At 39.5% G+C, this 72,089-nt stretch overlaps 2 protein-coding genes across 2 annotated transcripts in view; both read right to left on the bottom strand.

Moving 5' to 3' along the window:
* Positions 1 to 4,910, bottom strand: part of LOC113526520 (nuclease EXOG, mitochondrial) — a 6,155-nt gene extending 1,245 nt beyond the window's left edge. The window contains exons 1-5 of the mRNA XM_026913630.3: positions 4,675 to 4,910; positions 3,907 to 4,056; positions 2,143 to 2,282; positions 1,832 to 1,908; positions 1,630 to 1,744 (exon numbers count right to left, since the gene is read on the bottom strand). Of these exons, the coding sequence (XP_026769431.1) occupies positions 1,630 to 1,744; positions 1,832 to 1,908; positions 2,143 to 2,282; positions 3,907 to 4,056; positions 4,675 to 4,801 (609 nt within the window). The 5' untranslated portion in view covers positions 4,802 to 4,910. The remainder of the gene's footprint in view (positions 1 to 1,629; positions 1,745 to 1,831; positions 1,909 to 2,142; positions 2,283 to 3,906; positions 4,057 to 4,674) is intronic.
* A 10,552-nt stretch (positions 4,911 to 15,462) lies between these two features.
* Positions 15,463 to 70,583, bottom strand: acvr2ba (activin A receptor type 2Ba). The gene is made up of 11 exons (XM_026913629.3): positions 69,987 to 70,583; positions 31,099 to 31,306; positions 22,619 to 22,725; positions 21,326 to 21,474; positions 20,645 to 20,788; positions 19,662 to 19,805; positions 18,915 to 19,063; positions 18,085 to 18,199; positions 17,740 to 17,878; positions 17,000 to 17,130; positions 15,463 to 15,937 (listed from the first exon to the last, which is right to left on the bottom strand). The coding sequence occupies exons 1-11, from the start codon at positions 70,036 to 70,038 to the stop codon at positions 15,743 to 15,745; spliced, it is 1,533 nt and encodes a 510-aa protein (XP_026769430.1). The 5' UTR covers positions 70,039 to 70,583; the 3' UTR covers positions 15,463 to 15,742.
* Positions 70,584 to 72,089: the final 1,506 nt, after the last annotated feature.

Here is a 72,089-nt window from a genome sequence, read left to right as displayed (position 1 = left end):
ATTATTACATGAATATTTATTCATTCACATGTCAAAAATCATGTCAAACCTCTAAGTACTATATTAAGTGAAGTAATCATTCATTCCGCCTTCTTGTAGATTGAACGCTTTTACTTTGTAGTCATTTGTTAGTGGCACTTTGTAATTTTATCTTATGTACTTTTTACTTTTTGCATTTTGTACTTTACCTTTGGTGATACTTACTTATATACTGCTACCTATCAACAAGTGAATTCCCATTTTATCTTATCTAATCATTTAACACTTACTGTGGAATACATCATTCAAGCTTTATCATGTTTTATGGGCAGTAAGGAGCTACTGTTATGCACACGTCCTTAAAAATAATCAGCCAAACAGCCATGTAAGATCCATGTCCACCCAGTCTGCTCAGAGACATCTGGTACAGTTATTTATTAATTCAGTGTAAATAGTCACTCTCAGAGTTTACCCTGGAGTGTGCCATGCCTCCAAGCTTTATGTTACAACCTCAGGTATGCTTCACTAAGACAAAACACAACTTTACTTCGGGCAAGAAATACTGCTGTAATACCTTCAGGAGAATATATGAAGTGCCATTGTAAAAGCACCGGGCAATGCACAAGTGTACTGCTGACATCTACTGGTCATGTGCTGGAATCAAATCCCTACACTCTACCCATCTGCTATCAGGATATCTGCAAACAGTGACAGACTGGAGGAGTCTATTTATTAAAAAAAAAAAAAAAAAAAAAAAAAACCTGAGATACACATTTGTGACACAAAGGTGGCTGCTTTGTGTTAATTTTATAATTTAACCTGGCAGGAAAATCCAGAACATTTCGTATGTGCAATTTTATTGCAGCTTTACATCACAAGCAGCTACAGAAAATGTTTTATAGCATGATAAGTTTTAATGTTTTACAATATACATTATATGTCCTTTGTATGATTACACAAAATCAGCAAAAGAGTAGGACCATTTAATGGAATTATTAAATATAAAAATTTAAGGAATTTTAAATTCTGAATAAGTAGGGGAAATGAAAAATGAATACATTTACAATAAAGTTGCACACTATTTAAACACCATGTAAACTACACGTTTAACACTAATTTACCCAACTTACTAATTTCATGATACTGAAGAACCATACTAACTTCCAACTGTTAACATCCAATCAGCTACTTGTTACTATGCAGTTTAAATTAAACACTACTGTTTAATTTTGATATAGAGTGACACTATTTTTATCTGGTTAAATCTCTTTGTCATATAAAGGATATGGTGATGAGTGCTGCAAAAGTACTGACAATACCTGTCATTTATCATACGGCAATGTGTCTTATTCTCTGTGTCATACTGCACACACCTACCTAAGGCCCAAATGCAAAAACATTTACTGGTACACAAATTGTTAACTTTGTGGGGAATCAACTGACACCAATTTTGACTTCATCATTTATGGGATTAAAAGGCATTAATGAGTAGAATTTGTACACTGAGACACTATTTGTGTGGCTAGTGCAATGTCACCAGAACATAAGCAAAGAAAAAACAAAAAGTTCCTTTTCATACTAATTTATTTTTCCAGGACCCTGTAGCGAGAGCTTACCTTCTCTCTAAAAGAGTGCACCATGTTCATGTACCTGATAAGAGACGGTTTTCTTTTTATCCTCTCCTGCTTGTGGAAGAGTAAGTGGGCCTGAAATTACCCACACATCTCTGAACCTCTCTGTCAGCTCTCTGCAATACATCTCCAACCTTAAAACAAGACGTATCTGTTAGTACGAGTATGCAAAAATGCTCCGATTTATCTTTCTCCAGCTATAATCAGATATAACTCGTTACCTGTTCCAGAAACCGGCGTTGTTTTCGTAATTCTGTGGGACGATATTGGACAGATAGAATGTCTCCGCCATGGATTGCTGTTCAAAGATAAACAAGTTATACTGACATGATCAAGCACAAGCTATATTTATAAGGCTTTGTATTTTGGAATATTGAACAATATTATATTTCATTAGGCTTTTATTCCTCTGTATATTAAACACTATAACTGCAATATTGCTTGGGTATAAAGGAAATATATTATCTGATCTACGTTCATTTTGTTTGACAATCATTGAGATAACAGCTTATGAGTATAAATGTTGCCTTGCCTCTGAAAATTTATTGTCGCCAGCTGGTGCCATGTGTCCTCGAGACCAACCGCTGCCAAGGTAGTCTTCATTGTGTGCTGTGAACAGCTCTGGGATGCTGGGGTCTGGCTTGAATTTGCAGTGCTTTCTGTCTGCTTTTCCTAGTAAATTACAGCAAGTGAACAATCAAAAGTGAATTTGATTTGCTTGCTTGAAATGCTGTCACATTTTTCCAGCATTTCCACATTGGTTGCTATAGTCATGATGTAGGCAAGTCAGGATTAGCTAAATTATATGGCCAAAGGTTTGTGGACACCTGACCATCACACCCATAGGTGGGTCTTCCCCAAAGAAGACCACAAAGGTTGTACAGAATGTCTTTGTATGTTTCCCGCCTAAGGGGCTCAAATCTGTTCCAGCAATGACAATGCCCCTGTGCACAAAACGAGTTCCATGAAGACATGATTTGCCAAGGCTGGAGTAGAAGAATTCGAGTGGCCTTCACAGAGCCCTGACCTCAACCCCATTGAATACCTTTGGGATGAACTGGAACGCCAACTGCACCCCAGACAATGGGCAAATCCTCACAGCCATGCTCTAAAATCTAGTGGAAAGCCTTCCCAGAAGAGTGGAGGTTATTATAACAGTAAAGGGGGACTAAATCTGGAATGGGATGTTCAAAAAGCACATACGGGTGTGACAGTCAGGTGTCCACAAACTTTTGGCCATATAGCGCATGTCTACATATTTGGACCTACAAACAAAAAGAGAAAATAAACGATGGATGTGTACACAAATTTTTTAAACTAGTTATCAGTATATGTCAACTATAATCTTTTAGTAATTCACTGAGTCCTGGCTCTCCATGCTTGGATGCTTTTTGGCAGAGGTTTGTTTATCTTTTTTCTGTCACCCTATTTCTGATCAATGAATGAAACAGTTTCATTGTTTCATTATTACACAGTGTGAAACCAAACCAAACCAAACCAAACCAAAGAGCAAATAAACGAAAACTGCAACTGAACCTAGACCACTCGGGCAGTCTTGTAGCGTCTGATTTGGTGTGATTGCTGTGTTCTCACTTGCCTGAACAAACCAATCTCACCAAGAAAACTCACCAGGGTTCGATTCAAACAGACTGAACGCTGCCCATGTGAAAGAACCCCCAAGTGGTGCAGGGCAGGTGAAACTTCGCTAGTAAACTAAGCTTGCTACCAAAATAGAAACTTCACTACGGACTATTGTCCGCATATTTGATTTGGCACGTTCTTTTTTTTTTTTTTTTTTTCCCGACTGCCCTTCTTGACGCAACCCTCCCCAATTTTATCCGGGCTTGGCACCGGCACTGTCTTGTACAATCCCTGGCCAGGAATCGAACCCAGGCCGTGGCCTAAGAACTAGTCCTCCATGGACCTGATGCAAACAACAGTGACAAACCTAAATGAGTTTTAAACAAAGAAAGTGGTCCAGTGGTCAGTGGTCCAGACAGATCTTCGTACTTTCTTTCCATAACCTACTTTATTTAGATTTTTGTTTTTTTCATGTTATTCATTCAGGTGTAGTCAAGACTCGAAATAATCATGGCTAGAATTCAGTTAGAAACAGCTGAATTTCATAGGGGTTTTCTGCTGTTCAGACTGCAGAAAGTCTTTCTGGATATTCAGGAAGATGTTTTACAGCTCCAAGGTGCTCCAAGGTCCATATCCATGGTTCAGAGAGCTCCCTTCCAGATCACGAGGCAAAAAAAAAAAGAAAAGAAAGAAATTATGGTGCACTACAACTTACCAAGTAGTTTTTCATTAGAGAGGTGTTCAGCCACCCATCTCGGTGTCCTTCGGCTCTGATCATACGACAAGATGTGGTTGGTGTAATATCTGGTCTCAGCTCCATCCACAGGGAGCCCATAGAGCTTAATGATTCTCTGTACTGCACTCTCTGGGGAGAGAAAACACACACACACACACACACACACACACACACACACACATACACAGTTTATTGGCCAAGTAAGATCTCACTTACACTTCCTCATACTGAAAGAAACATGTTTGGCAAACACTGAATGGATCCCAAAAACTCCTTTTAGAAAAGCACTACAGGATGTAGTTGACTATGTAGTGTCTTCTCCGCCCTACTTAGTGCACTACTTATCCATTAAGGAGCCGATTGGAATGCAACCACCCTTTAGTTTAAAAAACAAACAAAAAAAAACTTAGCTGACCAGGAGCAGCAAGAGTAGCACATTTTAGTAAAACTGGATAATATGTTACTTTGTGTTTGTCAGGTACATGGCAGCTACTGTCTTGTATCATATTTAAAGTTATTGTTAATTGTTAACTGCTAGCAAGCATAGATACATAGAACAAGAAACAGCTAAACAATAGCTACTAGCAAGACCGGTCCAACAGCTAAAGCTGTACCTAAGCCAAAATGGCTACTATTCAGATATTAAACAGCCCAACTGACTTCTGAACCGTGTTGTTATAGATAATAAAAACCACTGGCTGAATATTATGTGAGGCTATAAAACTATGTAAGCTGTTAGCTTGCTACCTTTCTCCTGTGTGGACTCTTCATGCTGAAGATATAGTTTAACTGCTACCACGCTAGCACCAGTGCTAACAGTGACTCCACACACAAAACCACCAAAAAATCGCACAAATTTAAGACCAGAGGCCATTTTCTTCCAAATATGAATTGAAATTTAGCTTTCGTTTCTTGCTGAGCCAACTGGCTGAACGTTTGAATGAGCAAATGCTGTATGAGAGAGAGAGAGAGAGAGAGAGAGAGAGAGAGAGAGAGAGAGAGAGAGAGAAAGAACTCAGTGAGGAGCTGGATTCCCTCACATCTCCATCTTGTGGCCACAAAGAAAAAAATACACACCAGTTACAGACCTGAGCCAAGTCTCACAGTTACTCTACATCACTGGTATGTCATTTTTCAGGTGAACACACATCGATCAGACATAACATTAAAACCACTGACAGGTGAAGTGAATAACATTGATTATCTCATTACAGTAGCATCTGTCAAGGGGTGGGATATATTAGGCAGCAAGTGAATAGTCAGTTCTCAAAGTTGATGTGTTAGAAGCAGGAAAAATGGGCAAGTGGAAGGATCTGAGTGGCTTTGACAAGAGCCAAATTGTGATGGCTAGACGACTGGGTCAGAGCATCTCCGAAACAGCAGGTCTTGTGGGGTGTTCCCGGTATGCAGTGGTTAGTACCTACCAAAAGTGGTCCAAGGAAGGACAACCTATGAACCGTTGTCAGGGTCATGGGCGCCCAAGGCTCATTGATGTGCGTAGGGAGCGAAGGCTAGCACATCTGGTCTGATCCCACAGAAGAGCTACTGTAGCACAAATTGCTGGCTATGACAGAAAGGTGTCAGAACACACAGCGCATATGGGCCGCATAGCCACAGACCAGTCAGCGTGCCCATGCTGACCCCTTTCCACTACCTAAAGTGCCTACAATGGGCACGTGAGCATCAGAACTGGACCATGGAGCAATGGAAGAAGGTGGCCTGGTCTGATGAATCACTTATTTTACATCATGTGGATGGCCGGGTGCATGTGCGTTGCTTACCTGGGGAAGAGATGGCACCAGGATGCACTATGGGAAGAAGGCAAGCCAGCGGAAACAGTGTGATGCTTTGGGCAATGTTCTGCTGGGAAACCTTGGGTCCTGGCATTCATGTGGATGTTACTTTGACACATACCACCTACCTAAACACTGTTGCAGACCAAGTGGCAATGGTATTCCTTAATGCCAGTGGCCTCTTTCAGAAGGATAATGTGCCCTGCCACATGGCAAAAATTGTTCAGGAATGGTTTGAGGAACATGACGAAGAGTTCAATGTGTTGACTTGGCCTCCAAATTCCCCAGATCTCAATCGATTCAGCATCTGTGTGATGTGCTGGACAAACAAGTCAGATCCATAGAGGCCCCACCTCTCAGCTTAAATGACTTAACTATCTGCTGCTAACACAGCACACCTTCAGAGGTCTTGTGGAGTCCATGCCTCAATGGGTCAGAGCTGTTTTGGCAGCACAAGGGCGACCTACACAATATTAGGCAGGTGCATTTAATGTTATGGTTGATCAGTGTATACACTATATGGCCAAAAGTATGTGGACACCTGACCATTTGCACCCATATGTGGGTCTTCACCACACTGTGGCCACAAGGTTGGAAGCACGCAATTGTATAGGAAGTCTTTGTATGCTATAACATTACAATTTCCCTTCGCTGGAACTAAGGAGCCCAAATATGTCCCACTGAACACCTTTGGGATGAACTGGAACGCAGACTGCACCCTCGCCCAAAATCAGTGCCTGACCTCACCAATGCTCTTGTGGCTGAATGATCACAATCCCTACAGCCACTCTCCGAAATCTAGTAGAAAAGCCTTCCTAGAAGAGTGGAGGTTAGTATAAGAGCAAAGGTTATTATATATGGGTATGATTGGTCAGGTGTCCACATACTTTTGGCCATATGGTGCACCTTGTAACTATACTGCCAGGTTATCAGACCCAGCTGTTGCTGTTCACAATTTATACCACAGGACTTTTAAATGATCCATTCTGATTGGTCAGAAGGTTGTGATTCATTTTCTCAGCAGCTCTGACAGTAGTTCTGGCTGCACGGTTTATATTAATGTGCTTGTTCTAATACGTTATTATACAACAGTTAGTTCTGGTCCACTAATTTTATTAGACAATTGGTGGTCCAAACGTGTTGATATTTAGTATAACAGCACTGGGACATTTCACTGTGTGTATCACAGCACTTGTCTGAAATTCCAATTCTAGCAATAGTTTGCTACATGGAAATCATTACTACACTTATTATGGGCAATCAGTCAGTCTGTGTGTTGCTACATGGCAACACACAACATTCTATTTAGCTGTGGCTTTATTAATTTCTATTTAAAAAAATGTTAATTTATTGTTTATAGAACTGTTGTATAAAAGCAATATCACACTCGAGATCTTGCTGTTGTACTGAATATCAGCACCGCTGTGATTACCTGCGGCCATCACAAGCCGTGAAGATATTTAGTACAACATCACTCTTGTTTGCGTGATATTCCTTAATTGTATTTATAGTATCTATATTAACAACCTAGATAGGTAGGTAGAAGGGCAACATGACCTATAAACAGATTTTAAAAATATGTTTTATGGTTGATATAGTGAAGCTTTGTATGAGGAGACTTGATTTAGAATTTTGGAAGGAGTCTCTAGTATCAGTGCTTTTCAACCGTCAGATGTAACATTAAGTTTTCCAATGCAGGGAAAACTTAATTAATATTAATATTAAAATATTTATACAAAGCCGGACTCCATACAACTAATTGTGTGACTTCTGATGGCAACTGATTTCACCAGAACTAATTTAGGTCTTCCACAGAAACAGGCGTGAATGCAATCATAACTTTTAAGTTTTTTATTTGTAAATAATTTTGCAAACTATATTGATTTTCCTCCAACTTCAATATTATGGGCTATTTTGTGTAGATTCATGACACGTCCATTTCAGTTCCACTGCAAAATGTTAAAAAGAACCAGGGGGTGGTGTTATGTCCTTATATCCTTATTTGTGGATATTCAACCACATTGAAACATGTATTGAATATAAGGTTTAACAGAAAATATAAACCTGATGGCAATGTTCCATTACCATATAAGCATGGCTTGATTCGACCCTCCTCCATTCAAGACTGGCACCAAGGTGATGAAATGACTTTTCTGCCACCTCGTCACTACACACCTGAACGAACACTAATTATGCGCTAAGCGTTAAATTTATTTTCTTATGTATTTATTTATTAACACTGACTGCTGTTACTGGCAGCGCCTGAGCTTGTTTAGATTCGGTTCAATCTGCACTAAGTAAACAGCCAAGCTCGGTAAAGATCACTCTGGATTAGAGAAATCTGCCAAATGCTGTGAACATAAATATACACCACTGGTAGCACTCAGGAATAGAGGCAACGACATTCAAAGTGTACAAAGTCTGACTGACAGATAAGATGAAGACTTGCCTGTACTCAAGGACAAAAATAGGAAGTGCTCATGATCCAAAGTATGACATATCATACAGTATGTAAAACATGTTAGCAGGGATATTTATGGCAGCCGGTGGAAATAGATGGTTTTGAATGTTACTTACAACAGCAGGGTTAATTATGCAAGGAATAAAACACAACAGGACATGCTGTTATAGGAAAATAATCCACAATGGGTTGGTGTGATGCGACCAAACACAAAGCAGAGAGCTGCTACCACACTATGTCATGTTTTATTCCTTACTAATACCACAGCAATTTGCCAACAATTACAATTTTAAATTTATTATTGAACAACACTTCATGCTTTTTAGCTATTTATAGTTACATCTGATGTTGTGGAACATCAAGACAAATTATTTCCTGTTTTTATTCACATTATAGCAGCTAAAAACTGTAGTTCCCTCACCTGCCTCTCTTTTTTCTCTCTCTCTCTCTTGGGAAAAAAAAAAAAAAACACTCGTCATGTTACCAAGAAACCAGAAAGCTCATTCTCCTGCGTCTTACTTTCCTGTGTGTGAAAACTTACTGGTGGTACAATGAGTGCTGACACTGAAGCCTCCTTTCATGAATGTTAAATAAACTTCTCCTTACAGAAAACTTCACAATATCAACAATTACACATTTTTTTAATGTTTATTACTTATTAGCCTTAGATTATGTGGAGCGTCTGTCAAACAAGTCTGTGAATGAAGAACGATAACGTATTAGAACAATAGCAATCACTTATGTTACATATTTTATGTAACTACTGTCAGAGCTGCTGTTATAGAAAATTAAACAACAACTTCTGATTTGAGAATTCAGCAGCACTGGGGTGTAAAACATGTTGGCATTGGCCACTCGAGTTCCTCCACACCAACCTTGGCAAGCCATGTCTTCATAGAGCTCGGTTTGTGCACAGGGGCATTGTCTTGTTGGAACAGGTTTGGGCCTCTTAGTTCCAGTGAAGGTAAAATTGTAATGCTACAGCATACAGAGACATCCTATATAATTGTGTGCTTCCAACTTTGTGGCAACAGTTTGGGGAAGATCCATGTATGGGTGTGATGGTCAGGTGTATATATATATATGATATACAGTACTGTGCAAAAGTCTTAGGCACATGCAAAGAAATGCTGTAGAGCAAAGATGCCTTCAAAAATAATGAAATTAATGTTTCTACATGAAAAAAAAAACACTATAAAGAGCAGTAATAAATGAAACAAAGTAAATATTTGGTGTGACGATCCTTCGCTTTAAAAAATAGTAGTCTCAGGTACAGTGTGTGCAGTTTTATAAGGAAATGAGCTGTAAGTGTTGCATCTTGCAGAAGCAGCCACAGTTCTTCTGGAGACTCTGACTGTCGCAGTTGCTTCTTATGTTTGCAGCAAAACCCAGCAGCCTTCATTATATTTTTTTTTTGTATGAAAAGTGTCTCCGTAGTGTAATCTGCTGCTTTCTTTACTGACATAAAAAGATTTTTCTGTAACATTTCATTTTGTACTGGAAAACTAACGTTTGGAAATCTAAAATGTTTTTGTACTGAATCAATAATGTAGAAGTCATAAAATAAAAATCGATAACAAAGTTTGTACTTAAAAAAAAAAAAAAAAAATAGGGTGGCTAAGACTTTTGCACAGTACTGTATATGGATATATATATATATATATATATGTATATATATATATATATATATATATGCGCAAATATCTTTAAATTAAAGCTGACATTTTGTTCTTCAGTGTCATGGTTTCATAAAGTATTAATATCATACTTATTGCACTCACCCGTGGTTCCAGGTTCAATCCTGTGATAAAAATGAAAGGATCTGGAATGGCCTTTAAAATTGACAATGATTAATGTGATATTGGCTAGTTCTCTCTTTTATCAATCTGAAAGTAGGTTGCAGCTTAATTACTTTTCTTAAAATAGGCTAAACTAAAAGCAGAATTAGACTTGGTTAAAAAAAAAAAAAAAAAATGAAGTGTGTGCAAAGCAGGAATAAAACAAACTGAAAATAAGCAGTTCATTTTGTTTTATCAGCATTTTATTGTTTACTTTCATATACAAAAAGATAAAATTGAAATAATCCTTTCTAGTACTTTTTTTTTCTCAGTCAGGGTGTAGTTGCTTCACACTGGGCAAATACTACATTCATACTGGTTTATTCTGGCACCAATGGAGAGCAGAAACAACCACATCCCAACATCTAGGCAAAACTAGTCCAAACTCTGGATACGTAGTTCTAAAATTACCACAGTAAAAAGGAACAATGATCCACTGCAAAATTAAAGAACTATGTTACAATGAGCGTTCAAAAAAAAAAAAAAAAGTCCTCAGTTCATTACGGCAATACAATGGATGTCTGACCGTCCCAGGGCATTTCATATAGGCTATATAAAACTTTTTCAACATACTTTTCAATCCAAAAGAGGGCCTACAGCAACAAGCTCAACTCTCTGTATACATTTTGTCTTATACAGATTTTTTTTTTAGTATAGTTGTTAAAATCAGTAGTACAAGCCATCTCTGTTCTACAAGTTTAGCTACAATAGTGAAACATAACCTACAACATGTACATTTCACATATTCCGATATAGAAACAGCACTTAAAATTTGACCCCTTGACAAGACAAGTGAGAACGCCTTCTTTCATCTCTCATGTGCCACTTCTGTTATATAAGGATATAAAGAATATAGCAGGGCCATTACTGGTTATTAAATGGATTTTGAGCTTGTTTTCTTCCAACTGATGCAATTTTTTTGGGCAAAAATACAAGCCAAGTCAATTTTCCGTTCCATAAAAAGGTACTATTAAGGGGAGAGTGATTATATTCTCCTTGTGGGAAAGCAGCCTTATGCAAGACAATTAAAACGAATGTAAGAGTTAGCATAAACAAAAGGTTTATATTGCCCGTATATGTTCCCCTGAAGGAAAGGCTTTAATACTTGAGTGCTGGCTCACAACCCTGCTACACTTTAACCTGAACACTGCCATCTTGGATAATATGAGGTAACGAAATGCACCAAAACCTGCTCTGAGATTACAATTAGGCTTGACACTAATGGTAACGATACAGAAGAAAAATGTGAACAATGCCTGCGTTTAATGAGGTCATTCAAACCATCTTCAGCTTATTTCATGAGGGAAAGGGGGAATTTAGGAAGCGCTCAAGTGTTTCCCTGTATAGTACCGTTTAATTGCTTTTTCTGAGATTGGCAAGAGGCTTGAGACGAAAGAGGTTTTTGAGTTGTCAAGGGGTGCTTTATACATGTTACACCAGTACAAAAGAGGTTCTCCCGTGTATGTATGTGTGTATGTGTGTGTGTGTGTTACAATAGTGTACATTTTCTCTGTAAGTGTCAACAACTATCCAGCTAGCAACACTGATTCACATGAGCTCTGAGGTAATCGGTTCCTGAAAACCTGGATCTAAGACTGCATCCAGAGTTACAGCTGGTCACGTTTTAGAGATTTTTATATCATATACAGTATATATAGATACTATTTTCTGAAAAGTATTACAACCGAAGTGGAAAGGGAGGGAGAGGGAGGGAGAGGCAGAGAAAGCACGAGAGAGAGAGATAGAGACAGAGAGTAAAACAGCGGTTGCTTCAGCAAGAATACACAGGCACATCAGAACACCCCTGAAAATGAGAGGTTTGTAACGTTCCTGATATTAAAAATGATCTAGCTTTCCATGAGGCCATCTTTGTAACATGAACCAGTGAGCCAGTTCTGTAGAGAAACATGCCTACTCTGATGAGTCAAGCTAAAATGCACATTTAAAACCCAAAACAGGTTAATGCCAAGATATACCTGGCATACAATGAGAAAGAAATTACAGGGAACGTAACACGCACGTAATTGGCACAACAGCTAAGATGATAACACCTTAGGAAATATTCAATACCCCCCTTAATGCCTGTGAATCGAAAGACTTGGTGTGGTATTGCATTAATGATCTACGACGTCGATCATAGTGTTTATCCTGATTCAGAGCTTTTCAAATGTAAATGATTACTTGAAAGAAAAAAAAAAACAATAACAACCTTTTTGGAAACCTAATAACACCTTAATACGATATACCTCAACAGGCCAACACAATGTATATTCAAACGAATTCTTCTGTATCTAGATCAACGGACACGAGGCATCCTTAACTGTTACAAATCTTCCCGGCAACCTTTTGTTTTTCCTTTTACGGAATCACGGACGCTAATGAGAACAAAACTTTGGTTACCATCTTGCAGATTTTCAAGAAATGCAAGAAATGTGGCTACATATTATTAGTTAAAAAAAAACCACACACACACACACACACACACACACACACACATAAGTTGGTTATTTGAGAGATGGGAACATGTACATTATCACACAACAGCAGCCTACAGTAAACTATAAGGACAATGATTTGGTATGATACCTGGGGCTCGATAATGTCGCCCAGAGGTTTTATCCCTTCAGAGAGAATGCTACGCTATTGCTGTGGATATTGCTTGCTACATTGTCCGAGCTCACACACACACACACACACACACACACACACACACACACACACACACACACACACACACACACACACACACACACACACACACACAGATTTGAATGTGGTAAAGCCGTGAAAGTCAGTGGGTGGGTGGGGGGTGGGATCAATCTCCTTTAAAAGTGTCTGTGAGTTTAACATACAAATGTAAAGTATGTAATGATGAGATTATGATAAACTTATATTCAGGCGTTGGGTTTCACACATTAATAACTGGTTTGGCAACAAGCATTTTATTTTATTCGAAAACTGGTCCTGAGTCCATGAGTTCAAAGATGGCCTCGAAATATTCCCTGTGATCACGGGCCACCCTGGAAGCTTCACTCCAGCTTCAACACACACACACACACACACACACACACACACACACACACACACACACACACACACACACACACACACACAGGCCCGATTCTACCCACATCCAGCACTGCAGATGGAAGGCGAACATCCCGGAGAAGTTATATGGCACCATGAATAAAAACAAAATAACTTAAAGCTCTGGTCAGGACATAGAGAGGAAAAAGAAGCAACCGCTGCAAAGCATCATGGGGAAGAGTGAGAAAACAGAGGGACACCAAACCTTTTTTTTTTCTTTTCAAATTACATGGCTTGAAAGAAAGCTTTACTAATATATCTGCTGCTGTATAACAACATCAGTACAACGTGCCCAATACAAGCCAGCGAATTTGGTTTTAATTTGGAAAGAGCTAATTTGGTGAAGGTGAAGCGAGCGACAGCGTGTCACGTAGCTGCACGGTAGTTTATATGCTTTATTTTAGAAGGAACGGCCAAACTAATTTTCTGAGTGACAAATCCAGTACGTATCAAAGCATGAGAAGAGAACGACGTCCTCTAAGGTTCATATAATCTGATATTAAAGGTTCGATGTCCCTTTGAGCAACAGAGACGGAAAGGAGAGTTAGCGGGAACAGAACAGCCGGTACAAAATAAGGGAATAATGCCCTGGTCTCAAAGATAGGCAGAAGTCTACACCTGTTTACAGCTATTTACACGGGTTTTCTATTTATACACCATAATGTGGTAGCACTTCTTAAAAGATTTTGGACTTTTTTTTTTTTTATTTTTCCAAAACTCCCTAATCTTAAAAGCCAACTTAAATCAAAATATACTTACTACAAGTCAACACAGCTAACAGAATATATAACACAAGTCATACACATAGAAAAATCTGAGGTATTTCTGGTTTGAGGTGGTCTGTGGTTCATGAACAATATCTCTCTCTTTTTTTTTTTTTTGAACTTTTTGTGTTTTGTCCTCTACAAATTTTATTGTTTAGAGTTGCTCTCGTTCTTCTCGGAAGCCTTGTCATTTTTATTGACATTGCGTTGCATTTGAAAATGAACTCTACTGAGAAGTTGCTTGTGTAATGCAAAGAAGAAATGAAAAAAAAAAAAAAAAAAAATACAGAAATATTTCAGCTTTGAGTGGAAACAGCAGCATTGTGGACATTCACTGTTATACTGTGGCCAACAGAAATGTGAATTCTTGCCACTTTTAAGACAAAAACAAGTTTCCTGGTTTGAGTTTTCTCTCGACCGAATGCATTTCAGTCACTCTTAATAAAAGACTGGGCTGAATGGCATGTCTATTGCGCCGTAAGTGTAGTATCTACAATGTAGGACCCACAAGATCCGATTCATAAAGTTGGTCCCTCTGAGATACTGATAATACGCGAAAGGGACACGGCTAAAATGTGTGAATCAAATGAATCAAAATCCTTCTTATCAACTGCTCAGATTTGCGAAAACAAGCTTTTGAAATGATCATGAGTCTGCTGTTTCAGTCAAGGTCCTTGAAACTGGGTATCTAATATGTGCGTGGACTTTGCAAAGGAAAAAATTAAATTTTGACGGCCACTTGGACCAAACCACTTGGACCAAACGTCTCTCTAGGCTACACACACACACACACACACACACACACACACACACACACACACACACACACACACACTCATCATGGTTTTGCATGAACATTTTAGTGTTAAATTTCATTAGGGTTAAAACTGACCCTTCAACATTTCTCCTTCTATTTGCTAGGGATAAATGGCAGTCACCCATCCCCCCACCCCCCACCCTCAACCCCACCCCTGACACCCCGACCCGAACTTGTTACCTGAGAAATAATTCTGTACCAAACAAAACACATTATCCAAATCCTCGGCTCGTTCGCTACCTCTAAATGCAAAGCCAATTTCTCTAAATTCTCTTTTCCCACACGATAAAATTCTGAACCGACCCCTCTTCACAGTCGCCAGCTTCAACAGCACAAAACCAAATGAAGAAGAAGAAAAGAAAAAAAAACAATCCAGTTGTCTTCCACATTTTGTTGTGTTCTAGAGACACCCGTTAGTTCCGTAAAAGACACGTTTTCCGTAAATTTGAATAGCACACAGTCAGAGAGGAAAAGTTCTTAAAAAAATCGGAACTAAAAATCCCTTGAGGAAGGTTAATGTAACAGTCATAAATGTTCCTCTCAGGTTTTGCAGCATTGTTGTATTTTCCAACATGGTGAACGGTTGCTTGATGTGTTGGTTGGTTTTGCCTTAGGCAATCCTGTCCAGAAGACAGAAAAATAGGAATATAAAGAAAAACAAACGGAAAAAAAAAAAAAAAAAAAAAAACCACTGAACTGAAACGATTGAGGTACCTGCATCTTGTCAGCATTCATAAGTCGGCACCTGAATGCGCTTTGAGATGTCCTTATGCTGTTTTTTTTTTTTCTTATTTTTTTTTTTTTTATTTTTAACTTTTGTGTTTTCCTCTCTTGATAAAAATACAGTAGCGAAGTGTGCTGGTAGTATTGATCCGATCAGAATAATAATCATACTAATAATAATAATAATAATGATAATTAATTTAAAAAACGTCAGGATAAAATAGCAGCTGCATTCATTGTTGTCTGAGATCCGCTGAGTCTGGAAAGACGAAGGTTGTTTCTTTCACTTCAGGTTTCGTTTTTGAGAGTTTTTCCCCCCCCCCGCCTCGTTCTCAGATGCTGGACTCTTTGGGTGCTAAGTCCACGTTGGTGACGGAGGTGAGCACGGAGACGAGGCAGTCGGAGGCAGGGCCGCTGCTGAGGCGCCGGATCTGAGAGAGACGCTCCTCTACGCAGCCCGCTGAAAGACGAGCCTCGGCGTCATGGTCCCAGCATTCCTCTATCGTCTCACACAACTGCTCCAGACCCTGCATACACACACACATACACACATTCGTTAACTGTGATCAGCGCAGATGGTCACAGGTCAGGTTTAAAAGTATCTAAAAAACAACAAACGCGTTATTATTCCAAAGTGTGACAATATTTCCGAGTGAAACAGATTTGGACTTTGGCATTGGAATTTGATTTGCTTGTGAAAAAAATTTGGCTTCCAAAAACAAATATGGAGTCAAATCTAGACACTCGCCTATACAGGAAATCTATATCTACGTACATAGATATTAGTCTGCAGTCAGTCATGGACTGCTCGCATCCCACCATGCTCATTAGAGGCAGCTGAGGTGGACGAGATCCTTCCAAAGCAGGCAGGGGACATAGTTTTGTCCCAAGAATGATTGCTAAGGCCAAAGTTTGTGCTCCCCCCTGTAAACTATCAATGCGTCACAACAGAAAATGCTTGATTTTACTTATTTTTTTTGTTGTTTTTTTGCCCATGGCTCTACAGTGACATAGCCAAAAACAATTTAGAGATGGGGAAAAAAAAGTTCCTGAAATGTGCAGAATCATGACCAAGGTCATGATCTAAGAAAGTAAAAAAAAATCACTTTTGATTTCATTTAAGTAAATTATTTTTGTTAGTTTTCAAGAATCTTTAAATAATTCAAGGCTACAATATATCTATGTATCTATCTATCTATGGAATAATTCATTCAAAAATTGATGAAGCATCATCACTGGCCGCTTATTTATCTTATTAACCAGAAAACTGGGAGGAAACCCATGCATACATAGGAAAAACATGTAGAAATCCTCACAGACAGTAACCTGAGCTCAGGATCGAACCGGGGAACCCTGGAGCTCTGCTCTTATTTCAGTTATCATATAGTGCAGCGGTGACTAATGGTCACTGAAGTTCAATGAAGTCTAGCATGACGGTCATTTATGCACACAAAAGCAGCAAAAACTTCACCAGTACTAACTGATGAACAGAGAAAAGTCTTATAAGACAAGGCTCTTCTCCGTCAGTTACTACTACTATACATTTCAAAATGACCTGGACGACAGTAAACCTTCGCAGACATGCTTACCGGATGTTTAAGCCAGCACTCCTTCAGCACGGGCCTCATCTTTTTGTGGACTACGACGTCCTGCAGGTCCTCCAAGGACGGGTGCTGTCCAATCTCCTCCTCAAAGGGCAGCATGTACTCATCCACTGGACCTGTACGGATCACCGACAGCTCAGAAAACCAGAGGCACTGCGCCAGGACGTCCAACAGAGTTCATCAGCATGGTCTTGGACTTTAATAAGGGACTATAACTTGAGGAGTGAGTGATGACACCAAAGTCTGCTCACTCATAGTAAGAACCTAATTCAATTCAATTTTATTTGTATAGCAGCTTTAGAGAAAGAAATACATTCAAGATATAAAGTTTAAGTGTATGAATTCACAGCATGATAACTGACCCAACATGTAACTGACCCAAAGAGGAATCAGTAGTCAAATTTCCACCAACGACTGGAACAATCACAGTGACGAATGTAAAAGCAACTGCGGTATCAAGCCAAACATGGATCACACACTTCGATTAACAATGTCCAATTTCTGAGCTTATATTTGCACTGCGATTACATTTGATTGCCTGAAGAAAAAAAATCTGCTTTGTGACAGTTTCTTAACTCAATTCATTAATAGCAGTAACAACAACCCTGATTCTATTGAAACTCTTAAAGCTCTGCTCAATTATCTGTTCATTTCCTCATTGGATTCATTTCAACAGGAAGCGGATGGATTGATGGAGTCGCGGTTATAAGAAGCTGTGAGCTCACCGTCAGCGGCTGTGCAGCGGGACACCAGCTCCCAGAGCACGAGTCCCATGGCGTACATGTCTATCCTCAGAAATGCATCTCTCTGGAAGTTAATGGCTCCCTCCAGCACCTCGGGCGCCATGTACCTCCGTGTGCCAACCTAACAACAGAGTCAAGCAGTTAACTTGCTCCAGTACGTGAAACTATTGCACAAAACTACAGCTTTAATCATGTGCTGGCATAATAAGCTACTGGACTATGTTAAATAATTGCTATTAACATTATGGAAGAGTTTACAAAGCTGTTCTTTTTCGGTCCATTCCAGTATGTTCTGGTTTTCCTTTCTTCTCAGAACCACTTTCTTACCTGGCCATGAGTGTCTCCTGGAGCTTTTCCAGGCTCAAACTTCACCGCCAACCCAAAGTCACCGATGACAGCAGTCAGATCGTTCTTCAGCATCACGTTTTTACTCTTGAAGTCCCTGTAAGTTAGAATGAGCATGAGTTAAGTTTGGATGACCTGAAACTAACAGCAAAATGTTTGATGACCTAGGAAAACCCATCAGATGTCATTTCAACTGAATTCTACAAAAATTGGATTTCTTAAATTTCTGAACATACTTTGACAATTCAACTTTAAGATACCGTAAATATATTTCAATATTATATGTTGGGTAAGGAGCCAGTTTAACTAATGCAGTGATAAAAACAGTGAGCCTGACTAAAGACGTCTTAAGCCTTGCTAGCTAAATGTGTTTTCCTCACACACTGAATGTCAGGCGTTGATCAAGTTGTTAGATGCCGTAGTGAAACAGACAAAGTCTAATCTATTAGGTTCCAGTTTCCAGTAATCAGATACCAGCTGTTAAAATGTCTGCGATATCTCCTGCACCACAGCTGGACTGAAATCTTTAAATGCAACTGTCTCCCTTTTACTCTTGAGGGTTTCAAATGTTATAACTGTAATTCTAGTTAAGATATGTGCAAAAGAGAAACATGGAACACGTCATTTCCAGAACGTTAATGTCTAAGCAGAAAATGTCCAGATTTCACTATGTGAAGGGTTTTCCCAGGCTGCCCCACAAATAACAGTTATCACATTCAGGTTAAGCAGAAGCCGTCACACAATCATGTTTTAAATCTTTTACATATTAGTAAGAACAAATGATCCTGACATGATCTGCTTTTTTGTCTTACCTGTGAGCAATTGCAGGTTTGGGGCCTTCTCCTTTGTACCGTGGTACATCTTCATGAAGGTAGGCCAGGCCACAAGCCATAGTTTCAGCAATGTGACATAGTTCATTCCAGCTTACAACACTTCCCTTCAGATAATCAGTCAGAGAACCCTGTAGAACAGAGAACATCTGAAAACTCAGCACAGCCTCAACTTACAATGCTTCTGCATCAACACAACTGACGCAGTAAAGGACGACTGAAAAAAAGCTTGTGATAGAGGCCACTGTGGAGGCTTCTAGTTCATGCTGGATTTTATTCATCTGTCCATAACATAATAAGCACCTCCATTTCTCCACTTAAACATCTGATTTGTGTCTCCATCTCATTTCCCTCAGAAAAAAAAAGTACCAGTCGTTTCCTAATTTATGCATTTCGATAAGAGCAAAAACTACTTAAGATGAATGTTGTGTCAATAGCTGAAAATTAATACAGAACACTAAATTGAAATGTCACAGCTCTTACCATTTACCTATTTGTTGTTAAAGCCTTCCTGCAAGCCTAAAAGCTTTTTAAAAACATGATAGTAACTACAGCTCCACACTTTTACATATACCACCACCATACAAACAGGGAATTCACTAAAACAACTTGCCTAGAGAAAGATTTGTTACCAAAATGAATAAGAATGGATCAGAGAGTCTGCAAGGGCATATGTTACGTTTTAAGGCGGCACCAGTGCATAACTGCCTTTTGGACTTGACCTCTGACCTTTTCATGGAACTCAGTAATGAGCCAGAGCTCCATTTCTAGGCTGGTCCCGCGTTTCTCAGCAGCAATGTAACGCAGCAAGTTCTCATGCTTCATCCCTGGCGTGGTGAACATGTCTCGCTCGTTCTGCCACGACTGCTTGTCCTGAAGAACAGAACGAAAAAAAAACAGTGATATAAGCATTAACTAACAAAATGAATGAACGAAGGATGTAAAGAACAAAACGACGAAGTGCGTTGTAACAGGAAAATAATCAACAACAGGGTGGTGTGATGTGGCCTGGGGTGAAGTAGAGTTACTCTTACCACCCTGAAGTTAATTATTTTATTATTAACCGCCTGTCCTGAAGTGTTTTATTCGTCGCATAGCACAGCAACTTTATCAACAATTACAATTTTTGATTAAGTAAAGATCGACATCCTATTTTTGTATGTGTTATAGTTATAATGTAATGTTGTGAAACGTACACGAAACAAGTTAGTTCTCGTTATAAACGGTCATTCCCTCACCAGCCTTAAAGTTCCTCATCCTAAAAACCTAAAGTTCCAGCTTTAACTGACTGGTACAACAAGCGCTGACACTGGAGACTCCTTCCAAAAATTGTTACATACATGTCTCGTCACTGATTGAAAACTTCACCGTTATCAATGATTAAACATTTTCATTGTTAAATAACAAGTCGTTTTAAATCAATGTATTATTAGGTTTAGATTATGTGGAGGGTCCACCATACAAGTCCCTATGATTGAGCTGTTGCTATAGAAACAACCGAACCAGTGCATTAATATAAACCTGTAATTAACCTGGCAGCCAGCATGATTGTAAGAGCTGCTGTTATAGGAAAATAATCAACACCTTCTGATCTGTTTGAATGGAGAATTCAACAGTGATGTGGTCATTAATGTACAGTAGCGTCTGTGGTGTCTGTTGGAATACAATTAACGTTTTGTGCAGAACAACAGAAACAAAGCATGAGAACGAACCTGAATGGGGAAGATCTTCACAGCTACGTATTCATTCATCATCTGGGCTTTCCACACACACCCAAAGCGCCCTCTAGCCTTAATCTCCAACAGCTGCAGGGGTTTCAGCCCTATCAGTGGAGACGGAGGGGCTGGACCTGGGTCCTGAGCAAAGACAATAATGCAAAACACTCTGAACACACTGGAATTGTCATTTTATTACAAGGATGAACAAAGTTTGTTGCTGTATGTGTTCTAATAGAAAGTGTCTTCAAATATTCTATACAGAAGAATTCCTTGCTGATTTCCTTATTATCATTGCAGTGGTGTGAGGATGATTTATAAAATATTTGATTACTAACTAAATTAGCACAGAAAACTGTGCTTTTTCATCGGGCAGAGACTTGAACCATGAACTGGTCAGATTTGGCAAAACAACCGCTAGATGGCGATAGTCATTATGAAAAATACAGAACTGAGCATCTGTACAGATAGACTGAATTAGGACAGGAAAGGAGAGCAAAAAAAAAAGACAGTCAATAACGAATAAATAGATAGAATCGGAACACTGTAGGAATAGTCATATGGTGTATATATGAAAAGCATCAAAGATGAATGAAAAAGAAAGATTCCTACTGTGGGGGAAAACAATTAATAATGATACTAAGATTTGGAGTAAACGGATAGAAAGAGGGGTGTAACCTCGTTGATGTCGACGTGGCCGTAGGGCGGCTTGCGGTGGCGGTACATCCAGAAGGCCAGCAGAAGAGCCATGGAGAGCATGGTGATTGGCAGCAGGGAGTACACCAATATGTTCAGCAGAGAGAATGTAGGAGGAGGGGGCTCGATCACTGAGACAGGCAGCAAAAACCACACAACACCATGTTACAGGTGAGAGAGAGACATACAGACAGACAGACAGAGAGAGACAGAGACAGCTAATTCTATAGTAACCCTACAGACGCAGCAGCATGTTGGCAGGGGGCTGATAAATCAAACTTCACCTTGTTAAACTGCCGTGGACATTGTTGTCTCTAAATACCTCTGAGAGTCTGTAGCATGGCAACCAAAGGGGGGAAAAAATCAAAGCATGATATGGATTTATCTACATCTACTATAACATGGGAACAAGCCAGGTCTTGTGTGGAACATAACGTTTCACCATGCACCGATTTTCCAATCTAAAGACGTCGAAATGTGACCAGTTAGGAGCTGGGACTCTTTTCACTCAGATTTAAATGGCTGTCAAAGATGCGAGGAGGTAAACAGTTACAATACGATATGTCTGCTATACAAGCAAACAGGTCACAGGTGAAAAATCGATAGAGAGGTTCGAAGCCAAGCTGAAAGCAAAAAGTGACCTTTCAGTACCTCGTTAGTCACGTCATTGGACATATTGTGCATGATACATCAATATGAGTCACATAAAGGACAAAATTCTTCTTTTTTCCATAATCTCCCGTCAAAATGCATGACTTTTGCGTGTCACATGTTAATAATATCTAACCAACTGATAAGATCATGTCATATTTCAACCCCCCCCCTCACTCCACTGCAGTTATCCTCGAGAAGAAAACGTTGAGCTGCTTCACTCGGAAATGCTTCAGGTTATAGAAAAAAAATGTGTTATTATATCGCCTTTATATAATGTACGTATGTATTTAATATATGGCTTATAAAATGCTTAGATGAACTGCATATTTCCTACCTAGATTCATAGTCAAAAAAAAAAAAAAGAAAGAAAAAAACACACAAAGGAAAGCATGCCACCTTCTGAGAAATGATGTGATTACTGTGACTGAGTCCACTGCTGCTATATATTCAGTTTCTGCTTCCACTAATTTAATGAGGTCATTTGCAAACTAATGTGTTGTAATAACTACATATTAAACACAAGGGATCTAAAGATGTGTTCGCTCTGTTAAAAATAAAAGCCGAATAAATAAACAGGGCCGTGATTTCCCAGCGGCGCAGGATCATTTGGAGCTTGCCTACCTGGTCCGGTCACGTCGGGTAGGTGTGTGAACCTCTCGTTGCAGAAGCTGCCCTCACAGCAACAGAAGAACACCTGTGGGTTCTCCTCCGTGGCCACACACTCTTGCCTGGGGTTGAGAAAGAAAACAGAGACTAGTTACAATACCTTTCTCCTTGATCAAGAGAATACTTTGGTGCAAAGTTCATCGAGGGCAGAATTAGAGCTTGGAGCGTGTGGTACTGTGCACGGTAAGCAAAAAAAAAAAAGCATTAAAACTAATCCCTGGCGGTTTTGCAATTGAAATGAGAGTGTGAACCATTTGAATTTCCCATTTGCAGAATTTGTAATGTGAAGCATTTAGATCAGAGGTGTCAAACACGCCAGGACCGGCCCGATAAAGGTTTAAATCTGGCTAAGCAATTTTGTGTTCGAAATTAAAATCATTTTAAAATAAATTTAAAGATTCTGAAAAAGGAGCTAGTCTCTGTTATTCCACTAGGGGGCGAAATAGAGGCTTAAACGCATGGCAATAAACTCAGCTACTGACAAAATGGGCTAACGGTAAGCAATTCTTTATCAGTAAGTGAAAAAATATGATGCTGTTTCCATGTCGCTTTCCAGAATTACTTATTTATGGGTTTCACAACAATGAATACTTAGGTTTTGTATTTGTAATTAATTTTGCAAACTATACTGATTTTCCCCAAAAAATATTATGGGCATGAAGATTCTTGATCCATTTCAGGGCCAGGTTGTAACACTACAAAATGTGGAAAAGTTCAAATTGGTGGTGAACACTTAGGCTAATAATTACGCAATATCGCACGAATAAGAGTGCGGTTATACTGAATATCGGGGAGGTGCTGATATTCAGCAAAAAATATTGCAAGTGCAATAATGCTTTTATACAACAGTTCTATAAACATGCAATTAATATCGAGTAAGTGGCATTTCAGACACAACATGGCAAAATGTTCTGTTTATTTTTGCACTGTTAGTGGAAATAGATCCCGAAGAAGCCACACTCACTTTATAGCACTTTGGCTAGCTAGCTCACATTGATTTGTACATTCCAGTTAAAGGCACTTTTGTGAAATTGGAGTCCATTCTTCCTTTTCATCTTTAACTGAGGAGCTTTCATATTTTAAGCCAAAAGTTATATTCCTGAAAAGTATCACTTGTCATGTCCGCTGATGATGTCTCAAACACTACTGTAGTAACTGTTTCTAACTAGGATGTGGAATTTTACGTGGTGAACACAGACAAGCAGCCTAGTGTGCTTATACTAAATATAGGCAACTCTTGGAAGGCAGGTTGACCAATCAGATTAGTGGACCGGAACTCTCTGTTGCATAAAGGGACATATGTAAGAACTGTTATGTGATCGGTCCACTAAACTGATTTTTCTGGTCCAGTCCGCTTGGACTAACTGGAATAGAGCCTATTGCGTAAAACGAGCTTGATCTGGGCACACAGAGACGCTTTGAACTTCCACTCCAACTCCCAGCATCCCCTTGTTTCAGAGAGGAAAGAAAAACAATGCTGTCTAACCAGGAATGACATAAGTGCCAGGAGATGGAGAGATCTAGCACTAGTGTGATGATTCTGCTGATGAGGCACAACCTGACTAATGCTCAGTCAGCACTCGGGCCGTTATTCAGCACCACCCTCTCAGTAAAACCAGAGCTGAGCACAGGCTCAACAAGAAGAGTGATCACCCCTGAGAGGGCTGAGCCAGTGCTACAGGGAAATGCTGAGCAACATCAAATCTGCAAACCCACTGACCTGACAACCTTATAGTGATAAAAAAATGTTCATATGATCATAAGCTGACATGACATGACATGAAATGATAGCGATATTGCAATAAACTATGCCACGTCTTTCTGAGAGTATCGTCACTCATTTTGAACACTGACTAATACTCTTCCCCACAGCAACATGCAGCTGATTGGATGTTAAAATATATTTTTGTACCCATCCCTTTTCCACAGTGTTAAATAGTTTATTTCTGTCATACTGGAGGAAAATAATGAGGTGGTGTGATGGGGCCTGACACAAAGACCACTTACTGTTACCATCCATGAGTTGATTATTTTACGATAATGGAATGGCCAGGTGGTTTTCATTTCGTTATTACCACAGCAACATGCCAGTGATGACACATTTTGATTTATTTAGTAATGATTTGTTATATATTTTATCCATTTACAGTTACATTCAATGTTGTAGAACTTCTGGAAAATTCCTGTTATCACTTAAAACAGCTTTAAGTAGTTATTTCATCATCAGCGTAAAAAAAAAAAAAAAAAAAGCAAAAAAAAAATTGCAGCTTGCTACGCTACTGAGAAACCACATACCGCAAATTCCTCTGTTCTGAAGACTTCTGCCGTGGTGGAAAACCTCTGACTGTTACAAAGTGCTAACACTGGTGACTCCTTCCGTCAATGTTAAAGAAACATTTCCTGAATACTAACACTTTTTAAAAATCTGTTTATTATTAGGCTTAGATTATGTGGAGCATCAGCCATACACGTCCCTTTGAATTTGCTGTTACTATAGAAACGATAATATATTTGAAGGAGCTCATAATTATAAAGCTGTAATTTCGCCCTGCACACGGCACTGTCACAGCGGCTGTTATAGAAAATTAAGCAACACCTTAATCGTTAATCAATTCAAACCACTTGTATTTATAACCTACTGTACCAGCTAACAATGCATATTTCCTGAGGGAAAGTGAGGTGATATATTGTAAAAGCATCTGATGTAATATATCTGATGTGCGTGCAAACACACACACACACACACACACACACACACCACATGTGTATACACAAAAGTGCCCTTTTGCATTCATCTGCAGAGGTATTTCTGTTTCTACATTTTTTTTACATCAGATATACTCATTGGAGTCTTATCTCCTCTAAGGGTCAAACAGCAACCCACTAATCATGATCCATACGCATTGTGAAATCATTTACTACATAATTTTTGTTAATGTATAAAAACTACAGTTTCAATAGAACAGCAGGTGCAACACAATATACTAAGTACACTGGACTGTGGATTATTACAGAACAGCATGAGAGACATGAAGATAAGTTAATAATCAGCTATTCAGATTTAAGAATGCAATTTTAAACAAAAATGTACATTTGTGCATTGTACATTTTTGTTGGTATAAAACTAAATAAATAAAAAAAAGGCTACAAAGAAAGGTATAATAATGTAAACAAAATGTACTATAGGCTCACCATATCTTAAAAATAAATAGATAAATGTATAAATTCTCCCAAAAAGTTTGAATGAATAAATGAAGTGTCTGACCTGAGGATCGACTGAAACATAATGAGCTCCGTAGCAGAAATAGAGCTCCAAAGTGGACTAAAATGCCTGTTGGTTTTGTTGGTGTTGGTTTAACCGTATAACATATAATGCCTGTTAGTTGCTGCAATCCGGGGCTATCGGACTTCACAAGTGCAGATCTCACAGGAACTCCCATGACCAGCGTGTGCTCTGTATAGTTATCTCTATGCACAGATTGGGAATTCTGGTGTTCAAACAGTGCAACTGCATTACATGCATAATTAATAGTATGCTGATCTGTACGATGTGACTCACACATTTCAACGATTCACATCGTCAAACCTTTGCATTGTGATGCATCGTGTCACGAATCGATGCATCATTACACCCCTACTACTTACAAATTATGCTGATTAGGCTTGTGCGATATAACAATATCATCCCTACACAGTATTACGTTGCCCTGATATCCAGTGATGTTTATCGCTGATTATATTGCCAGACAGGCCAACTCTTACGAACTTTGTGTAGGAGTGCCTCAAACACATCGGAGTATGCTTGTACAAGTTATCGCTCAAAAGTATGCCAAAAGAGATTTTTATCTCTCTACAATAAAACAAAATGTGAGCCAATCAACAGTCTGGAATGATCTGTGCAGGTTCTTTGAACTAGCCAACATTAACTTCCTGGAAGCCCCGCCCCCTTTCCCCTTCATGCAATCTTGTCATTGACAGAAAGTACCTCACTTTCTATACCTCACTTTCAAGGCAAATGTAGAATATTTTGAGTTCATTAATGTGAAAAAAAATCTATCAGTATACATTTAACGTAACATTAACATAACGTAACGTAACATATTACTACAGAATCGCTTAAAAACCTGCTACCCAGCTGATTTGTTCATGATTGCCACACTTCCTGACTGCACAGCTGATATTATTATTACTCCCTTCACCTCTCCCCTAACCCACAAGTGGTGAAAATGCTCTTTTTGCTGTCTCTTTTAGACTGACAATTCTGGACTATTAAATCATTTATCACAGTACGTTAAAACTGAAAATCACAATCAGGGAAAAATCAAGGTCGCACAAGCTTAATGATAATCATACTTTTACAATATCCTAATTTCCCCGCATTAGCTACAATCCAGATATGAGTGTTGATTGTGCAACTGCAACAGCTGATGTTCCGTGAATGTAAATCTCTAGTAAGTCGCTCTAACCTACAGGAAGGGGGGAGTGCAAATGGTGGTGATGTGGGCAGTAAGAACAGTGAGTTTCTACAGTGCGATCCTGCATAACATCTCCATACCCAGTCTGATGCCCTGACAGATGAAGCAAACTGGAATAGCTTAATCTTTTTTTTTTTTTAAACAGCACTTTGTGTGACTAGCCCATTTACTGCCGTAACGCAACTGCGAGGAAACTGTTTTGCCAATACTCCCATAGTGAGAAGCTAAACATACCGAGTATCCAGAGCTATGATGAAATGTTTCCTCATTATATGATGACCATAAACAAGTCAAATATGTATTCGGCAGCACTTTAATACAATAATTTTGCAGATGCAGGCTCACAATGGACTTCTATTTAATAAACCACCAGCATCCTTACACACGGAATGTGCATCGAGAGCAAAGCAGCAAGCTCCTGGCTCCCAAGACATTTATAAAAAGTTCATTTCCGCTGCATAGGTCACTTTAAATCTTGTGCCTTTTATGTCAGTGTAAGTTTTTTTTTTTAAGCCTTTGCATATGCTATTGTTGGTATGACACCACAACTCTGGACTCAGAAACTATCACATTAAGCATGAATACTAAAACAATACCATACTGCACAAGCCAATACAGAATTTATTTTATTTTTTTTTTTTTAATTCTTATACTACAGCACTTTTTTCCCCAACTGCAAGCTTTATATTAATGAGCTAGTCCTAACATAGTACATACAGTTTCTATAGTAACAACCTACACAGGGACTGTTATGGTGGATGCACCACAAAAATACACAAAAAGTATATTTAAGTTGGAAGGAGTCTCCAGTGTCAGTGCTTTGTAACAGTTTTCTGACATTGGAAAGTCTTCAGAAGAGAGGGCTTTGTGTTTCTCGGTAGCATGACAAAATCCAACGTCTTATTAACTTCAAAAAAAAGCCAAAGAAAAAAAGAGCGAGATGCTGGTGAGGGAATTTCTGTTTATAGCTGCTATAACGTAAGTGATAACAGGAACTAACTTGTTTCGCAAAAGTTCCACAAGATTAAAAGCAACTATAAATGATATTAACGGTCACAGATTACAAAGTGTTGCTCTTGAACTTAATAAAAAGATGTAATTGTTGTCAAACTGCTGTGGCATCGGAGGAATAAACACTTAGTTGCTGATGATTATGTTCCTATAACAGGATGTCACAAAGGGTTTTATTCCTTATATAATAACTAGTGATGCCTCAAAATAATATTTTTGGGCAAAACAGAAAAAAAAAAGAAAAGCAAAAAGCTGAAAACCAAGAGCTGATTCTTTTAAATCATTGGTTAAAGTTACATTCTAAACCTATACAAAACAAAACATACCAGTCCAGCAGTGCAAAAGAAACACACACAAATATGAAACTTTCATCAGCAGCTACTTTTGTAAAATGCTAATACACACTACAGATGTGCCCAATTTTTAAATTACAAATACTTCTGCTCTAGGCAATTAAAATGAGCCTAACTGCAAAGGTCCCTGCTGTGTAGCAACCCGTATGAAACTGAACAAGACACTAGCACTGTCTGAATGAGGAAGAAGCACACACCATATGCTTTCAGTCAATTTTTTTTTTTTTAAATAATTTTATTCCTTCTGTCAAAAACTTAACGTGTCACCTTTGATCATTTCCAGCTCAAGATGGTTCTTGCTATTTAAGGAAAAGTCTGACAGGATGGATGAATTTGATTGGTCTGGCGACTATGTGTCACTATGAGAACAATACTCTGACATAAACACAACAGTGCTGCTGCTACACTGCTGTTCTCTCATGATGATGCACAATTAAGTGCCAGTAATAAGCAATAAGTAATAAGACCTCAGTAGTAAGATAACTAGCACCAGTAGTGGTACCTTTATGAGAGGGATAGATAATATGAAAGTATAATAATGAGATCGTGATAAATTATATCGCAATACATTTTTTTTCATATTTTTATGACATACTCTGATTTGACGTTAAACATTTTACTGAATCTTTAAAACTGTAAAATTTTCGCCCTGCTTTTCAGTGTTAAATCATTTACTCCTGCAGACATTTAAAAAGAAGTATTATTGAACACATGCGTGTGTATTGTAAACGTAACACTACTGCTTTGCTACCAATTTGTTAACAAACCCATTTAACCTCATACACATCATGTATTGTAAAAAATGTCTGGCATCTTGATATGACATTTTTGCCACATTGCCACCCCTACTTCATAGATCTTGTGGAAAATTAGGAATTTGAGATATACTGCTATTCAGCATGACTACTATGCCTTATTCAAATGTACTACAACGTATTTCTGGAAGTCTCATCTGTGCCAGCGCACAGGTAGTAGAAAGTAGGTCAGCAGTGAGCACAGGGTGTAAAAATTAATTCAGGACAAAGGAAATATACCGCGTTAAATAACGCTGGGTCATTGAAAGACCATTCAGACACTTTGAAGAGATTTACTCACTAAATAACCACATTTCCAGACGTGTTGGCGAACCTTCAGAGTGCGTACTTATGAGGTGGCTGTCACACAGCCTCTAAATATACCACGTCACAATGTAAGTAGGCTGATGTGACTCAGAGCTCGCAGATGCTTTTAAAGTTTTACAAGTTTCGAGCTAACACAGAAGTGTTGTGATTATAGATGAGTGTCAGGGTGCGTCATATTTGTTTCAATTTTCAATATAAACTGTGAGGGTAATATGATAAACAGCTCTGACACCGTTACACCTTTAAAATTATGTTCTATTAGTGAAGACGATGTTTTTTTCAAGATGCACTGCACCTTTTAAAATATTCTCCCAAATTTACGGGGAAAAAAAAACAGTATTGCTTAGTTTTTATAGAACAAACACATCAGTCAAAAATCAGAAACTATTTCTGTATCTATTTCTACTACCGTTCTGCCAAACTCCTAGAAAATAAGAACAATCCGGTTTGTTTTAGAAACAAAAGTTGAACAGTTTTAACCAAGCAACAACACTACTGACTTTATTTTTTATCACAAATGGTATAAAGAGAACAACTGACGTGTTACATGAAGTAATCAGGTATATATCACTTACCTTTAAACATACTACAATGGTTATAAACAGATGCGTTCACACTGATTTGTGCAGTTTCCGTTAGTATAAGTAGTACAATATGACAGGGCATATTTTATATACACTGCACTTAGTACTTTCTTTTAACAATTAAAAGAATGACATGCTGTGCTTTTTATTCGTTTATAGTTAATGTTCTGATGCAATTTCCATGAAATGAGTTATAAACAGCAGCTATAAACAGTTGTTCCCTCAGTTTCTCCTGAGCGTAAGACAAAAACGCGGCTTGTTACTGGTGGTACGTGTTTTCCGTGACGTACCACCATGAGCATTACAAAGCACTGACACTGAAGACTCCTTCCATAAATGTTAAACATGTCTGTCTCCTTACAGAAGACTTCAGCATATCAGTGATCACACATTCTTCTTTGTTAAATTACAATGCGTTTTTAATCCATTCATTATTAGAGTTGGATTATGCAGAGCGTCCACCAAATAAGTCCTGGTGAATTAGATGTTACTAAAGAAAAGATAACGTATTAAACCCAGCGCATTAATGTCTTGTTTTGCAGCCGGAACTACTGACAGAGCTGCTGTTATAGAAAATTAAAAATAAAAAAAACATCTTCTGGCCAATCAGATTCAAGAATTTAACAGCGCTGTGGAATGAGCTCATATTAACAGCTGGTGTGTGAGGTGGATTTCTTCCTGTTTCCCAGTTTGTGGGCTGATTATTTGAGCAATCATGACAGCTTGACAAAATATTTCAAATCTGTGAAATTCTCTGCAATTTTTAAAAGAAAAATATAAACATATTCCCAAAAGTAAAAAAAAAAAAAAAAAAAAAAAAGCCTCATGACGCATTGGCTTACACTGGTGAGAGCTGTGTGTGTGTGTGTGTGTTTGTGTGTGATGACTGACCTGTCATAGCAGTTGAAGTCATCCAACCAGCAGCCCTTCTTCACAAGCTCAATGGTTCCCGAGTTGTTGCGCCATGAAGCGTAGCAGTGAGAGCGCTTGTCTTTCTCGCCTTCACACCGCTCCACGCCGCTCTGGTTGGTCTTCTCAATCTCCCAGTTGATGTTGTAGTATAAACACTCTCGCGTCTCCACCTCTCCATGGCTGGGTACTACACACACACACACACACACACGAAACAGAAAAAGGTCAGTGAAACTTGCTTTCCAGAGTTCTCTCTGTAAAAACTAGTAGTGATCAAATTTAGCTTTCTTTTATTGTGAAGAACAAAACAAAAAGCTTTGTCTTTGCAGGATGTTCAGTTTTAACAGCACCCCCTGTCATCTGATGTCACTTGGCAATAAGACATCAAGAGCTCCAATTCCTGTTCCTTCATTTTAAAGATCACACACATCCATCAGACACCTTGTAGAGTCTGCCATTTGCCTTGTAGGATCTGCTTTGCCTTTGAAGCTTGGCAAGATCAGATGAACATTTTCCATTTCTAACAAACATTATCAAAAAATGGTAAAATCTTGATTTCTCAATGTGCCCATATATATACACTAGGTGCAGTTTCGCTCGTGCTCAAACACAAAGAGACTGCAATGAGCAGAAATATTTTCTGTGGTTAAGGTAAAAGGGGCGTGGACGTAAGCAGACTGCCAATTCTATCTGACACATTGGTAGCATTGACATCACCTTATACCAAATATAGTCCTGCCCAACTCAAATTGGCCAGAAGAAAATGTCAGGAAAAAACTGAAAAGACAACATTGTTCTTTCTAGATCTTCTTTCTATAGTTAATAGTCAGAACCGCGTTATGAAAATAAGTTGAGTGGGGCTTTAACAGAGGTTAAGCTCCTAATCGTGCACGCAGACCTGGTGTAACCCTTCATACAATGCAAAAGAGAATAAACAAAGAGCTGTGGAGATACTGAATGAAGAGAAAAAGACTGATGTCCTTTTAGGACGTATTAGGCTGTGGATCTAGATGCAGTTAGGAAAGCTTTACACTGCATGCTGAGGTAGGTGAAAGGCCCGTGTGACCCTAATCCCACATTTTACAACGTCGTTTGGTGGCCAGTTCCATTGAAATTTTAGATTTGCTCAAGGTGGAAAATAAAGTCCAAAAATGGTATCGCAACCCAAATAATATCTCCTAATGGAAAATCTTTTTCTAAGCATGCGTTCCATAAAGTCCATCATGGTTATCTATGACGTAGTACAGTTCAGGACATCTGTACACAGACACACCACTGACCATACCAAGAAGAAGAAGAAGAAGAAGCTTCTGAGCACAATAGAAAAGTATTCGCCCTATCATCAGTGTCCAGCTCAGATACAGAAGATGCTACAGCCATCCATGGCAAGGAGTCCAAGAGAGAAAAAGCAGCTCTGCTCTATGAGTAGGCCAAGATGGATTCTCTCCCCTGTCAATCACTAACCAATTATGGGTGTCTGTGAGCTCATGTATGAGGAAGTAGTTAGCACTTTCCTCATAGTATGCTCAGAGCAGCAGTTTAAAAAATATGCAGTGGCTGGCTTCACACATCTCGGAGGAAGCATGTGCTAGCCTTCACCATTCCCATTTGGTAGCTGTCGTATGATCTTGGAGCACTAGCTTGTGGGAATTGAGAAATGACCAACCTGGGAGAAAATGGGGTAAAAAAAAAAAAACTTTTTTAAAACCCACAGACATTCCCAGACTCATTAAAGGTGAAATTTCAGAAATGAACCACCACTGCTCTGTCCAGGATTCTGCACAGGTTTCACCAGATCTTTTTAGAGGTGAGATACTGGGACTGGGATGACCTCAAACCATCACTCAAGGCCTGAGTCTCTGAGGAGGCCAGCCTATATGATAGCAGCATGCTCTCACTATAATGAAGGGAATGACCCAGGCAGGCACACAGAGCCTAGCAGGACAGAAGAGGGTTGAATTACCTTCATGAACAAAGCTGGCTTCTTCAGAAAGCAAAGACGATCAGGAGATGCGACTGCTCGGGGTGGTGTCTAAGGAAGGACTTATCTCTATCTCAGACCATTGCAAAAACAAATATTAAAGATGCCCAACTCTACTGTGGTCTATTGAGAGAAGATACTAGAGGGAAAACTACACAACCTGAGAGGGTGTTAAATATCCATGAACACATCTATCAGCCAACAAGTGGGCTGGAAGTGGCTTAGAGTTCTTTCAGCTTTATATCCTTTTGAAAATATTTCAAGAAAGCAGCCTTCGTGCTGTGGAGTAGTTCATTGTGTGAAAAAGTCATGCTGCCAATTGACATATGTAAATAGAACTGTTTATCCATAGCTAAGAAAACCACTTATATATCACTATAATTGGTTAAGATCAGAATTTCACCTCTGCCAGTATAAAATAATTATTGAGAGTGCATGATTATAGAGCATGAAACTGTTAGCTGACAGTGCGCTTAAGGCGAGACTAGCGTATGATCTGCTGATCCGAGCTGAGAGAACACCACGAGCGAGATCCTTGTGCGAGGTCAGGGGGTCAGGGTGCGGAGATAACACCTCGAGTGCACGTAGAGGGCCACAGAGGAATCGCTGTTTCATACTCATCTCAGACCAAGAGGAGGCTGTAGAGCTGAATTTCACAGAAATTGTGTTTGAAATGTGTGAACGAGTAATAACGCCTATTTATTAGTCTAATTTGTTTAGATTAGAGGCAAAATCCATCACTAATCGGTTTATATGTATATAAATAAAAGATGCCTACTGAAGAAATGCACTTCATTTTCTCCTGCGCAAATAACTTACCATCTAGAAAGCTTTTCTATCTCATCAGTGTAATAAGATTCAAATGCTGGGCTTGATTCAGATATATTGTTATCCAGTTCACTATGAAAAAGATGAAAAACACATTGTGTATTTGGCAAACAGCCCACCAACAAACAGAATCTATTCCCAAACGGTCCTGACTGAGGCTTTTATCGTTTAAAGCGATTGCTCAAGGCTGATCCTGGCCAAGCATGAAAACGGTGCACTCGGCTCGCCGAGCAGCGTGAAGTAGTGCGATCTTTGAGGGGAAAAAAATGAGTGAGAGCTCACACAGAGCGCTAGAGCTGTTCATGCTCTGCCTGGCCGAGCCTGTGTGTGTGTGTGTGTATGAGTGTGTGTGTGTACTGTACATCACGGCTTTGGCAGCGCCAGCGACGGCAGATGTTCTCGCCAATCTGTGCGTTGCGGTTGCTAGGCGACAGCGAATGTGGGAGTAGCGCCGTCGCCTCATCCCCCCCTAGACAAAGCCCTTTTTAGTGAATCACACACACACACACACACACACACACACACACACTCACAGAGCTGTAAATGAGGCTGGGCAATGCCAGTGCACTGTTTGAGTTGCTGCACATACTAAAAACCCTGCTGCCTCCACGACTGAGCCTCTTCAGCATTCAGGACCTGAATTTACGAGCCTCCATGGGGACGTCCAGGCTAATGGCAATAGCAGATGTCAATGGACACAAAAGGAAGCATGTCCTAAAAGCATTACATGAGAATCCGGAGCCTTTGAGGTAAACATTACGACCACTGCTCGGCCTGCACATTACGTGGGCAATATAATTTTAGTGGAACCATGCGTTCTTTTCTAGCCATTTCCATCAGACGACAGATTGCCTCCTACATCCTGTTCCACCTCTGTAACACAACTTCCATTTCCAGCTTCCGTCTCAAAGCTAAAATGGTTAATGTGTTAATGATTACGACTTCAAAACTGCGGTTTTAAAATATGCATTAAATACACTTAAAAAAAAGCAAAAATCTAGTGGTGCCACTAAAAGAGCCTGAACATATTACTATAATCTGTACTCTCACTATTCTGGGCTGTTCACACTTTCATTTCTTTAATGGATCATAACGCTGTAACTGCACATCAGCCATCAAATTCATATCTGCATGTAGTGGAGTAAAAAGGTCAGGCTATAAGGACATAGCTGCATGATAATGACAGGGAAAAAAACACCAACAGCGAATGAAAGCAGCATGCAGAACAGCTCGGTGTGCGCATGATCATCGGAGGACAGGAACAGCAGTTCTGATTTGGAAAACGGCCAGATTCTGTGTGTGTTCATCAGCATTCACTCTTCCACACACTTGCTTAGAGAACAACTGGGTCCGTATCCGCAACCAGTGTTACATTAGGAGCTGGAGAGAGAGCGATACCAAGGAAAAAGCAAACTGGAAAGAGAGAACGTAAAAGGGGGGGAAGGGGACTGAGTGGCCATTAGACTTGAGCCAAGCTGCATGATTGGATGGATTCCAGTTAACACCACAATCACCAAGCTGCAAACCAAATCAGGAAAACCTGCTTTAAGGTGCCCGAAGAAAGTGTAAGTGTAAGAAAGTGTAATCATTCAGTCTGGACATATAATCAACTTGTACAATCTTGCCTGGATTATACTCTGTCTCACCTATGGGTTACGTTAGAAAAAAGCATTTCCCGCATTAATACATATAATGTTAAATCTATAGCTATAGTCATATAAAAAGCTTTATTTCGAAGAGACTCTCTAAAATTGTTTAAATTCTGCAAATTTCAGCACAACACCTCCTAAAATGTCTTTGTGTAAGGTTTTACATTGATGATATTTTAATAACATGGACATAACAATTAGTCTACTCCAAAAAATCCCACCAAAAAAACCCTCTCAAATATTCATGCAGATTCATTATCATTAATCAAGAATTTACAGGAAATGTCTTGGCTTGTGAGCAAAAAAAAAAAAAAAAAAAATCCAATCAATTCTTATTTTAACTGCTGAATGTAGAATATGGAAATAAAAATTTCCCTGTTGTTCCTAACCACGGTGTCAGGTTCTACATTTGTTCTGGCCATTTATGAACAGGTGAGAAGAAATTTAGTATTAGTTGCTGTCATATGTAAATGATGTTTTTTTTTTCCTCCAAAGCCCCATTGTACAAAAGGTCACTGTATGTAAATTCAAAGAAGCCTGAACAAAGCTGTGCAATACTACAAACCTCATCGTATGCACCAATCAGAAACAGCTCATCAATAGTGTTGATTAGTGTTCGATCAGATTGGGTTTGATCAGATTTTCAATCGAGCGATGTATTTTATGCTGGGTAGAGTGGTGTGTTGACTGACAATACTGATCTTGAGCTGAATATACAATACAGATAGTAGATTGTCTCAAATCCTGCTGATATCAGTCTTCTTTTTCTGGTAACCAGGATACACAAGGATGGGACTCGTGCATCCCGACCCTGAGGTAAAACGCGTTACTGCATCAAGCTGCGCTGGGAAACACATTCTCCCATTTCACTGGCAAGATGACTCCCCGTTAAGCAAAGTTCAAGTAAATCTTCAGTACATTATGCATACCATACAAGCAGAGAAGAGTGGAAGGTAATTAGCACTATATAGCAAAAGACAGCACACACAGCAATGCTGTGTGAAGAAAAAGAGTTCAAGAAGCTGCTGAGATGCAAAACATGAGCTGCCCATTTGCAAATACTTTGCTGAAGACTTTGCGGCGAGGTGCGAAGAAAGGTGACAGTCCGCCTCTCAAATGGAAGCGATTTTCCCACCACAACAGATGAATGTACCAGTCACGCACTGTAATGCTGCGTTTGAGACGAGGTTGCAACTTGTAATAGCTCTCCTACAACCGGTAAAAACCACAGCAAACACCCCCTCAACTTCAAATTTCAACTCGTCAACTTGGAGTAGTCTTCTCAACTACCAGTTGCTTCCCTGTTTATGGAGTGATGTCAAATCAACATGGCCGCACACACTGTGACAGTGAAAGTACTCCTTCTCTACTCTTATAGCAGCACTGGCTTTAGATCAGCTAATATACAGATACTAGGTTAAATCTATAACACAGACCACACTAATCACTGTTTTGAAAAGATAATCATCGACATCAATTAGAGTCATCACTAACGTTACTTGCTATTGTCTACTGGCTAGCTTGTTGCTAACACTATTCAATAGTTCCTGGTGGCTAGCTTGTTGCTAACACTATTCAACAGTTCCTGGTGGCTAGCTTGTTGCTAACGTTACTCTCTATTGTTGCTGTACTGCAATTTCAGTCCAAAATGTTGCATGAATGTTAGAAGAGTACCAATAGTCACTCAGACCTGTACAAGACAAGCTTTTCTGTAGGCGTCAATGTTTTTTTTTTCCCCACTTCGCACGTCGAACTGAGGTAAGACATGACGTCATTACAACTTGCAAATTACCACTTACAAGGCAAAACGAGTGCAGCGTTAGCATATGCGTGTGGGGATAAAAACAAAATACAATACAATACAATACAACACAATAAAAATACAATACAAAATACAAAAAGTTTTCTGCCACTACTTTGACAGCTTTACTTTAGGAAACCATTAATATATTACACCCAAACAACTTTTATTTGTTTTTTAATTTACTTAATAATCTTGCTTAGGCTATCTTTCAGTTGAGTGAAACTGACACACACACACGCACGCACTGCACAAAAGTGTCTTTGACACAGAATAAGACCGCCTAATGCACACAACTACCAATAACAGCATGTAAAAACAGTGGCCATGAACGGCTGGATCAGACATCAGTGCTTGAGTCACTCAGTGAACTTTGCCATAGGTAAGAATCATCGCTATCAAAAGCTTTAGAGAGTCTAATTAATTATTTGTGTGTGTGCAAGTGTGTCAGAAAGAGATCACCAAGTTCTCAGCTCTTCTCAGTTATACAGAAAAACTGTCCTGCATTAAAGGCAGTACTTATTATTTTCACAACTGTTTTCAATTACTCTATAATAAAACAAATGAGCGATCAATTTAAGTAAAAGAACATAAAGTGTCTCAGTAAAGAGTTGGTCCACAATGAGCTGCAAGAACTACTTCAGTGCAGCTTGGCAACAATTCTACAAGTCTCCTGAACTGTACTGGAGAGATGAACACAATTCAGATCTCCAAAAAGATATTCCCCAAGTTGATGTGTTCATATCTGGTGACTTTGAAGGCCATAGCATATAAGGCCATAGCATCATTTTCATCCTTATCGTTCAACCATTCAGTGAGCCCTTGTGCCACACAGCTGGGGGCGGAGTCATCCGGAAGTAGACCACTCCCATTTGGATAGAAACATTTCATCGTAGGATAAAGGTGATCAGTCAGAAGAACTTTGTGTTGATTTGTATTGAAGCGTCCCTCTAAGATGCTAAGCGAACACCTTTATTACTTGCCCGTATATCGAATATTTTAGATGAAATGTATCCCAATATCAGTCCATAATCGCTGGAATTCCAGCATATATGTGGCATGCGCTATAACGACACACCGAAATGCTTGTTGAATCATTTTTCTTTTGACAGAGATTGTGTGCTGGTTACAATAATATATACACAACAGCAGGGTTAAATTACTGAATCAGAAGGTGCTGATTAAAGTTATATAAGAGTACGGCCCTGTATCATAAATGATAGGTTTATATGAATGCGCTCATTCTAATGCGGTACCCATAATGTAACAGCTCTTTTACATAATCTAAGAATTATAATAAACAGATTATTTTTTAAAAAAAAACACGTGTTTAACAAAGAAAATTGCATAATCGTGGTGCCATATGGTGACATTTTCTGCAATGAGCACATTGTACATTCTTGGAAGTATAAAACATATCACGATTGTGAAATTCAGTGAGTTTCCTGACACTGAGGTTACTTCCTGTTATTGATTACGTTAGACTATGACAGCTACGGTGCCCTCCGAAAGTACTGGAACAGCAAGGCCAATTCTTTTGTTTTTGCTATACACTGAAGACATCTGGGTCTGAGATCAAAAGATGAATATGAGACAATAGATCAGAATTTCAGCTTTCTTTTCCTGATTTTTACATCTAGAAGTTAGAACATGGCACGTTTAGTAGCAGCCCACCAAATTTTTTAGGTGAGCAAAAGTATAGGAACAGATAGTCTTGAAGTAAATTAAAGTAAATAACACTTAATATTTGGTTGCATATCCCTTGCTTGCAATAACTGCATCAAGAGCAGGTGACACATTGATATCACCTGCATTCTTGCATTCTTCTTTAGTGATACTCTTCCAGGTTTGGAAAAGCTTGGAAAAACCACGGTGGTTTCTCCCTTCAGTCTCCTCTTGAGGAGGTGAAATGCATGCTCAATTGGGTTAAGGTCTGCTGATTGACTTGGCCAGCCTAAAACTTTCCACTTTTTTCTCCCGATGAAGTCCTTTGTTGTGTTGATAGTGTGTTTTGGGTGATTGTCTTGCTGCATGATGAAGTTCCTCCCAATTAGGTTGGATGCATTTCTCTGAAAAAACTGGCAGACAGAATTCATTCTGCTGCTACCGTCATGAGTTCCATCATCAGTAAAGATTAGTGAGTCCGTTCCAGAAGCAGCCATGCAAACCCATACAGCAAAAACAAAAAGAATTAGCCTTGCCGTTCCAATACTTTTGGAGGGGAATGTGTATACAGTCGTTTCTTCACCAGGATCTCCTTTTTATCTCTCTTACTTGAGGTGGGCAAATACCTCCGTCCTGAAAACTTCAGAAGAAAAAGCACGTTCCAGAAAAAGCATAATGTGTTGTTCATTAATAAATTAAAATTCATAATTGTTGGCAAATCGCTGAGGAATAAGAGGAATACTGTCTCTAATATACAAACAAAAAGCTACTCCAAATACTCCATTTTAATGTCTGTTTATTCCTTTATTTTATTATTATTATTATTATTATTATTATTACTACTACTACTACGTTAACAGTTGCAACTTCAGTTAAATGAATCCTGAAAGTCACAGAAGCACCCCCAGTACACCTACTTCATGTGTTATTGGTTACATTTAAAAAAAAAAATTTTTAAAAAAGACAAACATACAAAAATCTGTTAAAACATCATTTTGGCTAACGCACTGTGCATTTATTCATGGCGTTAAATGTTGCCTCAGGATAACATGCATGGTTACTGTTTGCCTAAACAAAACAAGATTGTAGTCAGGACTGTGAGGTCTCTGTTTACACTCCATTTAAGCAGACACAAAAATGCACTGAAAAAAAGACATGCAGTTAAAAAAAACACACTTCCGTCATCCAAAAGATGATTCAAACCTCAGATATCATTTCAAAAATATCAAAGAAATATTGCACTGGCGCAGCTTTCTCTCCTCCGTCTGTGTGTGAGAGAGAAAGAGAGATCTGGATCTCATTTTGTACGGCCCCTAAAGACCAACCCCTTCACTACCGTGTGAGCATGAAGACCTCGAAAAAACACCGACACAAAACCTCAAATAGCGCTCTGACATTCCTGACGAGACTGTGCGCTGTAATTGGAAACAGAGGCTGCAAACCGCAAAACAAAAGAATTGGCGTTCCATCAAAACCAGACAAATTGAAGCTTTCAGCCGAGTTTCCTCACAGCGTGTTTGTTCATATACAAACGAGGAATTTGATCTCTGTGCGTGCGCGCGTGTGCGTGTGCGCGTGTGTGACCACAATGTTCTCACAACGATAAGACAGTGTCACATGTCCTCAAGGGAGGGTGTATGATTTTATATCTTGTTGGGGACCAAATGTCCCCACACAAGGATGACAGGAATATCTGAGAGTTTTGACCTTGTGGGGGCATTTGCCCGGTCCCCTTGAGAGAACCGCCTTTTCTTTTTTTCTTTTTTTTTTTTTTTAATGCAGCATTTATTAAAAAACCTAAAAGAGCACAAGGATTTCCTTTTGAGGTTTCAGGTGCAGGCATAACATTAATTAGCTGCATTAATAATTACATGACAAAGATAATAATGTGTGTGGGTTTTTTTGTTTGTTTTGATCTGACAGTGTTGACCGTGTGGGGACATCTGGCTTCTTTTCCTTCCTTTTTTTTTTTTTTTTTTTTTTTTTGGATAAAAACTGCAGCTGTACACCGTGTGTGTGTGTGTGTGTGTGTGTGTGTGTGTGTGTGTGCGCACATCTAATCCATGGTTAGGAAAAGATTAAGGAAAACTGTTCAAAAAACATGGCTCCAACTTACACCTTCAGAGAAAAACTTGCTCAATATGTTCAATTCAAAAAAAATTAAGGCCACCATTAACATCATCATGACTTGACCAGAGAAAACCTAACTTCCATCTTCAGTATGTATTTCAGATTTATATGGAGGAGAGGTTCCACTGGTGAACGCTGTCAGCATCTTTATTTAAAGATCAGTGTTGGGCACTGAGGCTCAGACCGCAGGAAAAGCCTGTGGTTTACCGATATGTTGTGAGTCAACGCTGGGTGAACACACTTGCAGGAGATTTTGACCGCTGTTGTCATCATTTCCCACTGACAGCACACACATACACGCACACATGCACGCACACACACGCACACATGCACGCACACACACGCATACATGCACGCACACACACATACACGCATACACGCACGCATACACGCACGCATACACGCACGCATACACGCACGCACATCTGTGAAATAACACAGATTTTAATGCTACTACTGTTATTTTACCAGGTGCTGTATGGTCATGACTATAAGGCTAGTATAATTGCTCTCCAGGAAGTCCTGAGGACAGTGAATTCATCATCATCATTTTTTTTCTATAACACACACATAAATACAAATATTAAAACAAATAAACCAATGCACCAATTAAAATCATGCGCTTTAATAATTATCATGTAATTATCAAAAATTAAACCGTAGTCATCATGGCAAACACGGCCATGCAGAGTCATCTCATCTGTTCCACGGGAATTCAAGCACTCGCTCATTTTTCTTACTCTGTATTAACACATTTATCTAGCTCGTCTAGCTTACAGGCAACATACATTAGACGGTAGCTTGCAGTTACAGTTTTTTTTAGTATAGTTCATTAGGTTTCCAGGCAACCAACACATGAGACTTGACATGCACACTCCTGAAATGGCGTATAAAAATAATCATTAGTAATAGATGTCCTAATAATGGAGCAGAATTCATATTAAACGAATGGAAAAGTGGATGACGAAGAACACCACTTACATATCACTGACTGAATATTGTTAAGACTTTTGCGCTGATGTCTCAGCTTCCTCTGCTGGATTACTGAGAGTTAGTTTAAAAGATTAAAGGGCATCTCCAGACATGATGTCGCTGACACTACTGTAGTAATGGTTTTGAGCTAGGAAGTGAAATTTTACATTGCAAATACAGACGAGTGGAGTCATACACACGGTGAAACATCCCTGCGTGGTTACACTATATACAAGTACTCTTGGAACATTGCTTGACCAATCAAATTAGTGGACCGGAACTAATTGTTGTACAAGTATAGCTTTAGCATGGTGAAGGTTTTCGGTACACTATAAATAAGAAACCAGGAAAGACCGTGGGGTATGGAAGTGAAAAACTACAAAGGCAAATGGGGTATTTGTCTTAATGCATAACTATTTGTAAAGCTGATGCACATGTGGCTGTGGTTTCTGTACTCCATAAAGCTGCTTTTATTCCTTTTTTTTGTTTATTGTTCATAATTTTTAATTATTGTACAAGTCATGGTTGTCAATTCACTCTGCCTGTGATTCGATCACTTCAGTGCTCTCACTATGATTGTATAATTGTGTGTGTACTGTACCATCAGACTGTTATGTTGGTCCATCTTGACCAGGATAAAGCGTTTGCTGAAATTTAGTGAGTGAAGGTGAGCTCGAAAAAATAAGCTTAGTGTGTGAAGCCCCTTTCCATTCGTTCTTGTTTTAAATCAGCTTTTATTAAAGTGGTGCCAGATATAATGTTTAAATTTTTGACTTCTTTTTCAGCACTCTGTTGCCTCACATTTAAACACATGCAGCGCAAGAAAAAAAAAAAAGGGCGAGAGAAATAAAACTTGCTGCCATTAAGGTTTTCTATTGGTGACCTCCCTCACCAGTGATTACGTCAGGACGGCCAGCAGCCGCTGATGCAGATGGTGTTTGCTGCAGATGGGGCCTCAACGAGGGCTAAAAAGGCTGCTGGAGTAGCTTTTTGAAAGATTAAGGCGAGCTTTAGCTGAACAGTTCCACCTTTGAATGGGTGAAATAACTGGACTTTGACTTTGATAATTAGCTGGCAGACTCTTTTTCTCTTCATTTTATTCATACAGTTTTAATTAAAGGACCAAAGGAAAGTAAGTAATTAAATGTGCATGACAGATCGAGACTGCTTGTATCACAACAGCATACAATCCCATAAAAACCTCCACGTTATACAGGACAGGCTTAAATGAACTCAGCCTTCACCCCAAATCTGTGGCCTTGAGCCGGCTGTGAAGTGCCACGGGAAACACTGCGAGTGTGGGTTCACGTCTATAACGCCAGACTCTGCAAGCAAGTTAAAACACCAATTGAGACAAAGCATTTTAGAGATCCTGAAATGAGATTAATCATCTGTTTAATACCAAACACAGGGAACAAACCCTAGTGCAGATAACAGAGTGGTGGGTTCATTTCATGCAATTAAAATGGCCGTCCATAAAAGTGCTGTGGATTTGACAATCATTTTTTTTTAAGCAATGGATTTTAACTGATTATATGGTTTTTAATCCTTATATCCGTGTGTTTGTGTGCAAGAAACAAAGAGAAGGAAATGTTAAAAGAAAAAAAAAAATCTGTATTGAGGTTTAACAGGCTTTAGATTGCTTTAACTGAAGCTTAGATGAGAAGGTTGAATCAACAAAAAAAATGTAATGCGTAAAAGCCTTTTTATAGACATCTTTCAATCTCTGTTTCTAACGAGGTAGATGGGACACTAAAACAGCATTAAGAGGAAAATAGGCTGCACACAAACCTACCGCTACAGGTCGAACATTAAAGAGTTCACCAACAGTTCAACTCTCACCCAATCCCCACGTGTCTTTTCATCATTCAAGGCCGTGTGCCAACATGAGGTTCTGGCTGTAATGAAAATGGAATAGAAGTAGAATACTGACTGGCACCAAGAAGCAGAAAGACCTGGATAACTATTATTCATTTAATGTATGGGATAGAGTGAAAACTGTTCATTTTAAGCAAAGCGTCTATGAGGTGTTAAACAGCAGTGTAATAACAGTGCAATATAAGACCAAAATCATGTGCCTAACATAAATGTACTCTTCACCAACTGACCAATGACATCCATAGAAATCCAATACTGAGCTTGGCTTAAATCAGGCACAAAAAAAAATTGTTGATGTATTTCTGCTTGGCCATGATCTGGTCACCAAATATGTCTTTTATTGATCTATATAAAGGTTGACAGCTTTTATACGACCACATTACTCATATTTCCCAAGTCAGATCACAGGAAAGATGTAAAAACTGCACTTTAGCCGATATCTAAAGGTCCAATCATCGTCGGCAAAGACATCTTTTAACTACTTCAAGGTTCTGTTTATTATCAAGTATAATTAATAAGTCAAACTAATAAGAAAGGTACGTAGTGACAGTGTTTTCTATATATAGGTCATAGGTGATACTTGGATACCCAGCATAAGTCTATTTTATATCCTTCATGAACGACATGAACGAAGCCCCGGATCAGCGGGAGAGGGGAGGAGCTGAGGGAGAGAGGGGAGGGGCTTGCACTGGTTTAGTAATTATACAGTGAAAATACCTGTCGCGCCTATCAGGTGATTATAAACATGCATTACCACTGTATATGACGAGTATTAATTCAACAGGATTCACTCCTATTCTACCCGCCTTACTCAGTGGGAGCTCAGTGGAATAAAGCAGTACTGACTAATAAATAATAATGCTAATTCAAATGCATATTTCATGTAGCCAGTGTTATGGGGTGGCATTTTGAATGCTCTTACGGCTGCCTAAGACTGTACCTGAGCAGCATTCGAGCGATTAGTCTTTACTGGAAGATTAAAACATTTGAAAAGTTACTGAGTCTGGCATAAGAGCCATGTTGTTTCTACTGTATCATGAATACTTATAATGGGAATTTCACCAAGACTACATCATGGTTGGGAGGCCTGTATGAGTTGAGCTCGCTGTAACCTATAAAGTAACTTCGCCACTGATTACTGGTTGTTGTGCTAGATTATACTTATATAGTTACTGTTGTATATACTTCTATAGTTATATATGTATTATAGTTATATATATATATATATATATATATATATATATATATATATATATATATATATATATATATATGTATTATACTTCTATAGTTACTGTTGTATATACATATATACTGTTGTGCTAGATTATCCTTACTAGCATACAGTCAGATGGAATGCATACTTATTTCTCCATTTTCTCCCTAATTTTGGCCACCTGCCAACTCCCACCCACCAACCAGCTCTCGACTATCATATGATGTACACGTGATGCACACAATGAACACTGTCTTTAACCATTACCTGACAAGAGCATATCTAATAATCTGCGCTCTCTCCCTTCTCTCTCTCTCTCACACACACACACTACACATGCTATTCCTGAGATACCAGTGATCCTGACTCCTTCTGCTCTCCAGACCTGCCTGATCTTGTTGATGCCCTACTTCTGTTTGGAGTCACCTGAGAATCACTCGTTGCTGCTGAGGATGGGCTCACATGGACAGCCTGAAGATCACTATGAGATTACTGTGGATGGTACCACATAGAGACCATAAAGACGGCTGTGGATGTTCTTGCTTGGATAGCCTTAGGCGTGCAATTGCTATGGAAGGTTTTGCACTCAAGTCTCAATCATTGTACAGTTGATAAGTTCAACACAATAGACTTCAAGTTAAAACTATAATGAATTCAGAAATGACTCTAATGCTCATATTCATCATTTGCTCATAAGCTCCTGGTTACACAGTTGTAATTTTGACTATATAGTATACATTTATAGAACAGAAATTATTTATAAATCATGCTATCCGGTATCATCCAGATGACGATGGGTTCCCTTTTGAGTCTGGTTCCTCTTAAGGTTTCTTCCTCATGTCATCTCAGGAAGTTCTGCCTTTCCACCGTCGCCTCTGGCTTGTTCATTAGAGTTAAATTTATCAATTTTCCTGGAATTTCTAAATTTCTGTAAAGCTGCTTGGTGACAATGACCATTGTTAAAAGCACTATACAAATAAAACAGAACTGAGATTAATTGAATATGAAAACTCTCCACTGGAGAGAGTGAAGGCTAACATGCACTTCCCCCAAGACACATGAAGCCAGTCAACAGCAGCATCACAGGGCGGTGCAACACACTCAGAGGAAAGATGTTGTCTGCCATCTTCTGCATACATGACCTCACAGACGGCCATGATTGGCTAGTGTCTCTGTGATTGACAGACGAGAGAGAGTATGCCATTCTCCTCAACCAGAGAGCACGGCAAGTTTTGTTCCCTTGCCTCTCGGCCATGGATGGCTGTGGCATCATCAGGATTCGAATCTCTAAATGCTTATTTATTTGAACACCGAGTTACTAGGTTGAAGAATGTACATTTGGACCTGCTAGTGAGTCTGGGGATTTTAAGGAGTTAAACATCTTTGTACTCGCTGGCAAATCTTGTTTCCACACATCAAATTTGCTTAAAATGAAGAACAAGTAGCAGATGTGATGACCTCTGATTATCTGCAGACACTAAACAGTAGAAATCTCTCAACTATGATCTTTTTTTAAATCAACTATATATTTACCAACTTTTCCAGAACACCCCCCTCATCCCTTGAGTGCATGTCATGAAACTACACTAAGGCCAGGATTGGTCTGCCCTGCCACACAGTGCCAGATTACCAGCTTTTACAGGCCTGAGTTGAGTTTGAGCCAAAGCCTGTGCTGTTGAGACATGCTCCTGTGCCTGGCCCCGTCAGTGCACTCCAGAGCTGCACTCTTGTTCTTGGCATACAGTATTACTTGAACAGCAGACCAGTAGGTAAGAAGCTAGTTCAGTCAAAATCCTCTAGCTTATTCTGCCTTCTTCTCACCGCTCAGCAGAATGAGCAGAGTAACGAGAGGTGATAGCACACAACGCAGCTGACAACTGAACAAAAAAAATATCCCAATTAGCAAAGCAGGTTTTCTGCTGCACTGCCTTAAGCTTCCAGAGGGTCACAAAATAACCGAGGCTTTTTTCTGAATTCACCAGCAGCATGCTGCATATATTTACCCAGCTGGACTTTTCATGATAACTAGCTTTCAAGCGGTATTAGCGGTGAACGTGTAATGAATTTCTAACAACGTGAGTGTTCTCAGAAGCACAGAGACATACAATTTTCCATTTCTAAATTGTGGTATGTTAAGAACTAGAACGAATATAAATGATTTATGCAAAGAAACCAACTCAAAACCCAGTGACAACACCAATCATGATCAACTGGAAACATTAGGAAACTGAATTTAAGAACTAACAGGATGGTGTGTGCCTTTAAGATGGCAAGATCAATAAATGATAAAAACCCCTCCCCTGGGAGAACAGAGTCTTGTGTTACACCTACGTGTGACTCAGCATAAGGCATAAAGGACTCCATTTTTATCGTTGGCCTTTAAACACGATGCTTGTCCTGGCCGAGGTGATACAATAAATTCATTCACCACAGCTGTCCATTCTGCAGGAGCACATTACAAGTTAATTAACAACATCTGTCTCTGAGCACTTCTTAGGGAAAGAGGGAGCATAAACATGAGTTCAGTACAGACAGAGGAGCGAGAAGGATGTGAGCAGTGTGCAGCTTTGTAAGTGATGGAGAAAAGGGCTGTTATTGTTACCGAGAGTCCATTAACGCGTTCAGAAAGGAGCCAGACACTGAGCAGTGCCTTAGAAAGGAGTCTACCATCCACCGTGATGCAGTAATAAACACCGGGAACAATGAACACTGGAGAAATGCTTAAAAGTAATTCATGTCATTAAAAAAAAAAGTGAGAAAAAAAAGATCTTAAACTCTTATTTTAATGCTAGGTGTGTGAAATACATTGATTTGATCGTCCCTACATACTACATAGTACACTACCACAATATTCAGTAATGTTTACTCCAATCATATTACATTACCAGACCTGCAAACATGACGTATTTTGCACAGTACGCTAGTACGAGTTTCAGAGCAGTCTCATGGTAGGCTATAGGGCAATATGAGATATGGCGATACATATCATAGATCTTTCAGTCACCATCAGGCACCTCCCAGGCATCAGGCATCACCCCTATCACATGACAGCTAACAACCACGGAAGGCGAAAGCGATCACATGCTTCCCCCGAGGCACGGGAAGCCAGCCGGCATAACACACTCGGAGGAAAGCGCTATCCGCCTACTTCTGCATGCATGCGCTCATAGACGCCCATGATTGGCTAGTGTCGCTGTGAATGATAGGGGACCGAGAATGCCACCCCTCCCACTTTTGCTCGCTTGGACTCGTGATAGGGCGAATGCTTTTCTGTTGCGCCACTCGGGAGCCCAGGAATTGGAAATCTTTCGACAAGAATCAGAATCGGCCATACGTAATGACAGCCGTGCCGATATTCAGTATGCATTCTCATGTGTGCGATATTGCTTTTATACACAAGTCACATCTTGAACACAATATGGTCAAAGGTTCTGTTTATTTTTGCACCGCAAGTGGAAGTAGCCACACTCACTTTATAGCCAATCGGCTAGCTGGCTAGCTAGCTCTCATTGATTTGTACATTCCAGTTGAAGGTGCTTCCAGTAAAATTGGCTTTCCTTCTTCCTTTTCCTCTTCATCTCACAGGCTTTCATATTTTAAGTCAAAAGTTATATTCATGAAAAATATCGTTTGCCATGTCCATTGATGATGTCACTTACTGTACCGTTTCGAATAAGGAAGTGGAATTTTATGTGACAAACACAGCCAGTAGAGTGATGCACACAGTGAAACACCCCAGTGCGGTTATACTAAATATAGGCACTCCTGGGACGCAGCTCGACCAATCAAATTAGTCGACCGGAACTAACTGTTGTCTAATATATATTTTTGGAAGAACAACTGATTATATTCTGGTGTCACCCAGGGGTTCCATTTTCAGTCTAGTTCCTCTTAAGCTTTCTTCCTCATGTCATGTCAAAGATTCTTCCTTACTCCGGTCACCTCTGGCTTGCTCGTTAGCGACCTAAATCTTCATCCAGGCACTTGGCTTCTGGGCTACTGCTCAGAAGATCTTGAGGTTCTTGTGTTCAAATCTCATACTGAGCATCTTATTGTCCTACTGACTTAAGTCTATGAACATCATAAAATGCTAAGTTAATAAATAAATAAAGAAATAAACAAATAACAGCACATTATTGTCAGTTCTCAAAGCTCATTCTATGGCATTTAAACAGTATCTTTAAGAGAAAGCGTGTGAGGCAGCCGACCTGCACAGAGCAGAATCAGAAAGCGAGATTATTTTTTAAAAAAAAGGGCAAGCGCTCGCACACACAAAGGTATTTGTGAGCACAGAGCGGTGCAGAAAGTATGCACTTCGACACGACTTTACTGCTGTTAAATGTCCAAAAGCCTTCTTTCCCTCTATTACAACACACACCTCAAAAACAAAAAGAACATACAATCCACCCACCAAGAATAATTCACAGGCAAACTCAAAAGACCATCCAGACGATACGCTCTTACCTCTGATTTTACTAAATACAGCAAAAATCAAGTAAAATACTTCCGTTTTTACATTTTTTACAGTACAGTAAAATCATCAACCTATCGATTAATATCGCTGTAGAATTTCTGGTTCATTTTGGTTTGGGTGTAACGAACTAAAATTACACGTTGGCATATACTGTGTTGGCTCCGAAAGGGAAATGTGTAACCTAAGCCAAGTCTTCCACATTACGCAATTTCCCCTAGTAGCGGTGTAATCATATTCCCCCAAACAGCTCGGCTGGATGAATTGGGACATCTGGGAATGTCATCCATTCTAAATTTATCTTTCTTACTTTCATGCCTACCGTTTTACAAAGCTGTCAGCAAGTAGAGCGCTGGTCAATCTGAGAAGTCACAATCTCTGCCTGTACGTTCACATTTTAAAAAGACTGAATAGGTTAGTCTATTAGAGCAGTGCAGCTGGCCGTCATACTGCAAAATACCTAGCGTTCCACCAAAGTCAGGTTTAATGAATGTGCTCTTGACAACGCACAGCATGAACAGTGTGGAATGGGTTATTGTTGAAGCAGCTGCTTGGTTTTACAAATGAACAGGATGACTGGAAAAGTGGGAGGCTGACGGGCAACAAAAAAGCCCTAAGCTGAAGCTTGCTGTTTGATTCGAGAGGTCAAATTACAAAGCCAATAACAATGCTCGACTGTGCTTTTCTTTTGTGTTCTGCAAAGTAGGTGCATCACAGGATTGCGTAACGAAAGACTGATGGGTCAGACGGCACACATGATGGAAGGTGCCACTAAATCCCTCATCAAAACTTTGCAATTATCTTATACAAGAAAAGTAAAGACTTGATGCTCTTTAATGCATGTTTCCTCTTCGCTAGATTTCTGATTAATCGAGGCTACATGGTTAATAATGGCAGTCTGCAATCTCCCAAGTGCAATCTACAGTGACCTGTAGAGATACACACTCTCATCTTATGATTCAAATCTTCCCATATACTATGCGATTCATTTCCTATATGCTGCGCAGTCCAAGCGCGTTTTAAAAATTTACAGCTCTCACTTAGAAACGTGTCACAGTTCAAGTTTAAAAAAAAAAAAAAAAAAATCTCCATTAATTTTATAATCAGTGCAACCTCCAGGAACATTAAGCAGTGATGACAGTATCCACACCGATATTCTTAATGACTCATTACACCATTTGTTCGAAAAAAAAAAAGATTTTGTGGTTTGTATATTTGCTGCCAGTCAAAGCATTCAAAAATAACCGTCTGTCCAAAACAGCATTCTCGTTACTAACATCAAGTCTTAAGATTTGCCTGGAATCTTGACAAGTGAAATTGGTGAACCGTGAGCTGACGAAAAAAAATGGAGTAATATAATCCATGATTAATGATGATCCATTAATCACATACGTCCACACAAACCACACTTGTCAAACTCAAGGCCCCTGGGCCAAAAACAGCTCGCTGCCTTGTTTTTTTTATTTGCATGATACACACAAACATGCAAATTAAAAAAAAAAAAAAAAAAAAACAATAAAGGAAAAAGGCCTGAAGCAATATTACATATAATTCAGCAATGTATTGCATGAGCATTGCATATCGACCATCCATCAAACTCACAATGCATGTGTTCTATCCATGGCCCTGTGCTTATAAAGAAGCTCCAACTTACAACCATTTTCATCAAACGTGAGTAACAGGGACAGCTGATGTTGGGCCAGAAATAATTCACTTAAAACATGACATGACATGACAGTGAATAAGCTGCATAAATCTGTGTTCAAGATGATAAGCCATAAGTATCATTATCGCACAAACACTTCCCTCTGCAGCAACATACTACAAATCATGACAGTATGATTTTCAAAAAAACTTTACTTAAAAAAAAAATAAATAAATAAAAAATAAAATAAACAGTCGCTTCAATTAGAAGCACAAGTAGATAAAAAGACAGTATAAAATAAATGCAACAATATATATGGGCTTGCATTTAGTACAATTTCCATGAGATGGTTTTCCCCAAACAGCTTACAGGAAAACCAGTTTGATAAAGGTTTACACTTCTAATAATGTCATTTATTGGTGGCAAATTTGATAAGCCAAGTGTTCACATGACTTTGCTGCTTGGTCCGGAAGCTATAATTAATTTACAGTAGCTTAAAGTAGTTTCAGTCTACACCCTCAAAGACTGTGGACATTTTTTACAAAATGGTGAGCATGCATGATGCAAATTAGGCACGTACTGTGTTTCTAATCAGAGTAATGCTGCATTCGACCAAACATCATAACTCGTAACCTCCGACCAGGAAACACCTAAGAAAACGCCCCCTCAACTCGTAACTGCTACGTGGGAACTCAGGGTGGTCTTCTCAACGCCGAGTTTCTACGAGTTCAGCAGCAGGTGACAAAAAGCAACATGGCTGCACACAGTGTCAGCAGTAGGGCTGCACGATATTGAAGAAAAATGCAATATGCGATATTGCATATTTATATACACACACACACACACACATACATATTTAACAACTGAAAATGACATAAGCAACATACAGGTTTCATGTTATTCTGAGGAAAAGAAAGCATTCTCTGCTATCTGCATCGCCCTAAAACTTTGACTTTTCGTAACTTTTTGAAGTATTAAAATCAATCATTTATTGCAAGCCCTTGCGATATGCATATCGCAATATTTACATTTGCAATATTTCAATAATTTCGATATATTGTGCAGTCCTAGTCAGCAGTAAACAAAGCAAACAAAGTAGCACTTCTTTAATTGAGTTATGCTGTATACACAAGCTCAATCAACATACAGACATATTTGCTTGTTAAATCTCTAACACTGACTATACAATTCACTGTTTTGAGGAGGAAAATATACATCACTCATCACAGATAGTTGGCTAGCTTGCTGCTAACTAAAGACAAACGCCGAGGCATCCCTGTTTTCCACCCCGCACATTGCGGCTTGAATGCACGGAGGTCGGAAATGACATCGTTCCGAGCTCCAACTTAACACTTCTGAGGTAAGTTGAATGCAGCACAAAATTTTAGATTCAAATTAGCTAGCCAATTCAGCAAATGAATGTAAATCACTGAGGATCGACTCGCATGCAATGTTCTCAGGCATGCTTTACAGAAGAAATTTCTTTTAACACACAGTTACTTAGCAGCTTCCAAAGTGACAGTAAATGAGCTTAAAACTGATCACACCACAACTTCATGAGCTTCACAAATGCTCATGCACTCAAAGCCCAGGCCTGCTTGCGTTTCCAACAGGGTACGCATTACAAAATCCATATGATCACATGCCCCCATTTGCATTTGAATGGCTGTACCCATGACCCTATGTCTGCTGACCACAAAGGCTAGTAATGATAAGGCCATGAGTAGTTTGCATGATAATACACCATCCCAGACACGTATAGGCCTACATCTGGCCATCCCACCATATGCTGGACTTGACACTATAGTTTAGACAACATGCATACCAATGGTAGGGTATTATACAACTCTTGGAAGAAAAAAAAAAAAAAAAAAAACAGCAGGGAATATGGTACACTCATCTTTGAGCCAGCATATACAAAGGTAGCTTTAAAGACAGCTATATATTGTACAGTATATGCGTCACGATCTGCAGAAAACCCATTGGATGTCGCTGTGACAAACAGTTGAAATGATTTTTTTTTTTTTTTTGCTTATAACATACAATGACACCACAACTTTAATATCACCACAACAACCTAGTTTTATCTCCTCCGTAACCCTGCCTTGGTGTCTTCCTGCAAAGATTATGCTGGATAAGGAGCCAGTTTAACAAAAGCAGTGGTAAAAACAGTCAGTTTGCCTGAAGATGTCTAAAACCTTGCTCGCCAAGTGTGATTTCCTCATACGGTGAATGTCAGGCTTTGTTCAAGTGGTTCGATGGTTATGCTGTAGCGAAACAGACTTAAGCCTAATAAATTCAGTGTGCAATCAGATACCGGCTGTCAAAATGTCCACGATGCTCCTGTGCCATCAAAATGTAATCTTTAAATGCAATTTTCACTTTTTCACTCTTGGTCGTTACCAGATTTTAAAATGCTATGACTTAGAACTAACAAAAATGCTATAAACACTAATGTTTCTGATTAATATACAAGCAAAAAAAAAAACATATTTCAGTTCAGAAAAGCCTTCAGTTTTCAGAACTATATATATACAGTACTGTGCAAAAGTCTTAGGCACATGCAAAGAAGAGAGCAAAGATGCCTTCGAAAATAATGAAATTAAATGTTTCTACATTTAAAAAAATATATAAAGAGCAGCAAACAGTAATAAATGAAATTAAGTCAATATTTGGTCTGACGATCCTTCGCTTTAAAAAAATAAATAGTAGTCTCAGGTACAGTGTGTGCAGTTTTATAAGGAAATGAGCTGTAAGTGTTACTGAGCATCTTGCAGAACCAGCTACAGTTCTTCTGGAGACTTTGCCTGTCGCACTCGCTTTTTTGCAGCGAAACCCAGCAGCCTTCATTATGTTTTTTTGTCTGAAAAGTGTCTCTTATGTAATACGCTGCTTTATTTACTGACATACAAACATTTTTCTGGAACATTTAATTTTGTGCTGGAAAACTAATGCTTGGAAATCTAAAAAAAAAAAATTTTGTACTGAATCAATAATGTAGAAGTCATAAAATAAAAATCTATAACAAAGTTTGTAGTAAAAAAAATAGGGTGCCTAAGACTTTTGCACAGTACTGTATAATAGAAAATGTCAAAATTTCATCATGTGAAGACTTTTCCCAGGTCGACTCGCATATACATACGCAACCGAAAGGTCAGTGAACGTTACTCCATTCTGAACACTTAGTCCTACGTGTCTAATAAGAATCCGAATGTGACTGCTAGGAGTTTTCATTTGTGGAACCGAAATTCCTATTTCCATTGTATGAGAACGTAATGAACAGCTGCTTCCGCTGGAATGAGGATGAATGAATGCCATGATGACAATCACAGTGTCCTATTCAGCCGGTGTGGAGAGGTACTGATGCAAGATAACGTACGGACCCTCATAGTCCTTTTATTACAAGAGACAACACACACATGCACAGACAAAAACCCAAAAACCAAGCTCTTCACTCCTCTTTACTTGATCGCCTCTGAAAACACTCAGCAGCTCGGCTCTACTCTGCCGGCGTTTGGCAGGCAGCCAGCTGGATACCAAAAAGGGTTTTTCCTTCTTTGCCTCTCCCCCTCATTCAGATGCTAACTCTGACACAAATCTATTTATAGCCGCTGGCAAGGCACCAACCACAACTCAACCGCATAACCTCAGGCTCTGTGCAAGAAAAAAATAATAATGATAATTGAGGCTACACGGCGCGTGCACGAGAGAGAGAGAGAGAGAGATAGAGAGAGAGAGAGAGAGAGAGAGAGAAAGTATGTATGCAGAAGCAGACATTTCACTGTGTGTAAAATCCGGCTTCAGGAGGTAGACGTAATAACAAGAGGGGTTTGTCAGGAGGGGGAAAAAAAAAATACTCCATTCCCATAAAAAAAAATTCAACATGTTCTGGATTGTAGAAAACCCAGACAATGGAATTTCTCCTCTATGTCTGAGGAGACTTCTTAAGTGGGTCACAACTGAGTCTAGGACATGCTGTCAATGTACCATTTTATACAGTGGATTCAGAAAGTATTCAGACCCCTTTACTTGTTGCGTATTTGATTTTGAATGGATATAATTGCCATTTCACCCATCAGTCTACACTTAATAAACCCAAAATTAATTTAAAAAAATCAAAAACTGAAATCTCTAATTCACAGAAGTATTCAGACTCTTTGCTGTGGTACTCCAAATTGTGGTCAGGTACATCCTGTTTGCTTTAATTATCCTTGAGATCTGTCTACAACTCAATTGGAGTCCACCTGTCGCAGTTTAAATTGATTGGATATAGCTTGGAAAGGCACACACCAGGGTCTGTAAGGGCCCACAATTTACACTGCACTGTCAGGACAAAAGCCAAGCCATGAAGTCCAACAAACTGTCTGTGGATCTCTGTAATCAAACTGTGGCAAGGCATAGATCAGGGCGAGGATATAAAACAATTCCTAAAACTTTGAGTGTTCCCAAGACCACAGTGGCCCCAAAAAATTTTGAAATGGAAGAAGCTTGGCACAACCTTGAACCATCCTAGAGTTGGCCATCCAGCCAAATTGGGCATCCTGGAAAGAAGGGCCTTGGTCTGGGAGTAAAGAAAGAACCCAAGTCACTCTAAAGACCTCCAAAAGTCCTTTGCAGAGATGGAAGAACCTGTTGGACAGACAACCATCTCTGCAGCACTCCATAAATGAGGCCTTCATGGCAGATTGGCAAGACAGAAGCCACTGTTGAGTAAAAGGCATGTGACAGCAACATGTGGAAAAAGATTCTCTGGTCTGATAAAACAAAATTTTAACTCTTTGGGGAGAACAGCAAGCACTATGTCTGGCAAAAAAACATGCACTACACATCACCTGGCTAATACCATCCCTATGGTGAAACATGGTGGAGGCAGCGTCATGTATAGGGGTGTTTCTCAGTGGCAGGGACAGGGAGACTGGTAACACTGATGGATGGATGGATGAATGCAGCCAAATACTGGAACATCCTTGAAGAAAACCTCCTCCAGAGAGCACATAAACTCAGACTAAGACGACAGTTCACATTTTAACACGACAATGACCCTAAGTATACAGCCAAAACAACACTGGAGTGGCTTCGGGGCAAGTCTCTGAATGTCTCTGAGTGGCCCAGCCAAAGCTCAGACTTAAACCCCATTGAACACTGGTGGTGAGACCTGAAGATGGCAGTTCAAAGATGCTCGACATCCAATCTGACGGGAGCTTGAGAGGATCTGTCATGAAAAATGGAATAAACTGCCCAAATACATGTGTGCAAATCTTGTAGAGATGTATCCAAGAAGACTTGTACTTATACAAGTCTTATACAAAGTACTGAATAAAGGGTCTTATAAAGGAGACAAAGCTGGTGCTTCTTACTACGTTTACTAAGTAATTAGCATTTCTTGGGAGTATTTACACACTCTAGATAAGGACTTTCTGATCGGGGGACATATGCTCACTAAGGTCCCTTATTTTGCTCAACTTTGAAAGTTTCCTGTGTGCAGGTAAGACCAGGATTATTCATTTTCACAGGTTTCTACAAACACGACTGCTCAAATGGTCACTCCAACAGATGAATACATTTACAAATGTAAGTGAAATGCTTATTTTGTAGATAGCTTATATTTATTTACATACAACATTCACTTCTCTTCGTGGATTGCCAGATGTCATTCTTTGGTTAAAATTAACTAGCTAACAGCAGCTAGCTCTTGTATTTGTAATGGATTAAGAGTTATGATGCATGTCGACTCTGAAGGACGTCCCAAACGTGTTGACTGTCAGTGTTTCTTTTCAACCGAAACACCACCCCGCATTTGAGGCAGCTACCTTTTGAAGGATGCGGGTACTAGGAAATCGGTGTTCACAACAGCACAGGCCCACTGTCAGCTTATTAACTGCTCATAAAGAATTCTAGCAATTGTCAAGGCAAGCATATCTCATCAAGAATTTTATGCAATTCCCCCAGTAAGCATCACTTCTGCCTTCCAATTCTACTGGCTAATTATCTAGCTTATCGATATAGATGTATTAACAATCATTAGATTGATCACTCAGTATTTAGGCGTTGAGGGTTGAGTTGAAATGTTTCACTCCTTCATCTTGGTTTTTTCTCACTTGTCCCCCGAGCTGTGACCTGATTGGTCATATGATTTTTTTATTTTATTTTTTTTTTTTTTGAAAAATCTGAACTTTTTTCAACTTTTGGAAATCACTGTGGTCGAATTCCACCTGCCTTGTGGCTGATTTCCATACGATTCCATATGAAAAAGACACTTGAGGTTGCGGGAAGAAAAGAAAAAGAAAGAAAGCAGCATTACTCAGCAAGTAAAGCAGAAATGCAATTGTTTATGTGGAACAATGTCCATACCCTAACTTAAACCAGGAAATGTAGTAGCTTTTATATGGACAAACTGAAATACTATGCAATAAAAATACCTGGTACATTAAAACAACCCAATTATTGATTGCTGATTATTGATTTTTTTTTAATGATTATTGTCACCACAGCAACAAAATGATACTGTCTAGAATATACTCTGACAATATGAACTACAGTGCATGACGTCCAGTATTGTAAATGCCTGTTTTAACAATTCACTCAGTAAGTCATGGGCTATTCTTGGTTATTCTGTTTGGTGTTCCACAAAAAATAAGTGTTTTAAATTCAGATAACTATAATAACATACCAGAAAAAAATAACCTCAAGGTAAGAGTTCCTGCAAACTGGCTTGCTGAATTCAGACAGAACAGATCCACTGAGGAAGGCCACATCTCAAACACAGGCAGAAAAAAGGTGATATGGTTCAAGTGGAAAGATGTACAGTGCTGTGGTGAACCTCAGTATATTTCCACTTCGTCCCAAGAGAGTTCCTGTTCTGTACATATCTGTAAGAAGCTTGTTGGGGTCTCTTCATGGCAAGTGGTAATGAAAAAGGAGAGCTTTTGGACATTTCCTCTGTCATCTCTGAACATATCCTCATTAAGCATCACTCCTTCCACGTATCCAACAATCCTGCACTGAGTTTTAATGTTCATGACTGATGATATGCCGGGCCAGAACGAAACTTAAAAAGCTAGACTTTTTATTGATGGATCTTTTTTTTTTTTGTATCATTGCATAAATTCTTGTAAATGAGTTATTTAAAAGCATAAATAACAACGTGATTATGGAGTTTAGCATCAGCCAATACCATAAAATGTTTATGTATGCGCAGAACAGATAATGACAGATTTTAATTAATTTTCTAATTTCCATGACCTTAATGTGAGGATGTCTAATAAAATAATCAAAACATTTAAATCTTAGTCCACTCTCTTTAATAACGTCCTGGATAACACAAGGATAGACTCCTTTGCTACCTTTGTGATACGTTATATATTTTCAATCCAGCAAAAATAAACATTGCCAGAGTATATGTCTTAATTTTCTAATTTCATTTGATCAAATCATTCACCACTATAAAAATGGCTGAAACTTAAAAATGATGGAGTTTCTGAAATCTCTTCAGACTCTTAGTAGCATATAATGAAACTAAAGCTGTGCATTAGAATGTAACAAAATTAAACATGGCTATTTTGTTGCCCTTGTTGTGCAGGGTTGCCAGGTCTCAAGCTACATTTTCACCCAAAGTACATATCAAAAAATGCACCAAAAAGACCTGGAAAAGGGAAGTCTTTATGAAGGAAATCAGTCAAGTATGGAGCACACATGTCTGATTTGTTGGTTCCAAATGTCCCAAGCTGTGTAAACAACGCAACCCTGGCAATCCTGGTGATTCTTATTAGAAACCCAATATCAGCATTTTATTAGTTATCAATCTCACTACTCAAATGGTTGCACTGATGTCTGTACAAATCGCTGTTTACAATCTGCCTTAGATCACTGTATACCAGACCTCCAATGTAAATATGACTAATATGACAGATTTAAATCAAAGTGAATCCCACCTAATTCTCATTTTGACAAAAAGAAATGTCTAATATTTTAATGCTAGAATCTTTCATTTTAAAAAGGGAAAGATTTTTCTGCATTTTTCCTTTGACTGATAACTGTCACTGAAAACAATACAAAAAGTCTTATTTTTATGTGTGTTAAAATGATTTCTAAAATATAGTATACATTACTTAACAAGAAACTCTCCTACTTAAGTGTTTTTATTTGAATAACACATAGAACTCATGAGATGGGACCATATGTTCCGACTGACAAAGGCCTACTGATGGCCTGCGACAGCTGGACATCGAGAACAAGAAGGAGAGGTCACCAGAGGAGCCTGGGAGTCAAGATTACACACTGCATTCCTCCATCTGGAGCTGGGAGGGAATGGGACAAGCATCTGCCACATCTCCATCTCAAAATGTCCGAGTACAGGCGGAAGAGAGGCAGTCTGAATAATGAAGTGACCCCACACAGTGATGAGGCCAAGCAGCAACCTGTTCAAGAAGTCTGCTTCACAATGACCATGAACCATAGTTACATTATCAACTTCTCTGTGGTATTTACAAAGATTAAGAATTTCACAGTAAATGAAAGTACAATAAACTGGGGCTCTAGGAGGCAAGTAAAGTTTTTTTTTTTTTTTTTTGATGGTTACAAAGGCCACTGAAATATTTCATGGTGTTCAAGCAGTCTATGCAGAAATGACCCAGCGTAGTACAACGGAAACATTTACAAAGGAAGGCATGGATCAAAAGATGGATGGATGGATGTAGATACTTCCATCTAGGTTTATTTCTCCTCTTTTTTTTTTCATACAAAGAATTTAAAATGTATCATCAAACATAGGGACACTGGGGCTAGAATCGCAGGATTCAATTGCTGTTTACAAAGCAACAGAATTTTAATTACACATTCTTCAACAACAGACCTGGGTATTAAATGATACATCTGAAATAACTGCAAATAGATAGAGATAGAAAAATACATCTTAGACACAAAAGCGCTCAGACGAGAAAACGTGTGCGAGTGCAGGATCAGTAATATATTATATTTAATATTGTCTCTTCTCTAAAAGAGGGACCTTCAGCTGTCCTTGAAGTGGAACACACAATGACAGAATCTGGATGACAGAATATATCACGCTCTCTCTCTTTGTCTTTTCTACAAAAGAATAACATGCAGATCGGTGAGACATGCTGTCAGTGTGGAGGAAATGTCCAGCAGTCCCCGTCCTCGTTCCCATCCCCCATTGACGCGCCGCAGACACAAAAGCCAAGGGGGCCTCCGCAGGGGCCCAGCCTCCTCTACCAGACAGGGCCCCAGCCTTGGAAACAAATGGGAAACACACAAACACAAGCACACAAGAGCCGTGCCTGAGAGCCATCAGTCTGGTGGTGAAAAGACCTCAGTAAAACCCTGCCCCCCTTTTTCCTTTGCTGTTCTTTCCAGGCAAGAAAGAAACTTAGACGGCAAGCGAGGTTCACCACGACACACAGGCAGAGGGGCCTCTGCGTTAGGCAGTCAGCTCAGTGTCACTAGCTGTCTGCTCGGTTTGGCCTGGAGGCAGACGATTTCATTAGGAAGAGCGATAACGATAAGTAAAAAGCCCTTCAACTTGGTGAGTTATTATTAAAAAGGCTCCAAATTCAGGTACTATTTGTACAATGCATTAAAAAATACAATCATTACTAACCAGAACATACGTTACGCAACATCAACAACTGCACAAAGCGTGGCATGGTTCCACTCGAGCTGTGGCTAATCTTGTCCCTCGGCATGCTCGCGAGGACTTTGAGAGCTGCCAGTGGTGTGCGATGTGGCCCGTGCCAGATAAGGCCTGTGGAATATCATTGTTTATGCACTGCATTCCAGCCATGAGGCTTAGCCCCAGATAAGCGTTATCGGCGGAGCAAATAAACACAAGGGTGAGAACAGTGTGCCATCTCAGCAGCACGCAACAGCACCGTGAGAAGCTTTACCCCCCACCATCCACTTCAAACATGGCTGTCTCTTTCAAGAAACTAACAGAGCTTGGTAGAAAAGAAGAAGACATCTCAGGATGCTGTTCAATGTTTGGCAAGCAAGTGATATTTCCATAGTTCGGGATCCACCTGACCAAACAGCAGACCGCAGAAGATGGCTCTCAAATGGGAGAAGTATGTTCTGTATCAGTATCAGTGATGTAAATCAAGCTTTCTCACAATCATAACCTTAGATATAGTTGAATTTGTGTTTAATTGAATTTGTTCATGAAGGTTTTTTTTTTTTGTACGAGAACATCATGCAGCTTCTGGATACGACTCAGTGACCCTTCAAAGCAAGAGATCATGGATACACTTTTTTTTTTTTACTTTTTACAGGAGCTCACCTTAAGAGGCGTTAAGGCAGGCTATGAGAGTTTACAGTTTATTACTTAATAATATTGTTAAACTTCTTTTTAACTCAGCCTTAGTTCTCAGCTAATTTTCTTTATATTTACAAAGTCGTGAACTTTAGTAAGATTAGATTCACCACTGGATTTGTGATTGAGCACTGCTGACGTAACCAAACTAGCTTGAGGTGCAGGTCATGCTAGCTTTAATCAACACTAATTTGATCAATTTATGATTAATATTTTGCCATAAAGCTATTTTTACATGAAGCTCATACTTTTGTCTTATTACTGCTGATTCCTGTTATAGGAATTTTTACAATTACCAAATATGATTATGACGATTATTTATTATGATTATTGTGCAAGGTTATTGCGGTTATTTTTTACTGTGTAGCTTGCTTAATACAGGCAAATCTTGGTTCATGATCAGTTCTGCACAAACACACTTTTACATTATACTACATTCTACCGCTTTGCCCAAGTTTCTGGCAGTTGGACTGGTTCAGAAAAAAAAAAGAAAGGTGCAAGTACATACATCACCATCACCGATATATAGAAATGAATGACAAAACACATTTTGTGAAAATCAGCAGACATGAGGCAAGTTACAGCTGATGTAATCAGGATAGAGTTACATGGCTTACGAGCGACTCACGTACCTCTTAATGTCTTCATGACAGTTCAACATGATTATAATTACCCGGACTATAATATGATACTATACTGATACAGAGGGAACCGGTATTCTCTGAATTCTCTCTGAATTTTCTCCGAGTTCTGCACGGAACAGAACAACCAGCCAATTTAGACTTCTGGCATGGATAATGCTACACAGCCTTCAAACACTAGAAACAGAGCAAACTGTGGCCAAGGTAGCAAAAAAGCTTTCTATACTAATGGTTAATTCTTTAAAAGAAGCTTGTATGATCACCCTTTACAGTGAAACTTCAGTCGTGTTTCGTTCTTTGCCCCAGCACTTCAGACAATATGTTCATCACAGAAAATGGATAAAACTCATACAAAGTTTCCTTGGCAAAAGTCCACTCTGTCTAAAAAAGCCATTAGCAGATCATTAGTGCAAGTAGGGTGCAAGTAATTAGTGCAGGCCAATTGGTTAAGCTCCTCACGTAGGCTCATCCCCAAAAACCCGAGATTCCATGCCCACTTACTGGATCCTGGATCCTTTCCCAAATCCAAGTCTGTTAATATCGCTACGGATTAGACTTCTAAGAAACTCTTTTGCATACAGTTCCTTTGTCAAGAACGTTGGTCATTTGAATCTTGGTCATTTCACATCCTATGTGCAGATCCCATAGTTTATTCTATAGATATAGTTTACTCAAGACCTCAACCGACTCAGGCTAACTGAAAGTGATGCGTGGTATTCTAGGCAACCCGCAGGGACATTTTGTTGGAATGCAAGTATTTTGGTCTCCACTTATCAAATTAGGCCATACTTGGAATGTGGGTTCTGAAGGATCTGCAACTAATTATAATGGAAACCATGAAGTAAATTACAGACGGATTCCACAGTACTTTGGATTTTGGGCTGTCTGTTCTACATAAACAGACCACTGCATCTCACTGCAATGTCTGCTTAACATAAATGGATCAATCTCAAGTCTTTACAAGGCATGAAATTGAAAACAAAGAGGCGGTCTGAGGGTTCTGTCAGCTCTCTTAAAAAACTGCATTTCAGTAGCTGTTATTTCGTACAATCTTGAGAGAAAAAATAAAGATGATAGCCTTATGTTTTATGGCTTTTTGGGTGATGCGAGGAGAGAACCACAGTTTATAGCCAAATGCTGTCCAGCTACTTGCTGACTTTTTGCAGAGAGCACAAACACAATGTGTAACATCAAAAATTTTGTTAGACAAAGATAACGACTATGGCTAGAAAAGTTATCCTATCCTTATGAACTAATTTGTCTCCTTTATTAACCCTTATTAATAACCCTCCCTTATTAACTAGCTAACTAACTCATGACATTTTAATTCATTATGTTAGCTGCAGTCTTAGTCTAGTAGCAGTGTATTGTATGTTGCGTTAGTGACAGAGTGAGTGATTGAGTTTGGACATTTTAGATGGCCATCATAAGTGAAGTGCTTACATTTTTTTTAAAAAAATGCTCATTTTAGGAGCTCCCAAGTGGCACAACAGAAAAGTCGAGAGATAGTGAGTCCGAATCCCAACGATGCCACAGCCATCTGTGGCCAGGAGTCCAAGAGAGCAAACGTGACCATGCTTTCAGGGAGGGAAGCGTGGCATACTCTCCCCTATCGAGTGACACTAGCCAATCATGGTTATCTGTGAGCTCAAGCATGCGGAAGTGGGCGAATAGCCCTTTCTTCCGAGTGTGTTACGCCACCCATGAGCAGCAGTTCAAAAAAATGAGCCGTCTGGTTTCCCAGTCTCACAGGAAGCATGTGATGGCCTTCGACGGGCAATCGGTAAGTGATGGGGAAACCAAACTGCAGGGTGGGAATTGACCATGACTTCAAAAAAAAAAAACGATGTAAAATAAAGTTTGTAAATATTGGTAACGGTATTGTCCGATGCACAAGGTGTCCGAAAAAAGTACTATTGTGCCATCTCTGTATAAAAGGTTCACCTGGGGCTCCTTTCAAATCTTCATATCATTGTTCTTCTTGTGCTGGAGCTAGCCTTTAAGCTCTGCTTCCCCAAAACAATACACTTTCTCCAAAATCCAATTTATTGTGCTCATATGCATAAATTATTTTCAATGAATTTACAAGCGTTGTTTAGCCCACAACACTATGACGCAATCACAGCCCTATGAAACGGTGCCAGCTCTCAAGTCCACTTCATTGTATATACAAATGTCTCTTGGTTGAAGAGTTTTACTCAGTTTTTACTCAAGATGCTCAACTCACATCAGTCACAGCTGTGGAACAACATGGCTCCAGTGTGTTGTTGGTTCGTGCGTTAGGCATATTTATTACTTTCCGGCCTCTTCGTGCTCTTAAAGGACGACTTCAAATGGGATAGGTTTTGACCAAATTTGTAATGAGCAACATCTACTAAACTGAAATGGGGGGGGGGGGGGGGGGGGGGGAGAGAAACTCTTCCAAGAAACTCTTTTGCTTTATTCATGCTGATCTTCTATCAAAACAAGCAATGAAAACACTTTTGCGCCATATGCGATTTCCCCATACCAAGAGGACTTTTACACCACAATGCAAAGTGTCTCTAGGACGGAATTTAGCAGCTCAGCTAGACTAGGAATTTTCACACAGATTTAACAAGTATTGAAACCTTGCTCTTTAGGTCTTAATCTTGTACATGCAGAACAATCTTTAAAAGCAAGATTAGTCCACAATAAATAGAAAATACCATGTCACAAAACTAACTGCGGTAGACTGGACTCAACCATTCGATCTGCCTCTGCTCGTCATATCCGGTCCGTTTCTAAAGCTCTGGTGTCCAAGTGATAGAGACAGGCCTGGGGAATTTTACACAGTGGTCACATGAACATAAAAAAATTAGTCATGTCTTTGTGATAACCTCAATGAGAGATCGTCAGATTGCAGTAACTTGATTAATTAAACCGTTCTTTGCTTGATTAATGCCTGATTTATCATTCTAAACATTTGGCTGCTAAAAGAAGGTCATTAATATTGTGCCTGATTAAAATCTGGAAATGGTTCCACCGAAGAATGTCATGTTTGAGCTGAAGAGCTAGTTTTTAACAAGCATATAAAGCATTGTCTTCCTGTACTTAACACAAAATGTGAGCTTTTTATCGCTTTATTAGTTTAATAGAGATTCCCCAAGTGCCACAAAAAGGTTCAAAAACAAAAGAATGTAAAAATGAAATGTAAGATTGTGACATTTATATAAAGAATTTAAATCATTCATTCTGTGGACTTTTTTCCCCAGATAATGATCTTAATCTCAAATCTTATCCACTGCTCATGTTACTAAGGGGTGTTACGATTAGAAATTTTCACAGTATGATAACCAAGTCTAAAAAGATCACAGTAATTAACCATTTAAAAAGACACAAGCTGGTGGTGCAAATAAAAGGAAAATTTTATTACTATTACAGTCTCTTTGCACCTCCTTGTATATTATAACAAAAAACTAATTTTGAAAACAGCTCTTCCATAAAATCGCATCCCCTGTCAGTATTTATCACGTTGTCATTATAAGCTGAAAGAGAGAGTGACTTTCGAGGAAAGGCGGCACGTGGCAGTGTACAGTGCAAAAACAGATAGTTGTTTTGTTTAGTTCTGGTCAGCAACGCCATATTCTTGTATGCTTTTGATAGCCATTATGTATGATAAAGTTACAAACATGTTAGAACTTGCAGGAGAGGTAGCAATGTAAGGCGTTTACAGCAGTAGCTGATTCTACGCCCAGAGGGTTTCAGTGCAGTCCAGGCTTCAGTGAAACGAAGGCTGTTTGTAGTATGATTTAGGAGACATCCACAGACATGAGGTTGTAATATTTTTTGGGGAGTCACAGTCACAGGACACAAAAGGGAAGTAAGGAACATGATTGGGTTTTTAAAAAAATAAATTAAAAAAAAGTAGACGAATTTATTTTAATCAATATTTTGATAAAATCAGCAGGGAGGTAATCGTATGATCATACACCACGACTAAACGTAAAACCATGACATTGTTTGACAACACTACACCTGCCTTAAAAAATGTCAAAATAAGGCTGTGTGATACTGACAAAAAAAAATATATATATATATATATATATATATTATGATTTTATTACAGTATATTGCTATAATATGTTTGCAGCCTCTGTTTTCCAAGTATTAAAGAGACCAACATCTAATAACAATTAAAGCGTGGTATTAAGCAGTATAACCTGCTGTGCAACAGCTACATTAGATGCTGGAAAAGTAAAGCTTATTGCTTTCACGGGCTGTTTATACGAGGTGTTTACAGCTCAGTCGGTGAAGTAAACCACATCAGACCCTTGTTGCATAACCTCTGTACCTTGCCATAACGCTCTGATTTAAAAATGGGTGTAAAATCATATTTCTTACACACTGCCCTTTTTGTGTAAAAATGAAACACTTATCATGCTCTAAAACCTTCTCTGTCAAGGGCAATGAAATGGTTTTCTAGGTAATAAGACAATATATGTACTGTCTCTTTAAATTCTTGAAGCTACCCATCCCCCATCTCACTCAGTGTCCCCCCATGATCCTAGCTCCCTCACTAACCCTCCCTCCCTCCCTCCCTCTCTCTCTCTCTCTCTCTCTCCCTCTCTCTCTCCCCATCCCCTCCCCCTCAATCCAACCATGTACCACAGAATCTCTCCACGACAGACCAAATCAAACAAATAAAGCTGTAATGCTGGAAATAAGCCAGCGACGTGATGTGCTCTCCCATTTTATTTCTCTGGTGAACTCAGCTAAATGATGGCCGTTTCAGCTCATTTTGCATCCTCCGCGTTCCTCCCTTCCCCCTCAGGTCCCCTCCACCATGTGGCCGAGCCTCTGGAAAAACACTGCGCAAACATATACGCGCATCCAAGTGGCACGGGTTTGGTTTGGACTTGTGCTTCATGACCTTGCATATGCTCGTTCGTGCTCACTCGGTAATATACATATATACGAAATGCAGATTCTAAACAAGATGCCTACACACCTATTCCACCATGGAATATACACACAATCATGGCCATATCCTCTTTCCATCTCTCTCACACAGACACACAAAATGGCTGGATATTCCCTATGCTGTAACACACAACTTATTCTAAACGAGCCTCTGGTCCATGTAGAACAAGAGACCAACATTGACAATAGCAGCCAAGGCAGAATTGTAACCATCCAGGCCGGCCAGGCAAAGAGGCCTCCTTTGTTTCCTGCAAGGGACTTGTGTTTAAAAGGTACACACACACACACACACACACACACACACACACACACACCCCAACCCCCTTCCCTTTAGCCAGGGAGCCTTGGAATGCAGTCAGCAAAGCCCATTACACACTGTAGGCAGCAGCCAAAACATCAAGTTTTATGGGCCCCTCACAGCAATGCAAAATCATTTACAATTCCAGCATCAATGATCTGAAAACAAGCGAGGACACACCAGTGGGATTTGTTGCTATCGTCCCACCCCTTGCACTGCTACCGTGCTTGCTCTGGCCTGCGTGACAATATCAGTAGCTCGCAATTCAACAATCAACCTAAACAGGTGGATATGGCGCAAAGAAATAACATTTTAGTAGAAGGTATACACTCTGAACCTTTTAACTCATTTTTTATTCCACAGCTTGAAAAGGAAAGTTGGTCATTTTGGAGCTAAGTCAGTGAAAATTTGATGAAAGCTTGCAAAGGGACACAAATTGCCTAACCATATACATTAAAAGAAGCATGTTATGGGACCTTTCCCACATAAATACCACAAACTGAACTGTTTAATGGTACGTTTGCCTACTTATTGCCTAGCACTTTAATTGTTATTAGAAATTGACTGTCTTATAAATAAATACGCCCGCACAGACTCATCTATGATCCACGTCACATTCTACAGATTTACTATTTTATCTCAAGTCTACTGACAAAGTGTCTGTAAATGAGGCAATACCATGTGACCTTTTCCCCCCCCTGTGGTTTCCACCTTCGCACAACTTGGAATGACTTCGCTCAAGCACTTAGAAAGTCCTCGAAAAAAAATCAACCGCAGATCATAGCTCTCCAGTGCTAAGAGTTTGCTCCTCCTGAAAATTACTTTCTCGAGTTGAAAAGTACTGAGTCGAACCAAAGTATCGTTTCCTAAATATACCACACTTTCAGTACAGCGACTTTAAATTGGGCACCATTTTGCCTCACCACTCCTTGCCTTCCTTTTTTTTTTTTTTTAAAGACAAAAAATATGGATGTATGGCTTTCTATCCAAGGGTCATCTCCTTCAAGATCACAAGTGCAGCATTATAACATCCTGGTTTACAAAACAAAGAATAGCCACCTAACACAAGATAATCCCAAGTGTCGTTGCATGGGGAGTAATCAGTGTGTTCAATGTAAGGGAGAAGATAGTGTGCAAACAAGCCCCAAAAGCTATTACGCAATAACTGCTCACGATATCTTTTGGACCGGGTGATAAAAAAAAACACAAAGACCAGACCAAAACTGGCTCGACATTAGCAGTAGCTGTGCTTCTCAGATTTTCTCTCTGGCAACACTGAGATATAAATCTGTATACATGTAATCCATCCAAAAACATATGGTGTTATACTATTTTTATATAGTATTCAGCACAGCAGCATGCAGTTTGGAATATAGCCATTATCTGCTATCACTACTAAAAGGAACCTTTCATTATGCTTACTTAAAGCAGATGTAGGCATTAAGACTGGACTCTATTGAAAAAAAGGGAGCTGAATGGACAGGCAATATATTTCTGCAAGAATACACAGAATAAACAGCAACAAAGCAAAGGGCAACCCTCACACACACACACACACACACACACACACACACACACCCCCAAACACACACACACACACACACACACCAAAGTGGCCAAAACAAGGGAGAAACTGCACAACAGAACAAGTCCACACTGCAAGAGGTAAACACACATGGTCCTATAACCCCATACTCCAGTGGACATTTAACAGAGAGAAAAGGTGGTGCAAGCCCATTTTGCTTTCACGTGCACACGAATAAGGGAGATGTGAACGACTTATTTAACTCATGCATGCAAAAAAAAAACAACTTGCATACCCTCGGTTTCCAAGATAAACAGCAAAAGGGCTAACAACACCGTGCACGAGCAGTTATTAATGTTTTGCTGCAATTAATAATACAGGGGAAGGAATAAGAAAGTCAGAAACACAGCAATTTGGGATCTAGTTCAAAAATAAAAAAATAAAAAAAGCACGAGCCCACATGGTTAGTAACAGGAAGCACAATTTATTGTTAACTTAATCCCACACACACACACACACACACACACACACAGAGTGAACCCTAAGCATACAGGCTGATTTACTTTATCCCACTCTGCAGAAAGCAGATTGAGTAACTCATTGATCAGCTCTGTGTCATGCTTGATCAAGCTCATAACGTTTTTATGAACTGACAGCGACATAAGGGGGTTATAGAACAAAGGCACAAAACAGTTTATAATCTAAACTTGGTGCATATTCAGTAAAGCCATGCACCGTGGCCCATGTCGCACAGAAAGACCTGAGAAGCATGAATTTGTCCACCACTACAGGGATGTTAACACTATCAAAGATAAAATGCACCTCTGTGCTGCTTCACTGATCTGTAACCAATGTGCATTAGTGTGTGCAAACAGACAAACTGTGGGAAAAACATGCCTTACCTGCACCAAAAGTTCCCAAAAGAAGTGCAAAAGTCAGCCAGGAAGCGATCATATTCCTCTTATTGAAAAAGCAGCGCAGCGGATTTTGCTCTTTTTAATCTCCCCTCCGTTAGGAACATTTAAACACTGAGCAGAGGGAGAAAACACACACACACACATACACACTAACACAGAGGAACACACGGCCTGCCTTCCTGCCTTCCTGCCTGTGCACCGTGCAGAGTGTGGGAGTGCGCGAGCCCCGAGAAACAGCAGCGCACGAGCTCGCGGTGAACTTCAGAAGACGGACACATCCATGGAGGGACACGCGCGATTCCCGCGCGCGAACACACACACACACACACACAGGCACGCACGCAAACACAAAGCAGTCTCCGGGAACACTAAACACGATTCTACCGTTACAAAAGAAAAAAAAAAAAGAAAGAAAAGAAAAAGACACAAGCCACGCGCTTGTTAGCCCTCTCCGCTCGGTTACTCTGTTTCTTTCTCGCCGTGCTGACGGACACGGTCCCGTGTTGACATGCGGAGAAACTGAACTGAGTCCAAAATGGCTTCTGCTGCGGGGAGAGCAGAGCGGCGCCGAGCCAGCGGGAAAGACCCGGATGTTCCAGTACAAAGCGGAGGGGGAAAAAAGAAGGGGATAGAGGGAGCGCGAGGGGAGAGAGAGAGCGAGCGAGCGAGAGAGAGAGAGAGAGAGAGAGAGAGATGGATGCAATGAAAGAGTAACAGCCCACAGGGAATATACTCGTGAAGCTCTAAAGCACTAGGCTCGATATATGGATTATATAGGATGCCTTTATATCCTCATTGCATCCTAATGCAAGCCTGTTAAACGTCCTCCAGTGTAGCCTACCATTAAACCTGGACTTCTGTCCATTTATTTTTATCCCCAAATAACATAAATGATCAGTGGAATCTGGAAAAGGAGCGGAGTGTAAATTTGTTATTTAAAAATAGTTCATTATTATTAATATTATTGTTATGGGGGTGCACCGGTGCCTCGTACCTCCAGGGTTGGGGGTTTGAATGCCATCTCTGTCCTGGGTGCGCGGAGTTTGCATGTTCTCCCCGTGCTCTGGGGGTTTCCTCCGGGTACTCCGGTTTCCTCCCCCAGTCCAAAGACGCGTGTTGTAGGCTGATTGGCATTTCCAGATTGTCCGTAGTGTGTGAATGGGTGTGTGAGTGTGTGTGCGATTGTATCCTGCGATGGGTTGGCGCCACATCCAGGGTGTCCCCCACCTTGTGTCCCGATAGGCTCCAGGCTCCCCTGCGACCCTGTGTAGGATAAGCGGTACAGAGAAAGGATGGATGGATGGATGGATTATTTTTATGTGTAGTATAGCAATAGTAACTGTCAAGTGTGTTTTTTTTAATTATTATTATTGTCATTTTGTATTTTTTTCTTGTCATTTTGTAATTTTTATTGTCATTCCTCTATATAACCCGCACACATTGGATTGAAATGTAGTTTCCCCAGGACCATGGTGCAATGCATGCCAATACAGTGGCACAATACACAGAACTACATAAAGTAGATATATAGTACATGACAGTGTGAGAATACAATAAGGACAATAAATACACAGGACAGTGCACATCAACTAGACAGGACAACAAAACAATGCTGAGTGGAAATGCTACTGCAAAAAATAGTCTGACTGTGATAGCAGTAATCGATTGTAGTAGCAGAGGCAAAAGAGTCATAATAGTTAAAGTGTCCAATAGCAGCATTATAAAGTGCAGAGCTGTGTACGGTGATAGATGTACACTGGTAGCTGCTGGGAGGTTTTGATTAGTCCAGGTGAGTGCTGAGAGGCAGCAGCGTGTTGAGTATTCCCACTGTCTCAGGGAAGAAGCTGTTGCGGAGTCCTGTTGTGGTGGTGCTCCGGTACCTTCTGCCAGATGGTATGAGGGTGAAAAGTCCATGAGAGGAGTGAAAGGGGACATCCACAATGCTGGTAGCTTTGCGGTTGAATCAAAACCATAAAGTAATGTAATTTCATAATGTAATCGAACATGAAATTCTGTTAAACATCCAATATATTCTTTTTTTAGTAACATTATTAGTAGCAGTAGTCGTAGTAGTAGTGGTGGTGGTAA

Source organism: Pangasianodon hypophthalmus, chromosome 1, assembly GCF_027358585.1.
Source record: "Pangasianodon hypophthalmus isolate fPanHyp1 chromosome 1, fPanHyp1.pri, whole genome shotgun sequence".
In the NCBI taxonomy this organism is placed as follows: domain Eukaryota; kingdom Metazoa; phylum Chordata; class Actinopteri; order Siluriformes; family Pangasiidae; genus Pangasianodon; species Pangasianodon hypophthalmus.
Note: the sequence above shows the minus strand (reverse complement) of the source record. Positions and strands in the feature narration are given on the sequence as shown.

Coding starts and splice junctions, on each gene's coding strand:
- acvr2ba (XM_026913629.3), bottom strand. CDS start 70,038: ATGATCGCTTCCTGGCTGACTTTTGCACTTCTTTTGGGAACTTTTGGT. Junction 19,806..20,644: donor TGAAGATCTTCCCCATTCAG/GTTCGTTCTCAT, acceptor TCTGTTCTTCAG/GACAAGCAGTCGTGGCAGAA. Junction 17,131..17,739: donor CCGCTGCACAGCCGCTGACG/GTGAGCTCACAG, acceptor TGATCCGTACAG/GTCCAGTGGATGAGTACATG.